Genomic DNA, 60948 nt, shown 5'->3' with positions numbered 1-60948 from the left:
CCAAATTTTAATTTGATTTAAGTTTACCGTCCAAAGTTTAATTGGTTTATTTTGTCGGTTATAGTTCCCCTCCCTCCTTTAATCAGGATGCATTTGATTTACAGGTCAACAACAAAATAGTTGTGCTGTATCTGCCCTGGGATTGTTTCTTGGGATAGTGCAGAGGGAGCTTTATTCTGTATGTAACCTGTGCTGTGCATACCCTGGGAATACCTGGTGGGACAGTGCAGATGGATCCTTACTGTGTATTTTACATGTGCTGTACCTGCCCAGGGAGTGATTGATGAGTCAGCGAACAGCAAGCTTTAAATTGTTACTAACCCGTGCTGTACCTGCCCTGGGATTCTTTAGGACAGCATAGAGGGAGCTTTACTCTGTTCTCACTGTGCAGAATCTAGCCCACTCCTGCTCCTATTTCTCATGGTCCTATGTACCCAGCATGCCCCGCGGGAGAGAATGTGCCACACCCAGTCTACAGGAGCACAGTGCGCAGGCGCGGGCCCAGGCAGTGTTTGGAGCATGCGCGGTGCATGTAATGGCGGAGGAGACATGTTTTTGAGTGGTTCCTGAGAATGTCCATTTCGGCGGGGCGGAGGGGAGTAATCGACCAGCAGGGAGTCGTGGTGGCTTCATAAACAACCGGTGCTCGCCGCAAGCCCGGAATAAGAACCGGAATATCGGCGGTTGCAGCTTCGGGGCTTTCTCCCGGTCACAAGTCCAGGCTGACGGCGGCCATAAGTCCAGGCTGACGGCGGCCATAAGTCCAGGCTGACGGCGGCCATCTTCGTACAGGAAGATAGGTTCTGCGTTACTCCATTTTGATTCAGTGAGTAGCAGCGCGCATGCGCGGCCATCTTGGTGCAGGAACAAAGTAAATGATGTCAGTGACTGGTTCTGAACCCAGCCAGAGTCAGTACCTTCAGGGGAGGGGAACCAGTGAGTGTAGAACTGAACCCAGCCAGAGTCAGCACCTTCAGGGGAGGGGAACCAGTGAGTGTAGAACTGAACCCAGCCAGAGTTAGCACCTTCAGGGGAGGGGAACCAGTGAGTGTAGAACTGAACCCAGCCAGAGTCAGTACCTTCAGGGGAGGGGAACCAGTGAGTGTAGAACTGAACCCAGCCAGAGTCAGTACCTTCAGGGGAGGGGAACCAGTGAGTGTAGAACTGAACCCAGCCAGAGTCAGTACCTTCAGGGGAGGGGAACCAGTGAGTGTAGAACTGAACCCAGCCAGAGTCAGTACCTTCAGGGGAGGGGAACCAGTGAGTGTGGAACTGAACCCAGCCAGAGTCAGTACCTTCAGGGGAGGGGAACCAGTGAGTGTAGAACTGAACCCAGCCAGAGTCAGTACCTTCAGGGGAGGGGAACCAGTGAGTGTAGAACTGAACCCAGCCAGAGTCAGCACCTTCAGGGGAGGGGAACCAGTGAGTGTGGAACTGAACCCAGCCAGAGTCAGTACCTTCAGCGACCAGTGATTGATTGGTGCCGCGGCTCCGCCCCCCGCCACTGATTGGTGCGGAGCAGCGCGCTGGGTGAGCTGGTGCCCCATGCCGCCTCGCCATTGGCTGCGGGCTGAGTGTTGCGGGCGGGCGGTTGGGGAGTTTGGTGGTGGGCTCTGCTCGCAGCCTTTGAGCTCGGGGCCCAGGTGAGGAGAGGTGGAGTTGTGCGCAGGCGCGGGGTCAGCCTATTGTGGGAGATTAGCTGCGGACGGACGACGTTTTGCCCTCCCCCACGGAGGATGGATGAGCAGCCCGGGCAGTGCGCTCAGCCTCCCTGAGGACTCACAGACTCACGGACACGCGCGGGCGGTGAGATTTGCCACCGAGTCGGCGGGTGGGGTACCTTCGGGCGGGGACGGGCCTTGGTTACTGTCGGGGTTTGCCGGGAGTTCTGCCGCCATCTTTGGGCAGCACGGGGCCGCCCGCCACGGGGGGCGGGGCTTCCTCGACGTCACAATACTTTCCATTGTCCCGCTGCAGGGCATGGAGCATGCGCGGCGGCCATCTTACTGCAGGGAGCAGGTGCAGGATGGGGACCAGTGACATGAATACATGAGAACATCAGAAATAGGAGATGAGTCGGACCTTTGGCCCCTCGAGCCTGCCGCCATTCAATAAGATGATGGCTGCAGCATCTGGGGTGGTTCTCCTTGGAGCAGTGAAGGTGCAGGGCAGGTTTAACAGAGATGCTCACAATCAGGAAGGCTTTAGATTGAGTCAGGGAACAGAGTGGTTCTGCTCACACAATCAGAGAATGGTTACAGCACGGAAGGCCATTCGGCCCGTCGAACCCTTGCCTGCTCCCAGCTAGTCCCACTGCCCTGCCCTTTCCCCCAGTCCTGCAAATGTTTTCTTTCAGGTAATATCCAACTTTTTTTTTGAAAGCTGTGATTGAGTCTGCCTCCACCACCCTTTCAGGCCGTGTTTTCCGGATCCTAACCACTCGCTGCGTAAAATAGATTTTCTGATGTCACCTTTGGTTCTTTTGCCATTCACCTCAAATCCATCTCCTCTGATTCTCTACCCTTCTGCCAGTGGGAACAGTATCTCTCTATCTACTCTGTCCAGATCCCTAATGATTGTGAACACTTCTGTCAATTCTCCTCTCCATTTTCTCTGCTCCAAGGAGAACAACCCCAGCTTCTCCAGTCAATCCACGTAACCGAAGTCCCTCATCTCATCAATCATTCTTGTCAATCTTTTCTGCACCCTCTCAGGCCTTCACATCCTAATGTGCGATGCCCAGAATTGGACACAATGCTCCAGTTGAGACCGAACCAGTGTTTTACAAAGGTTCTTCATAACTTCCTTGCTCTGTCATGCCCAGCAACCTGTTTAAGCTTTTTTTAACTGCTTTCTCAACCTGTCCTGTCACCTTCAGTGATTTGTGAACATATAGCCGCAGGTCTCACTGTTCATGCACCCCCTTTCGGATTGTACCCTTCAGTTTATATTGTCTATCCTTGTTAATTTCATCATGCTTCTCGAATTTTATTTCTTCACTCAGGTTCACGGTCTTGTTTTATTTCTTCCTCCAAGCCCCTCAACTTAATCTGGCAGTGTAATATTGGTGAGTGGTGATTGATTGCCCTGGGAACCAACAGGAAGAGAGGTCAGAGGCCGGAGTGCACAGGGAGCAGCGTGTTCTGCAACCAATCGTGGTGCTTGAGGGGTGGATCCTGAGTCAGCCTGTCGGGTGAGTCTGTGTTCACCCCTGTGAAACAATTTATCTTTTAAAAGTTAAATCGAGATTTCTTTTGTTAACAAAACAACGTAACATTGCTCAGTATTTTGTTTTCCTGGAGTTCCTATTATGAGTTTCTGACACTTCAGTGCCAAGTTAATCAGGTGTTTAAAGGTCATTCATTTCCCTCTTTCCATGACGCTGTTAGTTAAAGGGACAGAGATTGATTTCCCCGCATTATGCATTCGTAGTAGTTTAAAGTAACATCCTTCCTGTTAGTAGTGAGTCACATTCTGTGCTGGGTGAGATGGCTGGTGGCATCAGCCTTTAAAATACGAATTCTCTTGTTCAGATATCTCCAGGGTCTCACCCATCCATATCTCTGTAACCTCCTCCAGCCCACCAAACCTCTGAATAGTTTGATTTCTTTGGAACAAAGGAGGCTGAGGGGAGACCTTAATGAGGTGTATAAAATTATGAGGGGCCTAGATAGAGTGGATAGGAAGGAGCTATTTCCCTTCACAGAGGGGTCAGCAACCAGCAGAAATTTTTAGCCAATACATAGCAAGCCCAACAAGAGAGTGGGAAGTTCTGGACTTAGTATTAGGGACTGAAGCTGGGCAGGTGGAAGGGGTATCAGTGGAAGAGCATTTTGGTGCCAGTGATCATCATTCAGTTAGATTTAGGGTAGTTATGGAAAAGGACAAAGATAGACCAGGAATAAAAGTTATCAATTGGGGAAAAGCCAATTTTACGAAGCTGAGATGTGATTGAGCCAAAGTGGACTGGAAACAGCTATTTGAAATGGTGAGAGATTGGGAAACGTTGGTGTTCAGAGGGACCTTGGTGTCCTTGTACACGAATCACTGAAAGTTAATATGCAGATACAGTAAGCAACGAAGAAAGCAAATGGTATGTTGGTCTTTATTACAAGAGGATTTGAGTACAGGAGTAAAGACGTCTTACTGCAATTATATAGGGCCCTGGTGAGACTGCAGCTGGAGTATTGTGTACAGTTTTGGCTGCTTACCTAAGGAAGGATGTACTTGCCGTTGAAGATGGCAACGAAGGTTCACCAAACTGAGTTCCTGGGGTGGGAGGATTGTCCTATGAGGAGAGATTGAGTAGACTTGGCATGTGCTCGCTAGAGTTTAGAAGAATGAGAGATGATCTCATTGAAACATACAAAATTCTTACAAAGCGTGACAGGATAGATGCAGGGAGGATGTTTCCTCTGGCTGAGGAGTCTAGAACCAGGGGTCACAGTCTCAAAATAAGGGGTTGGCCATTTAGGACTGAGAAGAGCAGAAACTTCTTTACTCATTAATCTTTGTAATTCTTGACCCCAGAGGGCTTTGGAGGCTCTGTCTTTGAGCATATTTAAGACAGAGATCGATAGATTTTTGTAAATTAAGGGAATCAAGAGATATGGAATAGTGCAAGAAAGTGGAGTTGAGGTAGAAGATCAGCCATGATCTCATTGAATGGCAGAGCAGGCTTTTGGGCGAATGGCATACTCCTGCTCTGAAATTTTATGTTCTTATGTTATATTAAGGCATACCACTTATCCTGAGACTGTGCCCCCAAGTTCCAAACAGTCCAGCCAGGGGAATCAACCTCTTAGCATCTAACCTGTCAGTCCCATTCAGAACCTTGTATGTTTCAATGAGATCACCTCTCATTATTCTAAACTCGGGAGTGTATAGGCCCATTCTACACACTATCTCATCATAAGACAGCCCAGGAATCAATCTTGTGAACCTTTGTTGCACCGTCATCAAGGCAAGAAGTTCCGGCCTTCGATAAGGAGACCAAAACTGTGCCCAGTACTCCAGGTGTGGTCTCACCAATTGTAGCAAGACCTCCTTACTCTTATACTCGAACCCCTTGCAATAAAGGACAAACCATTTGCCTTCCTTGTTGCTTGCGTACCTGCATGCTCACTTTCTGTGTGTCTTGCACAAGGGCACCCCAAATCTCTCCAAACACCAACGTTTAAAAGTTTCCCATAATTTAAAAGATACTCTGTTCTTCTGTTGTTCCTACCAAAGTGAATAACCTCACATTTCCCTACATTATACTCCATCTGCCACCTTACTGCCCACTCACATAGTCTATTTATATATATATATCTTGCAGACTCTTGTGTTCACACAGCTTACTGTCCCACCTAGTTTTGTATCATAAGCAAATTTGGATACATTACACTCGGTCCCTTCATCTAGGTCATAAATCATAAAATCATCGAAATACAGCATGGCAGGAGACCATTTCAGCCCACCGTGTCCGTGCCGGCCGACAAACAGCTATCCAGCCTAATCCCACTCTCCAGCTCTCGGTCCGTAGCCCTGTAGGTGATGACACTTGAAGTGCACATCCAAGTATTTTTCAAATGTGCTGAGTGTTTCTGCCTCTACCGCCCTTTCAGGCAATGAGTTCCAGACCCCCACAAACCTCCAGGTGAAGAAAATTCCCTTCGTATCTCCTCTAAACCAATTACTTTAAATCTGTGCCCCCTTGTTATTGACCACTCTGCCAAGGGAAATAGGTCCTTCCTATCCACTCTATCCAGGCCCCTCATAATTTAATACCCTTTCATCAGGTCTCCCCTCAGTGTCCTCTGTTCCAAAGAAAATGGACTCTGCATCTCCAATCTTTCCTCATAGCCAAAATTCTCCAGTCCAGGCAACATTCTTGTAAATCTCCTCTGTACCCTTTCCAGTACAATCACATCTTTCCTGTAATGTGATGACCAGAACTGCACACAATATTCCAACTGCGGCCTAACCAGTTCAAGCATAACCTCCTAGCTCTTGTATTCCATGCCTCGACTAATAAAGGCGAGTATTCCATAGGCCTTCTTAACCACCTTATCTACCTGGCCTGCCACTTTCAGGGATCTGTGGACCTACACTCCAAGGTCCCTTTGTTCCTCTACAATTTTCAGTGTTGTAGCATTTAATGTGTAATCCCTTGCCTTGTTAGACCTCCCCAAATGCATTACCTCACACTTATCTGGATTAAATTCCATTTGCCACTTTACTGCCCACCTGACCAGTACATTTATAGTTTCCTGCAGTGTGTAGTTTTCTTCTTAATTCTCAACCACACAGCCTATTTTAGTGTCACCTGCAAACTTCTTAATCATACCCCTAACATTGAAGTCCAAGTCATTGATATATACCACAAAAAACAAGGATCCCAGCACTGAGCCCTGCAGAACCCCACTGGAAACAGCCTTCCAGTCACAAAAATAACGAATGGCCCACTCCTGCAACTATTTTCTATGTTTCTATGACCCAACTTCCACAGCTCTCTGAGGCAGCAAATTCCACAGATTTACAACCCTTTGAGAGAAGACATTCCTCCTCATCTCAGTTTTAAATGGGTGGCCCCTTATTCTAAGATTATGCCCTCTAGTTCGAGTTTCCCCCATCAGTGGAAACATCATCTCTGCATCCACCTTGTCCCGCCCCCTCATAATCTTATACGTTTCGATAAGATCACCTCTCATTCTTCTGAATTCCAATGGGTAGAGGCCCAAACTACTCAACCTTTCCTCATAAGTCATCCCCCTCATCCCCGAAACCTTCTCTGAACTGCCTCCAAAGCAAGTATATCCTTTCATAAACATGGATCAGGAAGGCCAAGATTCCGTTCGCCTTCCTGATCACTTGCTGTACCTGATACTATCCTTTTGTGTTTCATGCACAAGTACCCCCAGGTCCCGCTGTACTGCAGCACTTTGCAATCTTACTCCATTTAAATAATAACTTGCTCTTGGATTTTTTTCTGCCAAGGTGCATCACTTCACACTTTCTAATATTACACTCCATCTGCCAAATGTTTTCCCATTCACTTAGCCTGTCTATGTCATTTTGCAGATTATATGTGTACTCACATATTGCTTTTCCTCCCATCCTTTGTATCGTCAGCAAACTCAGCAACATTAAATTCAGTCCCTTCTTCCAAGTTCTTTAATATAGAATGTAAATAGTTGGGGTCCCAGCACTGATCCCTGCAGCAACCCACTAGTTACTGGTTGCCAAACAGAGAATTAACCATTTATCCGACTCCGTTTTCTGTTAAATAGCCAATCCTCTATCCTTGCTTATATATTACCCCCAACCCTGTGAACTTTTATTTTGTGCAGTAACCTTTTACGTGGCACCTTGTCAAATGCCTTCTGGAAGTCGAAATACACCACACTCACTGGTTCCCCTTTATCCACCCTGTTTGTTACATCCTCAAAGAATTCCAGCAAATTTGTCAAACATGCCTTCCCCTTCATAAATCCATGCTGACTCTGCCTGACCGAATTTTGCTTTTCCAAATATCCTGCTACTGCTTCTTTAATGATGGACTCCAACATTTTCCCAACAACAGAAGTTAGGCGAACTGGTCTCGAGCTTTCTGCTTTTTGTCTGCCTCCTTTTTTAAATAAGGACGTTACATTTGCAGTTTTCCAATCGCTGGGACCTCCCCAGAATCCAGGGAATTTTGGTAAATTACAACCAATGCATCCACTGTCCCTGCTGCTACTTCTCTTAAGACCCGAGGATGCAAGCCATCAGGTCCAGGGGATTTATCCACCTTTTATCCCATTATCTTACTGAGTACCACCTTCTTAGTGATTGTATGAAGTTCCTCCCCCCTGTAGCCCCTTGACTGTCCACTGTTGGGATATTGTTAGTGTCCTCGACCGTAAAGACTGATAGAATATATTTGTTCAGAATTTCTGCCATCTCCATGTTCCCCATCACTAATTCCCCGGTCTAGTCCTCTAAGGGACCAACATTGACTTTAGCCACAATTTTCCTTTTTATATACCTATAGAAACTCTTGCTATCTGTTTTTATATTTTGTGCTGGTTTACTTTCATAGTCTATCTTCCCTTTCTTATTCATTTTTTTAGTCATTCTTTGCTGGCTTTTGAAAGCTTCCCAGTCTTCTGTCCTCCCACTAGTTTTGACCACTTTGTATTCCCTTGTTTTTAATAGGATGCCGTCCTTTATTTCTTTAGTTAGCCTCGGATGGCTAGCTTTTATTTTACACCCTTTCCTCCTCACTGGAATATATTTTTCTTGAGAGTTGTGCAATATCTCCTTAAATGTACACCACTGTTCATCAACCGTCCTGCACTTTAATCTATTTTCCCAGTCCACTTTACCCAACTCTGCCCTTATACCTGCATAGTCTCCTTTATTTAAGATTAGTACGCTGGTTAGAGATCCAACTTTCTCACCCACCATCCGAATTTCAAATTCAGATCATGCTATGATCACTCATTCCAAGGGATCCTTTACTAGGAGATTGTTTATTAATCCTGTCTCATTGCACAGGACCAGATCTAAGATGGCCTGCCCCCTGGTTAGTTCCGTTACATACTGCTGAAGGAACCTGTCCCTTATGCACTCTATGAACAAATCCTCAAGGCTACCCTGACGAATTTGATTTGTCCAATCAATATGGAGGTTAAAATCACCCATGATTATTGCTGTTCCCTTTTTACAAGCCCCCACTATTTCCTGGTTTATGCGCTGACCAACAGAGTAGCTCTTGTTAGGGGGCCTATCGACTACACCCACCAGTGACTTTTTCCGCTTATTGTTCCTTATCTCCACCCAAACCGTTTCAACATCCTGATCATTTGAGCCAATATCGTTTCTTACTATTGCAGTGATTCCATCCTTTATCAATAGAGCTACTCCATCTCCTTTTCCTTTCTGTCTGTCCTTCCGCACCTTCAGGGGAGGGGAACCAGTGAGTGTAGAACTGAACCCAGCCAGAGTCAGTACTTTCAGGGAAGGGGAACCATTGAGTGTAGAACTGAACCCAGCCAGAGTCAGTACCTCCAGGGGAGGGTAACCAGTGAGTGTAGAACTGAAACCAGACAGATTCAGCACCTTTAGGGGAGGAAAGGAGAGGCAGTTGAGAGAAGGTTCATGAGGTTGATTCCGGAGATGAGAGGGTTGACTTATAATGAAATATTGAGTCGGGATAAATGGTTCATTCTCAGTTTGGCAATCAGTAACTAGCGGGTTGCCGCAGGGATCAGTGCTGGGACCCCAACTATTTACAATCTATATTAGCGACTTGGAAGAAGGGACCGAGTGTAGTGTAGCCAAGATTGCTGATGATACAAAGATGGGAGGAAGACCAATGTGTGAGGAGGACACACAAAATCTGCAAAACGACATTGACAGGCTCAGTGAGTTGGCAAAAACTTGGCAGATGGAGTATAATGTTGGAAAATGTGAGGTCATGCACTTTGGCAGGAAAAAAAATCAAAGAGCAAATTATTATTTAAAATGGAGAAAGATTACCAAGTGCTACTGTACAACGGGACCTGGGGGGACTTGTGCATGAAACACAAAAGATCAGTATGCAGGTACAGCAAGTGATCAGGAAGGCCAATGAAACCTTGGCCATTATTACAAAGGGGATGGAATATAAAAGCTGGGAAGTCTTGCTACAGTTGTACAGGGTATTGGTGAGGCCACACTTGGAATACTGCATGCATTTTTGGTTTCTGTATTTACGAAAAGATATACTTGCTTTGGAAGCAGTTCAGAGAAGGTTCACTCGGTTGATTCCAGGGATGAGGGGGTTGACTTATGTGAAATGGTTGAGTGGGTTGGGCCTCTACTCATTGGAATTCAGAAGATAGAAAGGTGATAGTATCGAAACATTTAAGATTATGAGGGGCTGTGAAAAGGTGGATGCAGAGAGGATGTTTCACTGATGGGGGAGACTAGAACTAGAGGGCATAATATTAGAATAAGGGGCCTCCATTTAAAACTGAGATGAGGAGAAATTTCTTCTCTGAGGGTTGTGGATGTGTGGAATTCACTGCCTCAGAGAGCTGTGGAAGCTGGGACATTGTATAAATTTCAGACAGAAATAGACACTTTCTTAAATGATAAGGGGTTATGGGGAGCGGGCAGGGAAGGGGACCTGAGTCCTTGATCGGATCAGCCATGATCGTATTAAATGGCGGAGCAGGTTCGAGGGGCCGCATGGCCTGCTGCTGCTCCTATATCTAATGTTAACCAGTGAGTGTAGAACTGAAACAAGACAGAGTCAGCATCTTCAGGGGAGGAGAGGGGAACCAGTGAGTGTGGAACTGAAACCAGACTTAGTCAGTGCTTTCAGGGGAGGGGAACCAGTGAATGTAGAACTGATCGCAGCCAGAGTCAGTACCTTCAGGGGAGGGGAACCAGTGAGTGTAGAACTGAACCCAGCCAGAGTCAGTACCTTCAGGGGAGGGGAACCAGTGAGTGTAGAATTGAAACCAGCCAGAATCAGTGCTTTCAGGGAGGAGGTAGAGGTTTAGGGAGGGAGTTCCAGAGTTTGGGGCCTCGGCAGCAGAAGACAAGGCCACCAATGATTGAGCGATTATAATCAGGGATGCTCAGGAGGGCAGAATTAGAGGGGCGCAGACATCTCTGGGGGTTGTGAGGCTGGAGGAGAATACAGAGATGGGGAGGGGCGAGGCCATGGAGGGATTTGTAAACAAGGGATGAGAATTTTGAAATCGAAGCGTTGCTTAACCGGGAGCCAATGTAGGTCAGTGAGCACAGGGGGTGATGGGTGAACGAGACTTGGTGCGAGTTAGGACACGGGCAGCCGAGTTTTGGATGAGGTGAAGATTACGTGGGGTAGAATGTGGGAAGCCAGCCAGGAGTGTGTTGGAATAGTCAAGTCTAGAGGTAACCGAGGAATGGACGAGGGTTTCAGCAGAGGGTGAGCTGAGGCAGGGATGGAGACGGCCGATATTACACAGGTGGAAATAGGCGGTCTTGGTTTTCTGGGGATATGTGGTCGCAGCATTCTGGATAAGATCATCCGCCATTTTCATAGAATGAAAGTGCAGGAGGCCATTCGGCCCATCGTGCCTGTGCTGGCTCTATGGTAGAGCTATCCAGTTAGTTCCACTCCCCTGCTCTTTCCCCATAGCTCTGCAAATATTGTCCCTTTAGTATTTATCCAATTCACTTTTGAAAGCCACTATTGAATCTGCTTCCACCCCCCTATCAGGCAGTGCATTCCAGATTGCAACAACTCGCTGCTTATACAATGGTTCCTCATGTCGCCTCTATTTCTTTTGCCAATCACCTGAACTCTGTGTCCTCTGGTTACCGACCCTTCTGCCACTGGAAAGTGTTTCTCCTTATTTAGTGTATTAAAACCATTCATGATTTTGAACACTATCAAATCTCCTTAACCTTTTCTGCTCCAAGGAGAATTACCGCAGCTTCTCCAGTATCTCCACATAACTGAAGTCCCTCCTCCTTCGGACCATTCTAGTAAATCTCTTCTGGTCCCTCTCTAAGGTGCAGATACCCTTCTGAAAGTGTGGTGCCCAGAATTGAGCACAATGTGTCAGCTGAGGCCTAACCAGTGTTTTATAAAGGTTGAGCAGAACTAAACATCAAATGCTGCTATTTGTGTGATGGGGTTTAGACGGGCGAGGTTTATCCAGTCAGTTGGATGTGAGCTGAAACATGTGCACTTGGAGTGGGGAGCCAGGGACACTCTGCACAGCCCACGCATCACTTGTTTCCCACTTGGCCCAGAAGGATGTATTCAATGCAACAATTCATTTGATTTGACTTTAAATAGTTTTGTTCATAAATTTAATTATGCTTCTCTAATTTTATTTCTTACCTCAGATTCACGACCCCATTTTATTTCTTCCTCTGAGCCTCTCAACTTAATCTGTCAGTGTAATGTTGGCAAATGGTGATTGATGGCCCTGCGAACCAACAGGAAGAGAGGTCAGAAGCCGGATGGCCCAGGGAGCAGCGTGTTCTGCAACCAATCGCAGTGCTTGAGGGGTGGATCCTGAGTCGGCCTGTCAGGTGAGTCTGTGTGAACCCCTGTTAAACAATTTATGTTTTAAAGTTAAATCGAGATTTCTTTTGTCAGCAAAACAGTTTAACATTTGTCAATAGGAACTCCAGGGAAACAAAATATTATGAGTTTCAGACACTTCAGTGCCAAGTGGACCAGGTGTTTAAAGATCATTCATTTCCCTCATGTCGCTGTTAGTTAAAGATAGAGTTTGATTTCCCTCCATTATGCATCTTTTGGAAGTAAACAAAAATCCTTTCTGTTAGCAGTGAGTCACATTCTGCACTGGGGGAGACGGCTGGTGGCTTCAGGCTTTAAAATTCTCATCCTCTTGTTCAAATCCCTCCAAGGCCTCACCCCTCCCTATCTCTGTAATCTCTTCCAGCCCCCCAATCCTCTTAATAAGGAGAAACAATTTTCAGTGTCAGGAAGTTCAGTAACCAGAGGCACAGATTGAATGTGATTGGCAAATGAACCAGATGCTACATGAGGGGACTAATGAAGCAGTGAGATGTTATGGCCTGGAACACACTGCCTGTTCGGGTGGTGGAAGCAGATTCACTTGTAACTTTCGGAAGAGATAAACATGAGTTGAAAAAATGTCAGCGTTATGGGGCAAGAGTAGGACAGGAGTCCCCTGAGTGCATCTCGCTCGCTAACCGGTTTTCAGTTCTGGATACTGATGAGGGCGATGGTTTCTCTGGGGAGTACAGCCAGAGCCATGTCCACGACACCGTGGGTGGCTCAGCTGCACAGGGCGGGGAGGAAGAAGAGTGGAAGAGCAATAGTGGGAGTGGATTTGATAGTTAGGGGAACAAACAAGCGCTTCTGCAGGCACAGACATGATTCCAGGATGGTATGTTGCCTCCCTGGTGCCTGGGTCAAGGATGTCACTGAGCGGCTGCAGGACATTGTTGAGGGGGGAGGATGAACATCCAGAGGTTGTGGTCCATATCGGGACCAATGACATCGGTAGAAAGAGGGATGAGATCCTGCAGGCAGATTTTAGGGATCTAGGAAAGAGATTAAAAACAGGATCTCAAAGGTAGTAATGTCCGGATTACTCCCGGTGCCCCGTGCTGGTGAGTACAGAAATAAGAGGATAGAGCAGATGAATGCATGGCTGGAGTTTGGTGCAGGAGGGAGGGCTTTAGATTCCTGAGGCATTGGGAGTGTTTCTGGGGGAGGTGGGACCAGTACAAGCCGGACAGGTTGCACCTCAACAGGACCGGACAATATCCTCACTGGGGGTTTTGCTAGTGTTTGGAAGGCAGAGGAAACAAAGGCTGGAAAATAGACAATAGGGGAGTTTAGCAGCGCTAAATGCCAGTGCCAGTGTGTTTCAATGAGATCACCTCTCGTTCATCTAAACTCCAGAGAGTATAGGCCCATTCTACACAAACTCTCATCATAAGACAGCCCTCTCATCACAGGAATCAATCTAGAAATACTTCAATGCCAGTGCAAGGAGTCCAGGGATTGAGGCAGATAAGCTGAGGTCACAGACAGACATGTGGGGGTATGATATTGTAACTATTAGTGAAACACGGCTAAAAGAACTGCAGGAATGGCAGCTCAACATTCCTGGTCACAGGGTTTTAAGACAAGATAGAGAAGGGGATAAAAAAAAGGCGGGCGCGTCGCAGTGTTGATTAAAGAAACAATTCCAGCTGTGGGGAGGGATGATATGTTCGAAGGATCATCAAATGAGGCCACATGGGAGAAGTGAAGAACAAAAAAGGGGCAATCACACTGCTGGGGATGTACTATAGATCCCCAAACAGTCAGAGGGAGACAGAAGAGCAAATATGTCGGCACATTTCTGATACGGGCAAAAAAATAATAGGGCAGTAATAGTCGGGGATTTCAACGACCCAAATATTAACTGGGATAGAATTAGTATGAAAGATATAGAAGGAGCAGAATTCTTAAAATGCATTCAGGAGAACTTTTTTAGCCATTACGTAGCAAGCCCAACAAGAGAGGGGCTGGTTCTGGACTTAGGTTTAATGAATGAATCTTGGGCAGGTGGAAGGGAGAGCATTTTGGTGCTGGTGATCATAATTCAGTTAGATTTAGAGTAGTTATGGAAAAGGACAAAGATGGACCAGGAATAAAAGTTCTCAATTGGGGTAAAGCTAATTTTACTAAGCGGAGATGTGATTTAATCAAAGTGGACTGGAAACAGCTACTTGAAGGTAAATTAGTGTCAGAGCAGTGGGAGGCATTCAAGGAGGAGATAGTGAGGGTTCAGAGCAAGTGTGTTCCATTCAGATAAAAGGTGGGACTAATAAATCCAGAGCCCCTTAGATGTCAATATTAGAATATCAGAGATAGGAGTAGATCATACGCCCCCTCGAGCCTGCTCCACCATTCAATAAGATCATCGCCCTCAACTCCACTTTCCCACCTGATCTCCATATCGCTTGATTCCCCGAGAGTCCAAAAATCTAACTATCTCAGCCTTGAATAGACTGAGCATCCACAGCCCTCTGGGGCAGAGAATTCCAAAGATTCACAACCCTCTGAGTGAAGACATTTCCCATCTCTGTCTTAAATGGCTCCCCCTTATCTTGAGCCCCCAAGTTCTAGTCACTCCAGCCCGGGGGAATCGAGCTCTCAGCATCTACCCTGTCAATACCCTTCAGAATCTTGTATGTTTCAATGAGATCACCTCTCATTCTTCTAAACTCCAGAGAGTATAGGTCCATTCTACACAATCTCTCATCGTAAGACAGCTCTCTCATCCCAGGAATCAATCTTGTGAACCTCCGTGGCACCATCTCCAAGGCAAGTATATTTTTCCTTAGATAAGGAGACCGAAACTGCCCAGTACTCCAGGTGTGGTCTCACCAAGGCCCTGTACAATTGTAGCAATAGATCCTTACTCTTATACTCCACCCCCTTACTGCTTGCTGTACCTGCATGCTCACTTTCTGTGTTTCTTGCACAAGGACACCAAATCTCTCTCAACACCAACATTTAAAGTTTCTCACCATTTAAAATATATTCTGTTTTTCTATTCTTCCTACCAAAGTGAATAACCTCACATTTCCCGACATTATACTCAATCTGCCACCTTACTGCCCATTCACATCGTCTATCTATATATCTTTGAACTCTTGTGTTCTGCTCACAGCTTACTGTCTCACCGAGCTTTGTATCGTCAGCAAATATTACACTCGGTCCCTTTATCTAGGTCATTAATATAGATTGTAAATAGCTGAGGCCCCAGCACTGATCCTTGCTGCACCCCACGAGTTACAGCCTGCCGGAAGCCCCGCCCCTCACACACTCCAATTGGTTGGAGGACCAACTGCCCATTCGGTCCTCCAGCCCCGTCCCGTTCTTCCTATTGGTGGGGAGCTGCCGTCAATCACCCGGGCAGTGTGAGCTGAGCATGTGCAGGCGGCGGTGGCAGACGCTGACGCAGGAGGTGAGCGAGATCCAGGGAGCGGGTTAAAGAAACGCTGGGGACAACAACACCGAGTGCAGCCCCGGGCCCAGATATAAACCGGGGAACATTCTCCCCACACCGGGGGGGGATATAAACCGGGGAACATTCTCCCCACACCGGGGGGGGATATAAACCGGGGAACATTCTCCCCACACCGGGGGGGGGGGGATATAAACCGGGGAACATTCTCCCCACACCGGGGGGGATATAAACCGGGGAACATTCTCCCCACACCGGGGGGGGGGGATATAAACCGGGGAACATTCTCCCCACACCGGGGGGGGGGATATAAACCGGGGAACATTCTCCCCACACCGGGGGGGATATAAACCGTGGAATATTCTCCCCACACCGGGGGATATAAACCGGGGAACATTCTCCCCACACCGGGGGGGGGGGGGATATAAACCGGGGAACATTCTCCCCACACCGGGGGGGGGGATATAAACCGGGGAACATTCTCCCCACACCGGGGGATATAAACCGGGGAACATTCTCCCCACACCGGGGGGGGGGGGGATATAAACCGGGGAACATTCTCCCCACACCGGGGGGGGGGATATAAACCGGGGAACATTCTCCCCACACCGGGGGGGGGGAGGGGGGGATATAAACCGGGGAACATTCTCCCCACACCGGGGGGGGGGATATAAACCGGGGAACATTCTCCCCACACCGGGGGGGGGGATATAAACCGGGGAACATTCTCCCCACACCGGGGGGGGGATATAAACCGGGGAACATTCTCCCCACACAGGGGGGGGGGGAGGGGGGGATATAAACCAGGGAACATTCTCCCCACACCGGGGTGGGATGGGGCTGGGGGATATAAACCGGGGAACATTCTCCCCACACCGGGGTGGGGTGGGGTGGGGTGGGGCGGGGTGGGGCGGCGGGGGGGATATAAACCGGGGAACATTCTCCTCCTGCCTGCCGGGTCCCGGCTCTGCTCGCACTGTGTCTGCGTCAAACTCTCAGGGAGCGTCTGTAAATCAACGAGAAATAGTAATGGACCAGGGAGCGTCTGTAAATGAAGGAGCAATGGTGACAGAGCAGGGAGCATCTGTAAAGAATTCTAGAATCACAGAATATTGCAGCACAGAAGGGGGCCATTCGGCCCATCGAGTCTGCGCCGATACTTTCGGGGAGCAATCCGGTTATCCCACTTTCCCCAAATCCCTGCAATATCATTCTGCTTCAAGTGTTTGTCCAATTCACTTTTGAAGGCTACTATTGACTCTGTCTTCACCGCTCCGTCAGGCAGTGCATTCCAAACCCGAACCACTCCTTGTGTGAAAATGGTTTTCCTCATGTGACCTCTGTTTTTGCCAATCGCCTCAAATCTGTGCCCTCTGGTTATCAGCCGTTAGAAACAGTGTCTCTATTTATTCTATCTCAGCTTCATGATTTTTAACACCTCTATCAAATCTCGTCTTCACCTTCTCTGCTCCAAGCAGAACAATCCCAGCTTCTCCAGTCTCCACATAAATGAAGTTCCTCATCTCTGGCACCATTCCAGTAAATCTCTTCTGTCCCCTCTCCAAAGCCTTTGTGTCCTTCCTGAAGTGTGCCCAGAATTGGACCCAATCCTCCAGCTGGGCTCGAGCTAGTGTTTTATATAGCTTTAGCATAACTTCCCGGCTTTTGTACTCTGTGCCTCAATTTATAAAGCCCAGGATCCTTTACGCTTTATTAACAGCTTTGTTAACCTGTCCTGTGACCTTCAAAGATTTATTAAACTCTTCAAATATTTCAAAAAATGTAGCAGAAATGGAGAGTGGTCAGGGAGCGTCTGTAAAGGAAGGAGAAATGGGGAGTAGTCAGGGAGCGTCTGTAAAGGAAGGAGAAATGGAGAGTGGTCAGGGAGCGTCTGTAAAGGAAGGAGAAATGGAGAGTGGTCAGGGAGCGTCTGTAAAGGAAGGAGAAATGGTGACTGGGCATGAAGCTCAATTTTAAAATTCTCATCCTTGTTTTCAAATTCCTCCGTGGCCTCGTCCCTCCCTACCTCTGTAACCTCCTCCAGCCCTACAACCCTCCAGGATCTCTGGCCTCCCTCGCATTCCTGGTTTTAATCACACCACCATTGGTGGCTATGCCTTCAGCTGCCTAGGCCCGAAGCTCCAGAATTCCCTCCCTAAACCTCTCCCTCCTCCTTTAAGACCCTAAGAACATAAGAAATAGGAGCAGGAGTCGGCCATTTGGCCCCTCGAGCCTGCTCCGCCATTCAATAAGATCATGGCTCATCTGATCATGGACTCAGCTCCACTTCCCTGCCCACTCCCCATAACCCTTTACTCCCTTATTGTTCAAAAATCTGTCTATCTCCACCTTAAATATATTCAATGACACAGCCTCCACAGCTCTCTGGGGCAGAGAATTCCACAGATTTACAACCATCTGAGAGAAGAAATTTCTCCCCATCTCAGTTCTAAATGGGCGGCCCCTTATTCTAAGACTATGTACTCTAGTTTTAGTTTCCCCTATGAGTGGATGCAAATATCCTCTCTGCATCCACCTTATCGAGCCCCCTCATTATCTTATATGTTTCAATAAGATCACCTCTCATTCTTCTGAACTTCAATGAGTATAGGCCCAACCTATTCAACCTATCTTCATAAGACAGCCCCCTCATATCCGGAATCAACCTAGTGAACTTTCTCTGACAGCCTCCAATGCAAGTATATCCCTCCTTAAATAAGGAGACCAAAACTGTACACAGTACTCCAGGTGTGGCCTCACCAATACCCTGTACAGGTGTAGCAGGACTTCTCTGCTTTTATACTCTATCCCCCTTGCAATAAAGGCCAACATTCCATTGGCCTTCCTGATTACTTGCTGTACCGACATACTAACTTTTTGTGTTTCATGCACAAGGACCCCCAGGTCTCTCTGTACTGCAGCACTTTGCAATTTTTCTCCATTTAAATTATAATTTGTTTTTCTATTATTTCTGCCAACGTGGATAATCTCACAGTTTCCCACATTATACTCCATCTGCCAAATATTTGCCCACTCACTGAGCCTTTGCAGATTTTTTGTGTCCTCCTCACAATTTGCTTTCCCATCCATCTTTGTATCATCAGCAAACTTGGCTACATTACACTCTGTCCCTTCATCCAAGTCATTAATATAAATTGTAAATAGTTGAGGACCCAGCACCGATCCCTGCGGCACCCCACTAGTCACTGTTTGCCAACTGGAAAAAGACCCATTTATCCCGACTCTGTTTTCTGTTAGTTCGCCAATTCTCTATCCATTCTAATATATTACCCCCAACCCAGTGAGCTTTTATCTTGTGTAGTAACCTGTTATGTGGCACCTTATCGAATGCCTTCTGGAAATCCAAATACACCACATCCACTGGTTCCCCCTGATCCACTCTGCTTGTTACATCCTCAAAGAACTCCAGCAAATTTGTCAAACATGATTTCCCTTTCATAAAACCATGCTGACTCTGCTTGATTGAATCATGCTTTTCCAAATGTCCCATTACTGCTTCCTTAATAATGGACTCCAACATTTTCCCAACGACAGATGTTAGGCAAACTGGTCTGTAGTTTACTGCTTTTTGGCTGCCTCCTTTTTTAAATAGGGGCGTTACATTTGTGGTTTTCCAATCTGCTGGGACCGCCCCAGAATCCAGGGAATTTTGGTAGATTAAAACCAATGCATCCACTATCTCTGCAGCCATTTCTCTTAATACCCTGGGATGTAAGGCATCAGGTCCAGGGGACTTGTCCACCTTTAGTCCCATTATTTTACCTAGTACCACTTCATTACTGATAGTGATTGTATTAAGTTCCTCCCTACCTATCGCCCCTTGATTATCCACTATTGGGATGTTTTTAGTTTCTTCCACCGTGAAGACCGATACAAAATATTTGTTCAACGTCTCTGCTATTTCCCTGTTCTCCATTATTAATTCCCCAGTCTCATCATCCAGGGGACCAACATTTACTTGAGCCACTCTTTTCCTTTTTAACACTCTTTAAAATGTGCCTCTTTGACCCTCGGTGTCAAATTCTATCTGATAATGCTCCTGTGAAGCACCAGGGGCCATTTTACAGAGTTATTTCAAGGCTGAGATCGATACATTTTTGGTGTTTGGGGAATCAAGGGATATGGAGATCGGGCGGGAAAGTGGAGTTGAGGTTGATGTTCAGTCATGATGTTATTGAATGGTGGAGCGGGATCGAGGGGCCGTATGGCCTACTCCTGCTCATAACTCTTATGTTCTTAAAGGTGCTATATAAATGAAAGAGAAATGGTGATGGGTCAGGGAGAGCATTTGATCAGAACTGGGAGATATGGCAGATGGACAGCTTATAGGGAGCGATAGAGTGAGGGAAAGGAGAGAGAGAGAGACCATGTACACAAGAAATGAACTGTAAAGTTGGGTGGGGAAGAGGAGGTGGGGAAGTGACAGCAGACAAAAGGAGGCACAATGGGAGAAGGGAGAGTAATAAAAGACACATAGAAAATAAAAACACTTGCATTTATTTTGCACCTTTCACCACCACCAGATGCCCCAAAGCACTTTACAGTCAATTAATTTATTTTTGAAGTGTAGTCACTATCGTAATGTAGGAAACGCAGCAACCAATTTACAATGTGATAATGACCAGATAATCTGCTTTACTGATGTTAAGGGAAAATATTGGCCAGGACATCGGGGATAACTCCCCTGTTCTGCTTGAAATAGTGCAATGGGACCTTTTACATCCACCTGAGGGAGCAGACGGGGTCTCGGTTTAACATCTTATCCAAAAGACAGCACCTCCGACAGTACAGCAGTCCCTCAGCACTGCACTGGAGCATCAGCCGAGAGTTTTGTGTTCATGTCTCTGGAGTGCGACATCAACCCACAACCTTGTGACTCAGAGGCAAGTGTGTTACCCACTGAGTCACAGCTGACACAAATACTGACATAGTTAGAGCAGGGTAGCTCAGTTGGAGATGTTTGATGATGCATTTATCAATGCTTAGATATTTTGTCTATTCCTCAAAATCAGTAACATTTTGGAAGCTTCAGGTCAAGGTTCACAGATTAACAATAAGAAATAGGAGCAGGAGGAGGCCATTGGATCCCTCGAGTCTGCTCTGCCATTCAATAAAATCATGGCTGATCTGATCTTGACTTCAACTCCACTTTCCTGCCTGCTCCCCATAACTCTTGACTCCCCTATAATTCAAAAATCTGTCTATCTCCCTTTTAAATATATTGACTGACTCAGCCTCTACAGCTCTCTGGGGTAGAGAATTCCAAAGATTCACGACCCTCAGAGAAGAAATTCCTCCGCATCTCCGTTTTAAATGGGCGACCCCTTATTCTGAAACTATGCATCCTAGTTCTAGATTCCCCACACGAGGGGAAACATCCTCTCTGCATCTACCCTGTCAAGCTCCCTCAGAATCTTACACGTTTCAATAAGATCACCACTCATTCTTCGAAACTCCAATGAGTACAGGCCTAACCTGCTCAAGCTTACTTCATGAGACAACCACCTCATCTCAGGAATCAACCTCGTGAACCTTCTGTGAACTGCCTCCAATGCAAGTATATCCCTCCTTAAATAAGGAGACCAAAACTGTACACAGTACTCCAGGTGTGGTCTCACGAACACCCTGTACAATTGTAGCAAGACTTCTCTACTTTTATACTCCATTCCCCTTCAATAAAGGCCAACATTCCATTTGCCTTCCTGATTACTTGCTGTACCTGCATACTAACTTTTTGTGTTTCATGCACAAGGACCCCCAGATCCCTCTGTACCGCAGCATTTTGCAGTCGCTATTTAAATAATAATTTGCTTTTTTATTCTTCCTACCAAAGTGCATAACCTCACATTTTCCCACATTATACTCCATCTGCCAAATTTTTACCCACTCACTGAGCCTGTCCATAACCCTTTGCTGATTCTTTGTGTCCTCCTCACAACTTGCTTTCCCACCTATCTTTGTATCAGCAGCATATTTGGCCACAGTGCACTCCGTCCCTTCATCCAAGTCATTAATATAGATTATAAATAGTTGAGGCCCCAGCACTGATCCCTGTGGCACCCCACTAGTTACAGTTTGCCAACCTGAAAATGACCCATTTATCCCGACTCTGTGTTTTCTGTTAGTTCGCCAATCCTACATCTATGCTAATATATTACCCCCAATCCTGTGAGCTCTTATATTGTGCAGTAACCTTTTATCTGGCACCTTATCGAATGCCTTCTGGAAATGCAAATACACAACTGCTACTGGTTCCTCTTCATCCATCCTCAAAGAACTCCAGCAAATTTTTCAAATGTGATTTCCCTTTCATAAAACCATGCTGTCTCTGCTTGACTATTATGGTTTTCTAAATGTCCTAATATTTCCTTAATAATGGACTCCAGCATTTTCCCAATGATAGATGTGAGGCTAACTGCTCTATAGTTTCCTGCTTTCTGTATCCTTCCCTCCCTTGTTGAATCGGGGTGTTGCATTTGAGGTTTTCCAATCCACTGGGACCTTGCCAGAATCCAGGGAATTTTAGTAGATTACAACCAATCCATCCACTTTCTCTGCAGCCACTTCTTTTAAGACCCCAGGATGCAGGCCATCAGGTCCAGGGGACATCCACCTTTAGTCCCAATAGTTTGTCTCGTACTTTTTCTCCAGTGATAGTGATTGTTTTAAGTTCCTCGCTCCCTGTGACCCCTTGATTATCTATTATTATTGGGATGCTTTTAGTGTCTTCCACCGTGAAGACCATACAAAATATTTGTTTAAAGTCTCTGCCATTTCCCCGTTTAATCCTCTCAGGGACCAACGTTTATTTTAGCTACCTCTTCCTTTTTATATATCTGTAGAAGCTCTGATTGTATTTATATTTCTTGCCAGTTTACTCTCAATCTATCTTCTCCCACTTTATTATTTTTATTAAGTCAATATATAAAACCACACAGCAGAAGGAAAGAATGTTCCATAGAAACTAGAATTGTCTCTTCTGAATTTCGATCCTGTACTTACAGTGACGACTTTTGTAAACTCCTTTTGCAGGGTGTGAGAACGGGAGGATTTGAAGGAGGGAAACTCAAACTAAACGTCACGTCAAGATCAGATAGAGTCACTCGATTCATCAGGACTTGAATATCATCGGCCTTTGAATGTGGAAGGAGAAATGTTTGTTTATTCTGTCTGTGGGGAAAGATTACAAACATCAATGTGACTGTAAAAGCACTGAGACACACACACCCGAGTGAGTGTTTCAGTGCACTGATTGTGGAAAGAGCTTTAACCAGTTACACAGCCTGAAAAACCATCGCACCATTCACAACGGGGAGAAACTGTAAACGTGTTGTGTGTGGAGGAGGCTTCAACTGATCATCCAACCTGGAGAGACGGAAGCACACCCGTCTGCGCTGAAAATTCATCAACACATTCACACTGGGGAGAGGCCATTCACCTGCCCCGTGTGTGGGAAGCGATTCACTCAGTCATCCAGCCTGGTGATACACCAGCGAGTTCACACTGGGGAGAGGCCGTTCACCTGCTCGGAGTGTGGGAAGGGATTCACTGTGTCATCCCGCCTGCTGACACACCAGCGAGTTCACAAGTGACTGCAGTGGTTCGATTCTGCTATCATTGCTGCTGTTAATCACATCCCGACTGAATCGTGTCCATTACGACAGTTGAAGTTTGTTTCTGATGATAATAACCCTATAACTGGGCTGGAATATAATATTTGATGTTTCAATAACAGAGTGTGTCGACATTTAATGTTCCAAGATAAGAGGAAACTAATTGATGTCCTGTTATTTTGGGGCCTTTTCTCCATTCGAACTCTGGATTATTTCAGTTCTCATACCTTCGGTTACTCTCGTGGACAAATGCCAGTTCCCCTTACCTTCCAGAGTGCCTCTCCTAGCCTTGGTATTGTGGGAAGGTGTCGGTAACATGCCTGGGAGCCCTGAACACAAAACCCAGTCTGTGAATCACTTTCAGATACTGGACTTAGCGTGTGCCCCACAGCATCTCTCTCACCTTCGATGTGTGAATAGAGCATCACGCCTGCAAACCTGGGTTCAATTTAAATCTGAATTTATTCAGGAAATGTATTTAAGAAAATACAGATCACATGAAATAATTGGTAACGGTTTTGAGTCAACAAGATGAACAAGTAAATATATCCCGGTCCAATATTCCAGCTCTACATTCACAGGAGAAAGCCTGTTATCAAACTCCTCGAGTAGACAGAATAGAGAACAATGCTAACTCTAAGAATATCTAGCATCTGTTGTAAATATCTTTCAAATCCCGACTGATACAATCTGGCATTTTCCTTTCAGTTGAAGTGAATGGAAGATGAGAGTGGTGTTGGCATCGGGAACTCAGTTAATTCAGCTTCTGAAAGGTGTTCATGTTTAGTTCATTCCATATCGGGGAAAATGTGGTTGTTATCATTAGAGAGAGATTTCACTGAGCAACAGTTGGTATTTGCAACCAACTGGCCGTGGATATTTTCATCATAGAATGTTTAGATTAGAAATATTATGTTCGAATAAGAAAAGTTCAGAGACTAGTGGTTTGTGCTTGCCACAGGAAGACCAGTGTTTTACGTGCTTCGAATATTGTTGATGTATGTTGAAGAAAATGCAGACTCGTGTTTCTGGACTATGCCGGAGCCAAAGACTACCATATTCGGCAATGCCAGTTCCAGTTGGATAAGCGGTTGATGGAATAGCAAAAGATCCAGCAGTTAAAACAAAATTATCTCCAGTTATCTGCAGACATCGAATGTTGCAGCATGCTGACAAAGTTGGACTTAAGAATTTAAAGTATTGAGTTAAATTATTGGGATCGATTGTTACAGAATTGAATTGTTGCAGAATGGAAAAGTGGTGAAGTTATGCGAAACTTGTATCGAACCTTGGTTAGACTTTGTGTGTGCAATTCTGGTCACCATATTATAAAAAGGATATGGAGGCACTGGAGAGGGTGCAGAGAAGATTTACAAGGATGATGCCAGAAAGGCGAGTGTATACCTATCGGGAAAGGATGGACAGGCAAAGTCTCTTTTCTCTTGAAAAAAGAAGGCTGAGGGGTGACCTAATGTCTTTAAAATGATAGGTTTTGATAGAGTAGACACAGTGTTTCCACTTGTGGGGTCCAGCATAATTAGAGGCCATCAGCACAAGATAGTCACCAAGAAATCAAATAGGGAATTCAGAAGAAACCTCTGCCCAGAGAGTGGTGAGAATGTGGAACTCACTGCCACAGGGAGTGGTTGAAGCGAATAGTATCGATGCATTTAAGGGGAGGCTAGACAAGTATATGAGGGAGAAGGGAATAGAGGGTTATGTGGATATAGTTAGATGAGGAAAGAAGGGAGGAGGCTCGAGTGGAGCATAAACGCCGGCATGGACTGGTTGGGCCGAATGGCCTGTTTCTGTGTCGTATATCCGATGTAATCCTATTGTCCAAGTCACACTGCTCGAAGGGGAAGATAAATGACCTGCATCCAAACGCAATTGTTACTTTTGTCTTCTTTGTAAAATGACAAAGTCTGGGCATAATTTGTTTGTGAAATTAAAACTGATTTTATATATATTGCTAAGCTTCGCTGGTCAAAACACATGGGAAGGAAAATTTAGCTGAAAATTGAGATAATTAAGTTTTATTTTTGAAAAAGTCCCATCTCTGTGGTTCTGTCCAAACTATGTATTCAGAAATAAGTTTTGGGGGCGACTGTTATGCTAAAGGTAACTAACATCCTTCCTCTTGGAGACTGAATTGCTCTCTGGCATATTTTGGAGAATAAAAGGTCCAAGAAGAAGTTCGGTTAAATTAAATTAAACAAAGAAACTGGGTCAAAACTTGGACCAAGTGGGAATGTTTGATCGATGTTTAAAGACAGTATGATAATATTGTATTCGACAGTAAAGTTCCTCCGGGCTCATGAATGAAATGGTGAACACTGTATAAAATGTAATGAGAGGAAATGAGTGAGGATATAAGAGGAAAACAGGAAAGTTACACCTCCAAATAGAAATGTTTCTTAACTCATTGTTCCTGTGCGAATTGTTATAAATCACCTGGGTACAATCTGGTGGTAATGTAAATTCTTGTTAAAGTCAGGGAAGTGTAGGAAATTGCTAATATTTCTCTGAGATGTTTGTGTCATTGCCTATACTGAACAATAAGAAAACTGAATTTGATCGCCTGGCCACTACCCGAGACATCGGGACCGTGCAGAGGGAGATGAGCAAAGATCTTCAGACACCCCACGATCTTTTGATAAGATCACCTCAAATGGCTTGGATCAGATGTCACATGTGGCATGATTCTAGGATACCGCTGCGTGTGTGTGTGAACGAGTCTCAGGCATGCTCAGTTATCGACAACAGCACAACATGAAATGGCTAATGTGGCTCAGGAGAGTGAGAACACATTTTAAACCATCAAGGCCGTGACACAATCTCCATAGAGAAACCGACTTTGAAATAATCCGGATAGAGTTAAACACACTGCTACCTGTCAGAGGCATTAGAATTAACATTAGCGAGAATGCTGACCAAATTAGGATTTCCTTACAGCTGGAATGGTCGTCAGTTTCAAGGCCTCCACTAAGTACTGAACAAAGAAAGCTTGGAGAGAGGCTAAAAACAAAAAAAGTCAGCCGGTCTCTGTCTGGAAAAGGTGGCCATGGCTGTGTACAGATCAGCTACAAGCTGAAGGTGGGAGATAAGGAGGCCAGACCTTACAGGTTCCATAACAAAACATGGATCCAAGTGAGAGGCGATCTCCAGGAGGAAGCAGAGGACCTCAAAAGGGTTAGTTTTGGAATCTGTGATAAACCGAGGTATAGACCCTCAAAAGCATAATTTTAGTGGTAATGGAGAAAGAACCCTAAAGCGTGCTCCTTGGGAAGATTGGGAGACCAGGAAGTCTCCCCTGAACCAGGTGGGTAAGGACACATCCTGACCCCAAACATTAAATTAATAGTGTTCACTTAAAGAGTTAGTATCACTCCAGGGCAATAAGTAATTCAAGAACATTATCAAATACTTCAATACAAACTTAAAAGATAATGATAGCAGATTATTTTAAAGTAAGAAATGTTGTATGTTGATCAGTAATGTTAACTATTGGTTTGCCAAGTACAAATGCTGATAGTGATCATCATATGTGGGACTTAAATAAAATGACATCCCACCTCACAAAAATAACTCGACCTGTCCGATCCAGTAAAAGAACTCACATTTTAATGGACTAGAAGTAACAATCAGGAAATGTATTATATAACAATGTGTGTTTTTAAATTGTTCATTGAAATCAAAAGTTTTAAACATGAGCTTGAATCTATCAACTAGATTATGTGAAGGGAGATATTCACAGTTAATAGATAAAATGGGAAGAGAATTAGTAAAGGATGTGTTAGTAAAGAATAGAAAACAGGAACCAAGGGATGAGGAAGATGGGGAACACAAGGAGAATCAGTTTAAATCACAAGGAAAATGAGAGCTGACAGGATAGCTCAGAATAGGAGCCACAGCAAGGTTAGCAGGAGTAAACAGAATAGATATAGAAAGTGAATGGGAACACGATGTGTCTTACTGGTGGTATTGTGTGTAGCCTCTGTGACATTTATGATGAATGTGGTACAGAAGGGACTGGACAAGAGAGAGAGTAATCAAATCCCTTTGTTTATTCATGAAGAACAACTGAGAAAACTGAGGGGAACCAAGTCATAGGCTTTGATGTGATGCAGCCAATAGGAATGGGGATTTTGACCCCCAGGGAAGAAGAAAGAAGTGAAGATATTAGACCAGTGGGATTGATCTTGCCTTTGCTGAGGAAAAATGAAAATGAAACGGAACCTTGGACGGTGTATAGGGTAGAATCGTTTGCAAGGGTGGAAGACTGAGTTAGGTCCGATCCATAAACAGTATGAGGAATATCCAAGATATCTGATTGAGAGGGGAGGAACTTGGATAGCACCAGATATGCAGTGTTGTACTCTGAAAGGGACAACATGGGTTTGTAGATGTTCCAGCTTGTGGGTTCACCCTCGACAAAGGATCTCCAGAATGCCAGATTGAAATAAATAAATGGGGCGAAGGCCAAACTAATACCGTGTATAAAGGAAAAGGACAGTATTGTGTGACTACTACTGTCACGTATATGACTGTGGGTTCAACCCGATGCCCCATACTAGAACATCACTTTAGCTTGATTCCACCGAGGAACACATGTATCGGTGCTAAACATTGGTTCTGGTACATCATCATAACGCAACTTATCTGCAGATGAGACTGCCTCTGGAGGATGAAGCCATTCGAGTCATTCCACATATAGGACACTATATTCTCCCTGTTTCTGGCTTTAAAGCTCATAATTCAGCGAATTAGGACATCCCAGAAACACACAGTGCAAATCATATAGAGGAAGAGAGAGACAGAACGGGCAATCCCGAGACATGAGAATCAGGAATGGTGGAAAGTAGCATCTAGTTAGATTGTTCTAGCTGGGATTGGTGATAGCACGGATAATAGCTTCAGGGATTCTGGTCATTGCATTATGCTGTAAGGAAGTCAATAAGGGACATTGAAAATATAAGAAAAGGGAAGGACGCTGAGAGGAAACCAGGATTAGTAAAGACAAAAAAAGATATAAAACACTTTGTCAACAGGTAATGTAACCCATAAAAAAACCTGTGGGACAGGTTGACACGTGGACCCTGGTTAATTCAGCTTCTGAAAGGGGTTTATGTTTCATTCATTCGATAGAGGGAAAAATGTGGTTCGTATTATTAGGGAGAGAGAGAGAGACAGATTTCACTTAGCAACAGCTGGTGTTTTGCGACCAAACAGGCTTCGATATTCATAAATAAATGGATTAGAAATATTGTTTGGATAAGATAAGTCCAGAACTAGTGGTTTATGATCACCGTAGCCAGGCCACAATGCTTCTAAATGTGTTGCTGATGTAAACTTGTGTCTCTGGATTATGCAGTAGCCAGAGACTACCATATTAGGCAAAGCCGGCTCCAGTTTAATAAGAAAACAGTCTATAAATGTAAGCTTTTTCCTTTGTTCATTAGCGTGGAGATACCCGTGCCTGGTTACACGTGCTCCATCTGTGACTATACTCCACTTGCAAATTGATTATAAACAGAAGACTGAATTCGTTACTACTCAAGTGAACAAACAGAAGTTTGTTTTCAATCAACACTTGGTTCTTTTTTTAAGTTTGGAACTTCAAAACTTCCTTCGGAATTAAAAATCCGTTAAAACAGCAAAAATCATTCGTAAAGCTATCATCATTAACCTTGAATAAAACATAGCTTAGTTAATTTCAATAACTCCAATTTAATTCGGACCAATATTTTATTAACTAAACACAATACAGAACAGATAAAATAAAACAAAATAGCACATGCTTACAGAACACAGTAAATTACATCATTGTTACCTTCAGGTGCTTTTAAGGAAAGATAAACTTGCTATAGAGGGAGTGCAATGAAGGTTCATCAGACTGATTCCTGGGATGGGGGAATTGTCCTATGAGAGATTGAGTAGACTAGGCCTATATTCTCCAGTGTTTAGAAGAATGAGAGGTGAGAGGCGACACCCACATCCCATGAACAAATTTTTAAAAAGATGTGAGATGTTTAAATTTGATCAAGGACACCAGCCAAATTAATAGAGACACTCCCTGTCCTTCAGGACCTGTGTCCAGGGGAAAAGCTGATGGGTTTATCTGATCATCTTTGGGTTAAATGTTGTGCTCATCGAGCTGAGCAGCTCATGCCAGCATCAAACACTCTCCAGTCAGGCACAACACGAGTTAGATACAGAGTGAACCCATCGGTCACTCCCCGACACAGATACAGATAAATTGATCCTGTACCTCTCCCCATTAATCCTGGGCTCCACACGGCTCGAATCCTGCTCCTGTTTCCCTTCCTGAAACAGCACTGAGCTCAACCCAGCCCATAATGAGCAGGGCTCAGGGAGGGTGGTTGCTCAGCACTGCAGTGATGTCATAAAGCAGGGCAATTCAGCCCAGCTGGTCCTCTCCATGTCCCTTTAAAGGTGGAGAGCTGGGGCATCCTGTCTCAACACACATCCCCCTGTTCATACTGAGTCCCCGGGGAAGGCCCAAGGCCCAGAGTGTGGAACACAACCAAGGGGGAAAGAGGAGGAGAGAAGGGGAGGTAAATCAAGGAGTGGGGACTGAGGGCCACCAAGCTTCAGTTTTAGAGCCTGTAGACTTCAGGAGGGATCAGTGAGTTCTGTAGTTTCAGGATCCAGGGAGAGAACAAGGAGCAGATGGGGAGACTGGTGTGGATTCCAGCACAGTGAGGATGTCGGGGGAGGGAGATTGTGTCGGGCCGTGTATTAGGGATGTAGGAGGGACAAGAGAGGAAAGGTCAGAGGAGCAATTACTGCAGCAGTGTCCATCAATAGTGAGAGAGAGAAGGTGGGGATCAGAGTGGGCCCTGGACAGGCCGGTAAACTGTTTGTTTGCTGTGACCAGCTTTCCTTCTGTCACAAATAGCCTCCTGTAGCCCAGTGACACAAACAGCCCATTAAACACCACCAATGTCCTTTGGTCTGGTGAGGTCTCCCTTTGTGAAACATCGGCTGTTGTTAAAGCTTCTCATTCTAACTCGCTCAAAGTGAGACAGTATCCATTGTCCCTTTTATTCCATGGGCTTCATCTTTGCTGGTATTGGTAACACGCCCGGGATCACTAAACACAAAACCCAGTCTGTGAATCACTTTAAGCTACTGGACTTAGTGTGTGCCCCACAGCACCTCTCTCACCTTCAATGTGTGAATAGAGCATCACGCCTGCAAAGCTGGTTTAAGTTTATATCCACGTAGCAAATCTATTTAAGAAAAGCCTGTAGACCAATGAGACACTGTTCAGGTGCCAGTGTGCTGCTGGTTTGTCCGGCATTTTGCCAGTAATGGAAAATAACTGAACATTTCTCCCAGTGTAACCTTTGCTGTAATGAAATGTGTCTTTTAATAAGCCTCATGCCCTTGCTCATGTCTGCTGCAATTGTGTAGAAAGAGGATGTGAAATGATGGTGTTTATATGAAGATGTGAGACAAGGAAACAGTATCTGTGTGTGGCAGTGACACAGCCCTGTGGTTACAGGCAGAACCATGCACCGATATCCTTGTGGTTATGGTTTGAGCAGGGTCAGTTCATGAATGCTCAAGCTAAGATGTGCCAGGGATCGGGAGCAGCGGCAGTAAATAAAATCTAAATGTAAATTCCGATGTAGTTTATCTTCATTTATTCCTATTTTCATAGCTTTTGCTGAGTGTGGCCCAAGCCAAGTGCCAGGATACTGGACCAGGCCCACCATAGAAAATGAGTTTGACACCTTGAGGTAGACAATGTCAACCAGATTCCCCCATCCACCAACCGAACAACTTCTTTACAAACTGAAGATAGTTTGTAAGACGTGACCATGTTTACCAGAATCCGTGTTCAGTATCTGTAATGGCCGCTTCCCTTTCCCCATGATGGAAAACAGCATCTCGCAGGATCCCTTCAAGCACCTTCCCAGTGATCGAGGTCACGTTGATGGGCCTTTCGTTCCCGAGCTCTGACTTGTGGCCAATTTGGAAAATGGGAACTACATGTGCTACCTTCCAATCTCAGGGAACAACCCATGACTCTACTGAGCTGTTGGAGATATGGGCAAGGGGCTGACAGAACACCCATCCCATCTCTTTAAACACCCTTGGGTGGATATCATCTGCACCTTACACGTCAAGGTTAACCCACGCAGTGACTTTGCTGTCAGTGAAGAGAGATGAGAAAGACCAAAGTGCCGTTTGCCCCTCTCAGTGTGACCTTGAAGGACTGTGTCCAGGCTGAAGTTTTCTCCCCATATGATCCTCCCCCCAGTGTGTCCTCTCTGAGCTCCAGCCAGGTGATGATAAACACACAGGTGGGAAAGACAAAAATCTACAGCAATGTGTTGAAAGCAACACGAATTTATTTGTCTATAACCCAAATATTAAACTCCAGTCCAGTTACTGGAGTTATTGACATCAGCAGAAACAAACCCCAACTGTCAGAATGAAAATGGTTCAGTCGGGATGTGATTAACAGCAGATCCCACCCTTGCAGTCACCTGTGAACTTTCTGGTGCCTCAACACATGGGCTAACGTACTGAATCCCTTCCCACACTCAGAGCAGGTGAACAGCCTCTCCCCAGTGTGAACTCGCTGGTGTCTCAGCAGGTGGGATGATGTAGTGAATCCCTTCCCGCACTCAGAGCAGGTGAACAGCCTCTCCCCAGTGTGAACTCGCTGGTGTCTCAGCAGGTGGGATGATGTAGTGAATCCCTTCCCGCACTCAGAGCAGATGAACAGCCTCTCCCCAGTGTGAACTCGGTGGTGTTTCAGCAGGGTAGATGAATGAGTGAATCCCTCCCCACACTCAGAGCAGGTGAACGGCCTCTCCCCAGTGTGAACTCGCCAATGTATTTCCAGCTGGGATGGGGAGTTGAAACATTTCCCACAGTCCTCACATTTACAGAGTTTCTCCCCAGTATGACTGCACTTGTGTCTCTCCAGGTTGGATGATCAGCTGAAGCCTTGTCCACACACACAGCACGTGTACTGTTTCTCCCCGCTGTGAACAGTGCTTTTCCCTTCCATGGTCAAAGGCCGATGATATTCCGTTCCCGATGAATCGAGTGACTGTCACATCTTAATGTGATGTTTGGTTTGAGCCTCTGGTCGACAAATCCTCCCCTTTTAATACACCGTAAAGTGAGTTTCAAACAGGAAAAAGGGTGGGTGAGAGAGAACCCACAAAAACACAAAGGCAGGTTGTGAAATTGAACTGAATGAACCTGGCTATTTGTGCGGCCATCAGCAGAAAATAAGTGACCATGAAAGCTGTTGGATTGTCGTAATAACCCAACTGGTCACTAATGTCTGTAGGATTCACAAAATTCTGGGACCCCCTACTCAATGGACATGTGTCTGGAATTTAAATGGAACTGTGTTAGACTTTTGGAGGAGAAATGTGGACAGAAATATCTCACTATTAGGTGCCTTTGGACTAAACTAGGGCCTTTTAGATTGAGTTTCGACATTTTAAATTGTATGCTGGGTCTGCATAGGGCTGCTAACCCACCTGGGAGGCAGGCCCCAGGGAGACATTAGCAGTCTAACAAAAGCCCACTTACCAGGGACCCAGATACATACATATTTTAATAGTTCTTAAAACGGCTATACAGAAAAACCCTGGATTCAGCAAAACACACAATGGACAGTATCAAGACCTGATTACATTCTAACGGCACCATTTGAAAACCCCATCAACACCTTTGGGAATCTTGTATCAGGCTAATACTCAATCAGCCCACCAAAATATCTCACAAAGGGATCACATTAGAGTTGATCAGCCTGCCAACATCGCACAAAAGCAGTCATCAGAAATCAATTGTGCACTCAGGTATAACTGGGGGCCTTGGTGGTGACTTTTGGGTTGTGGTACCTTTTGGGTATAGAAAGTAGCTGCAGGAGTAGGCCATTCAGTCCTTCGAGCCTGCACCACCATGCAACAGGATCATGGCTGATCATTCACCTCAGTACCCCTTTCCTGCTTTCGCTCCATATCCCTTGATCCCTTTCGCCGTAAGGGCCATATCTAACTTCCCCTTGAATATATCAAATGAACTGGCATCAACAACTCTCTGCAGTAGGGAATTCCACAGGTTAACAACTCTCTGAGTGAAGAAGTTTCTCCTCATCTCAGTCCTAGATGGCCTACCCCTTATCCTTGGACTATGTTCCCAAGTTCTGGACTTCCCCAACATCAGGAACATTCTTCCTGCATCTAACCTGTCCCGTCCCGTCAGAATTTTATATATATCTATGAGAACCCCTCTCATCCTTCTAAACTCTAGTGAATACAGTCCCAGTGAATCTAGTTTCTCCTCATATGTCAGTCCTGCCATCCTGGGAATCAATCTGGTGAACCTTCGCTACACTCCCTCAATAGCAAGAACGTCCTTCCTCAGATTAGGAGAACAAAACTGAACACAATATTCCAGGTGAGGCCGCACTACGGCCTTGTACAACTGCAGTAAGACCTCTATGTCCCAAAACTCAAATCCCCTCGCTATGAAGGCCAACAAAGCATTTGCCTTTTTCACCGCCTGCTGAACCTGCATGCTAACTTTCAATGACTGATGTACCATGACACCCAGGTCTCGCTGCACCTCCCCTTTTCCTAATCTGCCACCATTCAGATAATATTCTGCCTTCGTGTTTTTGCCACGAAAGTGAATAACCTCACCTTATACTGCATCTGCCACGTGTTTGCCCATTCACCTAACCTGTCCAAGTCACCCTGCAGCCTTTTAGCGTCCTCCTCACAGCTCACACTGCCACCCAGCTTAGTATCATCTGCAAACTAGGAGATATTGCACTCAATTCCTTCATCCAAATCATTAATATATATTGTAAATAGCTGTGGTCCTAGCACTGAGCCCTGCAGTACCCTACTAGTCACTGCCTGCCATTCTGAAAAGGACCCATTTATCCCGACTCTCTGCTTCCTGTCTGCCAACCAGTTCTCTATCCACGTCAGTACATTACCCCCAATACCATGTGCTTTAATTTTGCACACCAATCTCTTGTGTGGGACCTTGTCAAAAGCCTTTTGAAAGTCCAAATACACCACATCTACTAGTTCTCCCTTGTCCACTCTACAAGTTACATCCTCAAAAAATTCTAGAAGATTTGTCAAGCAGGATTTCCCTTTCATAAATCCACGCTGACTTGGGCCGATCACGTCACTGCTTTCCAAATGTGCTGCTATTTCATCTTTCATAATTGATTCCAAGATTTTCCCCACTACTGATGTCAGGCTAACCAGTCTATAATTACCCATTTTCTCTCTCCCTCCTTTTTTTAAAAAGTGGTGTTACATTAGCTACCCTCCAGTCAATAGGAACCGATCCAGAGTCGATCGACTGTTGGAAAATGGTCACCAATGCATCCACTATTTCTAGGGCTACTTCCTTAAGTACTCTGGGATGCAGACTATCAAGCCCCGGGGATGTATTGGCCTTCAATCCCATCAATTTCCCTGACACAATTTCCCACCTAATAAGGATTTCCTTCAGTTCCTCCTTCTTACTCGACCCTCGGTCCCCTAGTATTTCCGGAAGGTTATTTGTGTCTTCCTTTGTGAAGACAGAACCAAAGTATTTGTTTAACTGGTCCACTATTTCTTTGTTACACAGTATAAATTCACCTGAATCTGACTGCAAGGGACCTACGTTTGTTTTCACTAATCTTTCACATATATATATAGAATCTTTTGCAGTCAGTTCTTATGTTGCCAGCAAGCTTCCTCTCATACTCTATTTTCCCCCTCCTAATTAAACCATTTGTCCTCCTCTGCTTTATTACAAAATTATCCCAGTCTTCAGGTTTGCTGCTTTTTCTGGCCAATTTATAAGCCCCTTCCTTGGATTTAACACTATCCTTAATTTCACTTGTTAGCCACGGTTGAGCCATCTTCCCTGTTTTATTTTTACTCCAGACAGGGAGGTACAATTGTTGAAGTTCATCCATGTGATCTTTAAATGTTTGCCATTGCCTATCCACCGTCATCCCTTTAAGTATCATTCATCAGTCTATTCTAGCCAATTCATGTCTCATGCCATCAAAGTTACCTTTCCTTAAGTTCAGGACCCTAGTCTCTGAATTAACTGTGTCACTTTCCATCTCAATAAAGAATTCTACCATATTATGGTCACTCTTCCCCAAGGGGCCTCGCACAACAAGATTGATAATTAGTTCTTTCTCATTACACATCACCCAGTCTCGGATGGCCAGCCCTCTAGTTAGGTCCTTGATACATTGGTCGAGAAAACCATCCCTAATACATTCCAGGAAATACTCCTTCACCACATTGCTACCAGTTTGGTTAGCCCAATCAATATGTAGATTAAAGTTGCCCATGATAACTGCTGAAGAGAGAAAGCAGTGTGCAACTGGTCTAAACTGTGGAGAAATCCTTTGGTCAGCATCGTCCCTGCAATTTCTGAGCCGAGCTCAGTTAGTGTAGTGGTGGGAGGTGTTTTTTTTCCACTGCATAGCCTCTGTACCCGTTGCGTATATGTTTTCCCCCTTTTTCTGTACATTTTGTTATATGCTATTCAGGTAATTAGTGTGGTGTGCTATTTCCTAAATAAAATATTTGTTCTTGCACCAAACAGTTGTCTGTCTACATCTATCACATCTGCGAAATAATTCCAAGCCCGAGAACCAGGGAGTGGGACGATTCGCACCATCAAGGTCAGAAAAGGCTGACACACCCACCACCCCCTACATGTCCTTCAGGGACAGGAACTCACCACCCGGTCTGGGCCGACACAAGACTCTGGCCTCTATGGGAGGAGGGAGAGGTGGGCAGGGTGAAGGGGAGGGAATTTAAACATCTGTAACTCGACCAGAACTTTGACAGAACCTCCCAAACCCACAACCTCTCCCACCTAGATGGACCAGGGCAGCAGGTGCTTGGGAAATCCATCACCTCCAAGTTCCTCTCCAAGTCTCACACCATCCTGACTTGGGCATATATCACCGTTCCTACATCATCACTGGGTGAAAATCCTGGAACTCCTCACCTAACAGCATTGTGGGAGGGCCTTCACCACACGGACTGCAGCGGTTCGAGAAGGCCCACCATCACCTTGTCAAGGGGCAAATGGAAATTGGAAATATATTCTGGCCCGACTGGTGACATCCACATCCCAAGAATGGATTAGAACAAATCTTTATATTGAAACCCCTACAGAAATACTTGTTCCGAAAACAATACTCTTCTACATTGTGCGGGCAGTGTCTGTTTCACAACCTAATCTCCCCTAGAATCCACCGCTGTTGACAGTCTCTCATCGGAAATTGTTGGGCCCGACTGGGCCCAGAGGTACTGGGGGTTAAACCCAGCAGCTTCTCTCCCCTCTCCAATCCAGCTCAAACTGATGCAACAAACCGACCCACACAGGAGGCCAGGGAGCGACTTCTGTATCCAGCGCCCACCCTGATACAGAGCGGCTCTGGATTGGTCGCTCTGTGTTTCCAGTATCGATGCACTGAAGATCAGCATATGAGGGAGAAGGGAATGGAGGCTTATGCTGAGAGAGTTAGAACCATAGAATCAGAGAATGGTTACAGCACGGAACAAGACCATTCGGCCCGTCGAGCCCGTGCCAGCTCTCTGCAAGAGCACCTCAGCTAGTCCCACTCCCCCGCCCTTACCCCACAGCCGTGCAAATGTTTTTCTTTCAGGTACTTATCCAACTCCCTTTTGAAAGCCGCAATTGAGTCTGCCTCCACCACCCTTTCAGGCTGTGCAATCCAGATATTAAACACTCGCCACGCAAAAAGGTTTTTTCTTGTGTCGCCTTTGGTTCTTTTGCCAATCACCTTAAATCTGTGTCCTCTGGTTCTCGACCCTTCTGCCAATGGGAACAGTATCTCTCGACCACTCATGATTTTGAACACCTCTATCAAATTTCCTCTCAATCTTCCCTGCTCTAAGGAGAACACAAGAAATAAGAGCGGGAGTAGACCATTTGGCCCCTCGAGCCTGCTCCATCATTCAATAAAATCATGGCTGATCTGATCCTGGACTCAACTCCACTTACGCCTCGCTCCCATAAACCTTTACTCCCATATCGCTCAAAAAATCTGTTTATCTCCGCCTTAAATATATTCAATGATCCAGCCTCCACAGCTTTCTGGGGCAGAGAATTCCACAGAATTAGAACCCTCAGAGAAGAAATTCCTCCTCATCTCAGTTTTAAATGGGCAACCCCTTATTCTGAAACTATGCCCCCAGTTCTAGATTCTCCTATGAATGGAAACACCCTCTCTCCATCCACCTTGTCAAGCCCTCCAGTATCTTTTATGTTTCAATAAGATCACCTCTCATTATTCTGAACTCCAATGAGTATAGGCCCAAACTACTCAACCTTTCTTCATAAGATAACCCCCTCATCTCAGGAATCACCCAAATGAACCTTCTCTGAACTGCCTCCAATGAAAGTATATCCTTCCTTAAATACAGAGACCAAAACTGTTCACAGTACTCCAGGTGTGGCCTCACCAATACCATACAGTCGTAGCAGGACTTCTCTGCTTTTATACTCTATCCCCCTTGCAACCCCAGCTGCTACAGTCTGTCAAGGTAACTGAAGTCCCTCATCCCTGGAATCATTCTCGTAAATCTTTTCTGCACTCTCACCAAGGCCTTCACATTATTCCTAAAGTTTGTTGCCCACAATTGGGCATAATACTCCAGTTGAGGCCGAACCAGTGTTTTGTACAGGTTCATCATAATATCCATGCGTTTGTACTCTATACTTCTATTTATAAACCGGGATACTGACAAGTGTAGTATAAACAGGGACAGGGTCTAGTTTAATATAAACAGAGGCAGGGTCGAATGTAATATAAACCGAGACTGGGTCATGTGTAATTATAAACAGTGACATGGTCTAGGGTAATATTTAGAATGACTCCTGGCGCCATGAACTATTGAGTACAGAAATAGGAGGATAGAGCAGATGAATGCCTGGCTGGAGAGATGGTGCAGGAGTGAGGGCTTTAGATTCCTGATGCATTGGGACCGCTTCTGGAGGGAGGTGGGACCGGTACAAGGCGGACGGGTTGCACCTCAACAGAGCCGGGACCAATATCCTCGTCCGGGGGGGGGGGGGTTTGTCAGTGCTGTTGGACAGAGGAAAAAAGCAGGAAAAACAGGTAAAAATAACAAATTTAAAGCTCTTTGTCTAAATGCACATAACATTTGTAACAAAATAGATGAGTTGACGGCACAAATAGATACAAATGCGTACGATCTGATAGCCATTACAGAGACGTGGTTGCAAGGTGACCAGGACTGGGAACTAAATATTCAGGGGTATTTGACAATTCGGAAGGACAGACAGAAAGGAAAAAGAGGTGGGGTAGCTCTGTTAATAAAGAATTAGATGAGTGCGTTAGTGAGAAACGATATTTGCTCAGAGGATCAATATATTGAATCAGTTTGGGTGGAGATGGGGAATAATAAAGGGAAAGTCACTGGTGGGCAGAGTCTATAGGCCCCTAACAGTAGCTACACTGTTGGACGGAGTATAAATCAAGAAATAATGGAGGCTTGTAATAAAGGAACGGCAATATTTATGGGTGATTTTAAACTTCATATTGATTGGACAAAGCAAATTGGCCAGGGTAGCCTTGAGGAGGAGTCCATAGAGTGTATCTGGGATAGTTTCCTTGAACAGTATGTTGTGGAACCAACCAGCGAGCAGGCTATCTTAGATCTAGTAGTGACAATGAGGCAGGATTAATAAATGATCTCGTACTAAAATGGTTGGTGAGAAAGTTGGTTCTCAAACCAGGGTCCCAAGCTGAAATAAAGGAGACTACAATGGTATGAGGCCAGAGTTGGCTAAAGCGGACTGGGAAAATAGATTAAAGAATGGGACGGTTGATGAGCAGTGGCAGACATGATTGAGAGGGAAGATAGATTATGAAAGAAAACTAGCACAAAATATAAAAACAGATAGTAAGAGTCCTTCATGGTAGAAGACACTAAAAACATCCCAGCAGTGGATAAGCGAGAGGCGAGAGATCGGGAGGAACGCAATACAATCACGATCACTAATGACGTAGTACTAGGTAAAATAATAGGACTAAAGGCAGACAAGTCCCCTGGACCTGATGGCTTGCATCCTAGGGTCTTAAGAGAAGTGGCTGCAGAGATAGTGAATGCATTGGTTGTAATCTACCAAAATTCCCTGGATTCTAGGGCGGTCCCAACAGATTGGAAAGCCGCCAATGTAACGTGCCTATTTAAAAAAGGAGGCAGACAAAAAGCAGGACAATTTAGACCAGATAGCCTAACATCTGTCATTGGGAAAATGCTGGAGTCGATTATTAAGGAAGCAGTAGCAGGACATTTGGAAAAGCATGATTCAATCAAGCAGATTCAACATGGTTTTCTGAAAGGGAAATCATGTTTGACAAATTCGCTGGAGTACTTTGAGGATGTAACAAGCAGGGTGGATTAGGGGGAAGCAGTGGGTGTGGTGTATTTGGATTTCCAGAAGGCATTCGATAAGGTGCCACATAAGAGGTTACTGCACAAGATAAAAGCTCACAGGGTTGGAGGTTATGTATTAACGTGGATAGAGGATTGGCAAACCAACAGAAAACAGAGGGTCGGGATAAATGGTAATTTTCCAGTTGGCAAACATGACTAGTGGGATGCCGCAGGGATCGGTGCTGGGTCTTCAACTAATTACAATCCATATTAATGACTTGGATGAAGGGACCGAGTTTGCTGTTGTTACAAAAATTGTGCGGAGGACACAAAAAATCTGCAAAGGGATATAGACATGTTAAGTGAGAGGGCAAACATTCGGCAGATGGAGTATAATGTGGGAAAATGTGACGTTATCCACTTTGGCAGAAATAACAGAAAAGCAAATTATAATTTAAATGGAGAAAAATTGCAAAGAGCTGCATTACAGAGAGACTAGGGGGCCTTGTGCATGAAACACAAAAAGTTAGTATGCAGGTACGGCAAGTAATCAGGAAGGCAAATGGAATGTTGGCCTGCATTGCAAGGGGGATAGAGCATAAAAGCAGAGAAGTCCTGCTGCAACTGTAAAGAGTATTGGTGAGGCCACACCTGGAGTACTGTGTACAGTTTTGGTCTCCGTATTGAAGGAAGGATATACTTGCATTGAAGGCTGTTCAGAGAAGGTTCACGAGGTTGATTCCGGAGATGGGGGTTGACTTCTGAGGATAGGTTGAGTAGGTTGGGCCTATACACATTGGAGTTTCGAAGAAATGAGAGGTTATCTTATTGAAACTTAATGATAATGAGGGGGCTCGCCAAGATGGATGCAGAGAGGATATTTCCACTCATAGGGGAAACTAAATCTAGGGGGACATAGTCTCAGAATAAGGAGCCGCCCATTTAAAATTGAGATGAGGAGGAATTTCCTCTCTGAGGGTGGCAAATCCCTGGAATTCTCTGCCCCAAAGAGCTGTGCAAGCTGAGTCATTGAATAATTAAAGGTGGAGATAGACACATTTTTGAATGATAAGAGAGTAAAGGGTTATGGAGAGCGGGCAGGAAAGTGGAGCCGAGTCCGTGATCAGATCAGCCATGATCTTATTGAATAGGGAGCAGGCTCGAGGGGCCAAATGGCCTATTCCTGCTCCTATTTCTTATGTTCTTATGTTATAGACTGTTTTCCCTCCACTCCCAATTTTCACCACCAATTCTGGCTGGGTTCAGTTCTACACTCACTGGTTCTTCTCACTTCCCTCAAGATGCTGACTATGGCTGGGAACAGTTCCACACTCACTGGTTCGCCTCTCCTCCCCTGAAGACGCTGGTTCTGTCTGGGTTCAGTTCCACACTCACTGGTTCCCCTTGCTCACCTCCGCTGATGGTGCTGACCCTGGCTGGGTTCAGTTCCGCACTCACTTGTTCCCCTCCCTCTCATTACCAGAGGGTGCTGACTGGCTGGGTTCAGTTCTACACTCACTGGTTCCCCTCCCCTGAAAGTGCTGACTCTGGCTGGGTTCAGTTCTACACTCACTGGTTCCCCTCCTCCCCTGAAGGTGCTGACTCTGGCTGGGTTTAGTTCTGTACTCACTGGTTCTCCTCCCGTGAAGGTGCTGACTCTGGCTGGGTTCAGTTCTACACTCACTGCATCCCCTCCCCTGAAGGTACTGACTCTGGCTGGGTTTAGTTCTGTACTCACTGGTTCCCCTCCCGTGAAGGTGCTGACTCTGGCTGGGTTCAGTTCTGCACTCACTGCATCCCCTCCCCTGAAGGTGCTGACTCTGGCTGGGTTTAGTTCTGTACTCACTGTTTCCCCTCCCGTGAAGGTGCTGACTCTGGCTGGGTTCAGTTCTACACTCACTGCATCCCCTCCCCTGAAGGTACTGACTCTGGCTGCGTTTAGTTCTGTACTCATTGGTTCCCCTCCCCTGAAGGTACTGACTCTGGCTGGGTTCAGTTCTACACTCACTGGTTCCCCTCCCCTGAAGGTACTGACTCTGGCTGGGTTCAGTTCTCTACTCACTGGTTCCCCTCCCCTGAAGGTACTGACTCTGGCTGGGTTCAATTCTACACTCACTGGTTCCCCCCCCCTGAATGTACTGATTCTGGCTGGGTTCAGTTCTACACTCACTGGTTCCCCTCCCCTGAATGTACTGACTCTGGCTGGGTTCAGTTCCAGAAACTGACATCATTCACTTTGTTCCAGCACCAAGATAGCAGCGCATGCGCTATGCTACTCACTGAACCAAGATGGCGGAGCGATGAACCTGCCTTACTATACGAAGATGGCCGCCGTTAGTCTGGGCCTGTGACCGGGAGAAAGCCCCGAAGCTGCAATCGCCGATATTCTGGTGATTATTCCGGGCTTGCGGCGGGCACCGGAAGTTTATGAAGCCTCCCCGGCTCCGCGCTGGTCCATTATTCCGCTCCGTCCCGCTGAAAAGGAGACTTCTGAGGAGCCTGTCCAAACCGTGTCTCCTCCGCCATTACACGCACCGCGCATGCTCCAAACACATCCAAGAATCGCGCTTGCGCACTGAGCTCCTCTCGTCTGGATGCGGCTCATTCTTCCGCGCGGGGCATGCTGGGTACATAAGACCATGAGAAATTGGAGCAGGAGTGGGCCACCCGGACCCCCGAGCCTGCTCCCCATTCAATAAGATCATGGCTGGTCTGATCATAGACTCAGCTCCACTTCTCTGCCCGCTCCCCAGAACCCTATACTCCATTATCGCTCAAAAATATGGCTATCTCCGCCTTAAATATATTCAATGACCCAGACTCCACTGCTCTCTGGGGCAGAGAATTCCACAGATTTACACCCTCTGAGAGAAGACATTTCTCCTTATCTCAGTTTTGAATGGGCTGAGGAGAAAGGCTGCATTTGTAAATAGAACAGGATTTACTGTGATTGCATTGGGCACTGAAACATGTTCACTCCGGCAGCTCTACTTTGTTTCTGATAATCTTAATAACCCCTATACCTGAGCTGGAGATTAATATTGTGTATAAATGTTGAATAAATTATCTTTGTTTCAAACACAGTGTGTCGAATATTTGATTCCTCCATGATCAGAGGAGACTAATTGATGTTCTGTTACTGACTGTTCCATTTTAGTGCTTTTTGTTAATCTAACTTATGTCATTTCTCACCTAGTTCGCCTTCTATCAACCCCAAACTTGTTCAATTTGAGTACGAGTTGTAGTTGTAGTAGACTTAACTGCAGTGTGTCAGTTTAAACTCAACTGAAATCCTTTGAACCACCCCTTTATTGAACCATCTTGCATAAGGTTCGAAATCCGTTACTTTCTGTAACCCGTTTTTGTAACCGATTGAATTTTACAAACTCATCCACACATTTTGCACGTGATAGCCTGTCAAATATACTGATATTTGTAATTGTCATTGCCACAAACTCCGTTCCCTAGCCACAGACTCTGTCCCTCTCCCCAACTTCTGTCTGAGCCTGAACCAGACTGTTTGCAACCTTGGTGTCATACTTAACCCTGAAATAGGTTTTTTAACCAGATATCCACGGCATAATTAAGACTGCCTATTTCCATCTCTGTAACATCATCCGTCTCCGCTCTTGCCTCAGCTCATCCACTGCTGAAGCCCTCATCCATGCTTTTGTTACTTCTGGACTTGACTATTTCAACGCACTCCTCCCACATTCGACTCTAGATAAACTAGAGTTAATCAAAAATTCGGCTGCCCATGCCCTAACTCGCACCAAGTCCAGCTCACCCATCACCCCTGTCCTCACTGACCTACATTGGCTTCTAGTTAAGCAACGCCTTGATTTGAAAATTCTAATATTTTTAAACCACTCCATGGCGTCATCCCTCCCTAGCTCTGTAAATTTCTCCAGCCCCACAACCACCATCCTGTCCCCCAGCCATGAGATATCTGTCTTCCTGAGCATCCCTGATTATAATTGGTGACGGTGCCTTCTGTTGCCCAGGTCCCAAGTTCTGGAAAACCCAGCCTAAACCTTTCTGTCGAACCCATGCTGTACCTGCTCTGGCAGCTTTTGATGGGATAGTGTAGATCAAGCTTTTCTCTCTTATCTAATCCATGCTGTATCTTCCCTCGTAGTGTTTGATGGGACAGTGTAGAGTGAGCTTTACTCTGTATCTAACATGTGTTGTTCCTGCCCTGGGTCTCTTTGATGGGACAGTGTAGAGTGAGCTTTACTCTGTATCTAACTCGTGCTGTACCTGCGATGGGAGTGTTTGATGGATCAGTATATGGAGAGCTTTGCTCTCTGACTAACCCGTGCTGTGTCTGTTGTGCGAATGTTTGATCGGACAGCGTAGAGGGAGATTAACGCTGTATCTAACCTATGCTGTACCTACCCTGGGAGTGTTTGGGGCAGGCTTGAGTGAGATTTAACCTTTAATAACCCACGCTGTACCGACCTGGGAATGTCTGGTGAGACAGTGTAGAGGGAGCTTTACTCTGCATTTAACCTGTGTTGTCATCATCATCATCATAGGCAGTCCCTCGGAATCGAGGAAAAATAGAAGGAAGACTTGCTTCCACTCCTGAAGTGAGTTATTTGGTGGCTGACCAGTCCAATATGAGAGCCACAGACTCTGTCACAGGTGGGACAGATAGTCATTGAGAGAAGGGGTGGGTGGGACTGCTTTGCCATATGCTCCTTCCACTGCCTGCGCTTGATTTCTGCATGCTCTCGGCATTGAGACTCGAAGTGCTCAGCGCCCTCCCGGATTCACTGTCTCCACTTAGGGCAGTCTTTGGTCAGGGACTCCCAGGTGTCAGTGGGGATGTCGCACTTTATCAGGGAGGCTTTGAGGGTGTCCTTGTAATGTTTCCGCTGCCCACCTTTGGCTCATTTGCTGTGAAGGCGCTCCACATAGGGCACTTGCTTTGGGAGTCTCGTGTCTGGCATACGAACTATGTGGCCTGCCCAGCGGAGCTGATCAAGTGTGGTCAGTGCTTCAATGCTGGGGACATTAGCCTGGACAAGGACGCTGATGTTGCTGTGCCAGTCCTCCCAGGGGATTTGTAGGATCTAGCGGAGACATCATTGGTGATATATCTCCAGCGACTTGAGGTGTCTACTGTACATAGTCCATTCCTCTGAGCCATACAGGAGGGCGGGTATTACTACAGCCCTGTAGACCATGAGCTTGGTGGTACCTGCACTGGGAATGGTTGATGGGACAGTGTAAGGGGAGCTTTACTCTGTACCTAACCAGTGCTGTACCTGCCCTGGGAATGTCCAGCAGAACAGTATAGAGGGAGATTTTCTCTATATCGAACTGATGCTGTATCTGCCCTGGAATGGCTGGACAAGTCAGAGGGAGATGTAGTCTGTGTCTAACCTGTGCTGTACTTGCCCTGGGAACGTCTGATGGAAAAGTATAGAGGGAGCTTTACTCTCTATGTAAGTCATGTTGTACTTGCCCTGGGAATATTTGATGGGACAGTGTCGAGGGAGCTTTACTCTGTATCTGACCCATGCTATATCTTCCCTGCAAGTGTCTGGTGGGAGAGTGTATTGAGATCCTTACTGTGTACCTACTCATGTCCGTTATACTCCGCAGAGGGTGAAAACCACACTGTGACTCCGGGAGGAGCTCCTCGGCCACAGGGAGAAGATGGTTGAGGAGGATTCTAGCGATGGCTTTCCCAGGGCGATTCATCTGTAATTGCCGCAGTCGGACTTGTCCCCTAGTTAAAGATGGTCACGATTACTGCATCTCTGAGATCTCCAGGCATGCCTTCCTTCTTCCAGATGAGAGAGATGAGGTCATGCATTTGTGCCAATAGTGCCTCTCCGCCATACTTTAGTGCCTCAGTGGGGATTTCATCCACTCCCATTGCCTTGTTGGTTTTGAGCTGGCAGATGGCCTTTTCCACCTCATACAGGGCTGGGGTTTTGCTGAGATGGTAGTGGGTAGCATGCTGTGCGTTGGAGTCGAGGACACTCGAGTCAAAGGCAGTGTGTCGGTTAAGGAGATCTTCGAAGTGTTCCTTCCAGCGGGTCCTGGCTGCCTCGGTGTCCTTGATGAGTGTTTCCCCATTCTTGACCAACAGTGGGGTGGTGCCTTGGGTGGTTGTGCTGTAGGTGGCGTTGACTGCGACGAAGGATCCTCACATATCATGGCTGTCAGCCAGCTGCTGAACCTCCTGTGATTTCTCCACCCACCATCTATGCTTTAGGTCACAGGTTTTTTCTTGGACCTCGGCCTGAAGCCACCTGTAATGCTGCTTTGCTGGTCCTGAGTTGTGTTGTTGTTTTAGGTTCAGAAATGCCCTGCGCTTGCGATTTATTAGCTCTTGGATCTCCTGGTCATTCTCATCAACGATTCCCGGTGTTTCCTCGATCAGGCCAACATCCTCAGCATCAAAGCACTGACCACACTCGACCAGCTGCATAGGGTGGGCCACATTGTTCACAACTATTTTAAGTCGAACAATGATCAAGTGCCCCCTGATTAAAGGGGGGGGGGGGGTCACACTCCAGAAACTTTCATTAAAGTGCCCCCTTGTTATTTTTTTGAGGGCACCAAAAACACAACTTAATAATTCAACATAAAGGGAACCTTTGTCAAATCAAATCAAATTAATTAAAATAAAAATTCTGTTCTCTCTTGAAATGATGCACTCCAGTCTCTGCAGTGTCCATCTCTTGTGGACACGGCGTGCTCCAACTCCAGAGATACCCTGGCTTGCCACATTGTTCACATGGCTGACACAAGACTCCCAAAGCAAGCATTCTGCTCAGAACTCCTACATGGCAAGCGAGCCCAAGTTGATCAGAGGAAACATTTCAAGGACACCTTCAAAGCCTCCTTGATAAAAATGCAGCATCCCCACTGATACCTAGGAGCCCTTGGCTAAATTCTGCCCTAAGTGGAGGAAGTGCATCCGGGAGGGTGCTGATCACCTCGAGTCTCATCACTGAGAGCATGCAGAAACCAAGCGTAGGAGCATGCGGCAATCCAGTCCCACCCACCCTTTCCTTCAATGACCGGCTGTCACACCTGTGACAGAGACTGTAATTCCCGTATTGGAATGTTTAGTCACCTAAGAACTCACCTTTAGAGTGTAAGCAAGTCTTCCTTGATTTCGAGGGACTGCCTATGATGATGATAATGTGTACCTAACCTGTGTTGTGCTTGTCGTGTGAATTTTTGGATTGGCTGTTTTGAAAGACGTTTACCCTGCATTTAAATTATGCTGTACTTGCCCTGGGAGTGTTTGAAGGGACAGTGTAGAGGGAGCTTCACTCTGTCTCTAACCCCTGCTCTACCTGCTGCCGGTACGCTTGCGGCCTTCTGTAAGAGGTTGGCACTGGAGGGACTGGAGTGCATCGTCACCTCGAGCAACCAAATTTTAATTTGATTTAAGTTTACCATCCAAAGTTTAATTAGTTTATTTTGTTGGTTATAGTGCCCTCCTCCCTTTAATCAGCGGCATTTGATTTACAGATTAACAACAAAATAGTTGCGCTGTACCTGCCCTGGGATTGTTTCTTGGGACAGTGCAGAGGGAGCTTTATTCTGTATCTAACCCGTGCTGCACATGCCCTGGGAATACCTGGTGGGACAGTGTGCAGGGACCCTTACTGTGTATTTAAAATATGCTGTACCTGCCCTGGGAGTGTTTGATGAAAGTCAGCGTACAGCAAGCTTTAAATTGTAACTAACCCGTGCTGTACCTGCCCTGGGATTGTTTAGGACAGTACAGAGGGAGCTTCATTCTGTATATAACCCGTGCAGTATCTGGCCCACTCCTGCTCCTGTTTGTCATGGTCTTATCTACCCAGCATGCCCCGCACCCAGAATGCAGGAGCTTTGTTTGGAGCATGCGCGGTGCAAGTAATGGCGGAAAAGCCATGTTTTGGACAGGCTCCTCAGGATTCTCTTTTTCAGCGGGACGGAGCGGGGTAAGGGACCAGCGGGGAGCGGGGGAGGCTTCATAAACAACTCGTGCCCGCCACAAGCCCGGAATATCGGTGGTTGGAGCTTCGGGGCTTTCTCCCGGTCACAGGCCCAGGCTAACGGCGGCCATATTTGAGCAGGAAGGCAGATTCAGTGAGTAGCACAGCGCATGCGCGGCCATCTTTGTGCAGGTACAAATTGAGTGATGTCAGTGTCTGGAACTGAACCCAGCCAGAGTCAGTACCTTCAGGAGAGGGGAACCAGTGAGTGTAGAACTGAACTCAGCCAGAGTCAGTACCTTCAGGGGAGGGGAACCAGTGAGTGTAGAACTGATCCCAGCCAGAGTCAGTACCTTCAGGGGAGGGGAACCAGTGAGTGTAGAACTGAACTCAGCCACAGTCAGTACCTTCAGGGGAGGGGAACCAGTGAGTGTAGAACTGAACCCAGCCACAGTCAGTACCTTCAGGGGAGGGGGACCAGTGAGTGTAGGACTGAACCCAGCCAGAGTCAGTACCTTCAGGGGAGGGGAACCAGTGAGTGTAGAACTGAACCCAGCCAGAGTCAGTACCTTCAGGGGAGGGGAACCAGTGAGTGTAGAACTGAACCCAGCCAGAGTCAGCACCTTCAGGGGAGGGGAACCAGTGAGTGTAGAACTGAACACAGCCAGAGTCAGTACCTTCAGGGGAGGGGAACCAGTGAGTGTAGAACTGAACCCAGCCAGAGTCAGTACCTTCAGGGGAGGGGAACCAGTGAGTGTGGAACTGAACCCAGCCAGAGTCAGTACCTTCAGGGGAGGGGAACCAGTGAGTGTAGATCTGAACCCAGCCAGAGTCAGTACCTTCAGGGGAGGGGAACCAGTGAGTGTAGAACTGAACCCAGCCAGAGTCAGTACCTTCAGCGGAGGGGAACCAGTGAGTGTAGAACTGAACCCAGCCAGAGTCAGTACCTTCAGGGGAGGGGAACCAGTGAGTGTAGAACTGAACCCAACCACAGTCAGGACCTTCAGGGAAGGGGAACCAGTGAGTGTAGAACTGAACCCAGCCAGAGTCAGCACCTTCAGGGGAGGGGAACCAGTGAGTGTAGAACTGAACCCAGCCAGAGTCAGTACCTTCAGGGGAGGGGAACCAGTGAGTGTAGAACTGAAACCAGCCAGAGTCAGCACCTTCTGGGGAGGGGAACCAGTGAGTGTAGAACTGAACCCAGCCAGAGTCAGTACCTTCAGGGGAGGGGAACCAGTGAGTGTAGAACTGAACCCAGCCAGAGTCAGCACCTTCAGGGGAGGGGAACCAGTGAGTGTAGAACTGAACACAGCCAGAGTCAGTACCTTCAGGGGAGGGGAACCAGTGAGTGTAGAACTGAACCCAGCCAGAGTCAGTACCTTCAGGGGAGGGGAACCAGTGAGTGTGGAACTGAACCCAGCCAGAGTCAGTACCTTCAGGGGAGGGGAACCAGTGAGTGTAGATCTGAACCCAGCCAGAGTCAGTACCTTCAGGGGAGGGGAACCAGTGAGTGTAGAACTGAACCCAGCCAGAGTCAGTACCTTCAGCGGAGGGGAACCAGTGAGTGTAGAACTGAACCCAGCCAGAGTCAGTACCTTCAGGGGAGGGGAACCAGTGAGTGTAGAACTGAACCCAACCACAGTCAGGACCTTCAGGGAAGGGGAACCAGTGAGTGTAGAACTGAACCCAGCCAGAGTCAGCACCTTCAGGGGAGGGGAACCAGTGAGTGTAGAACTGAACCCAGCCAGAGTCAGTACCTTCAGGGGAGGGGAACCAGTGAGTGTAGAACTGAAACCAGCCAGAGTCAGCACCTTCTGGGGAGGGGAACCAGTGAGTGTAGAACTGAACCCAGCCAGAGTCAGCACCTTCAGGGTGCCGCGGCCCCGCCACTGATTGGTGCGGAACAGCATGCTGGGTGGGCTGGTGCCCTGCGCCCCCTCGCTATTGGCTGTGGGCTGAGTGTTGCGGGCGGTTGGGGGGCTTGTTGGTGGGCTCCGCTCGCAGCCGTTGAGCTCGGGGCCCAGGTGAGGCGAGGCGGAGTTGTGCGCAGGCGCGGGGCCAGCCTATTGTGGGAGAACAGCCGTGGACGGACGACGATTTGCCCTCCCCCGTGGAGGATGGATGAGCAGCCCGGGCAGTGCGCCCAGCCTCCCTGAGGACTCTCAGACTCACGCTGGTGGTGAGATTTGTCGGCGGGTGGCAGCTGTGGGACAACTTCGGGCGGGGACGGGCCTTGGTTATTGTCGGGGTTTGCCGGGAGTTTGGCCGCCATCTTTGGGCAGCACGGGTCCGCCCGCCACGGGGAGCAGGGAGCGACAGGGGCGGTGCTTCCTCGACATCACAATACTTTCCATTGTCCCGCTGCAGGGCAGGGAGCATGCGCGGCGGCCATCTTACTGCAGGGAGCAGGTGCAGGATGGGGACCAGTGACATGAATACATGAGAACATCAGAAATAGGAGATGAGTCGGCCCTTTGGCCCCTCGAGCCTGCCGCCATTCAATAAGATGATGGCTGCAGCATCTGGGGTGGCTCTCCTTGGAGCAGTGAAGGTGCAGGGCAGGTTTAACAGGTGCTCACAATCAGGAAGGCTTTAGATTGAGTCAGGGAACAGAGTGGTTCTGTTCACACAATCAGAGAATGGTTACAGCACGGAAGGCCATTCGGCCCATCGAACCCTTGCCTACTCCCCTCCCTTTCCCCCGGCCCTGCAAATGTTGTTTTTCAGATATTTATCCAACTTTTTTTTTTGAACGCTGTGATTGAGTCTTCCTCCACCACCCTTTCAGGGCGTGCATTCCGGATCCTAACCACTCTGCATAAAATAGATTTTTTTGATGTCACCTTTGGTTCTTTTGCCATTCACCTTAAATCCGTCTCCTCTGGTTCTCGACCCCTCCACCAATGGGAACAGTATCTCTCTATCTACTCTGTCCGGACCCCTCATGATTTTGAACACTTCTATCAATTCTCCTCTCAACCTTCTCTGCTCCAAGGACAACAACCCCAGCTTCTCCAGTCAGTCCACGGAACTGAAGTACCTCATCTCGTGAATCATTCTTGTTAATCTTTTCTGCACCCTCTCTCAGGCCTTCACATCCTAATGTGTGGTGCCCAGAATTGGACACAATGCTCCAGTTGAGACCGAACCAATTTTTAGAAAGGTTAATCATAACCTCCTTGCTTTTGTACTCTGTGATGCCCAGGATCCTGTCAGTTTTTTTAACTGCTTTCTCAACCTGTCCTGCCACATTCAGCGATTTGTCCACATATACCCGCAGGTCTCACTGTTCATGCACCCCCTTTAGGATTGTACCCTTTAATTTATATTGCCTCTCCTTGTTTATTTAATCATGCTTTTCTAATTTTATTTCTTAACTCAGATTCACGGCCTCATTTTATTTCTTCCTCCAAGCCCCTCAACTTAATCTGTCAGTGTAATGTTGGCGACTGGTGATTGATTGCTCTGGGAACCAACAGGAAGAGAGGTCAGAGGCCGGAGGGCCCAGGGAGCAGTGGGTTCTTCAACCAATCGCAGTGCTTGATGGGTGGATCCTGTGTCAGCCTATCAGGTGAGTCTGTGTGAATCCCTGTTAAACAATTCACCTTTTAAAAGTTAAATCGAGATTTCTTTTGTCAACAAAACAGTTTAACATGTCAGTATTTTATTTCTATTTATGAGTTCCTATTATGAGTTTCAGACACTTCAGTGCCAAGTAGACCAGGTGTTTCAAGGTCATTCATTTCCCTCTTTCCATATCGCTGTTAGTTAAAGGGACAGAGATTGATTTCCCCGCATTATGCATCTTTAGCAGTTAAAGTAACATTCTTCCTGTTGGTAGTGAGTTACATTCTGTGCTGGGCGAGATGGCTGGTGGCATCAGCCTTTAAAATACTCATCCTCTTGTTCAAATCTCTCCAGGGTCTCACCCTTCCCTATCTCGGTAACCTCCTCCAGCCCACCAACCCTCTTAATATTTTTTTTTCTTTGGAACAGAGGAGGCTGAGGCAAGACCTTTAATGAGGTGTATAAAATTATGAGGGGCCTAGATAGAGTGGAGAGGAAGGACCTATTTCCCTTCGCAGAGGGGTCAGCAACAAGCAGAACTTTTTAGCCAGTACGTAGCAAGCCCAACAAGAGAGGGGGAAGTTCTGGACTTAGTATTAGGTACTGAAGCTGGGCAGGTGGAAGGGGTATCAGTGGGAGAGCATTGGTGCTAGTGATCGTAATTCAGTTAGATTTAGGGTAATTATGGAAAAGGACAAAGATAGACCAGCAATAAAAGTTCTCAACTGGGGAAAAGCCAATTTTACTAAGCTGATCTGTGATTTAGCCAAAGTGGACTGGAAACAGCTACTTGAAATGGTGAGAGATTGGGAAATGTTGGTGTTTAGAGGGACCTTGGTGTCCTTGTACACGAATCACTGAAAGTTAATATGCAGGTACAGCAAGCAATGAAGAAATCAAATGGTATGTCAGCCTTTATTACAAGAGGATTTGAGGATAAGAGTAAACATAAGAACATAAGAAATAGGAACAGGAGTAGGCCGTACGGCCCCTCGAGCCTGCTCCGCCATTCAATAAGATCATGGCTGATCTGATCATGTACTCAGCTCCACTTATCCCCCCACTCCCCATAACCCCTTATCCCCTTATCGTTTAAGAAACTGTCTATTTCTGTCTTAAATTTATTTCATGTCCCAGCTTCCACAGCTCTCTGAGGCAGCGAGTTCCACAGATTTACAACCCTCGGAGAAGAAATTCCTCTTTATCTTTGCTTTAAATGGGTGGCCCTTATTCTAAGATCATGCCCTTTAGTTCGAGTCTTCCCCATCAGTGGAATCATCCTCTCTGCATCCACCTTGTCAAGCACCCTCATAATGTTGTACATTTCGATAAGATCACCTCTCATTCTTCTGAATTCCAATGAGTAGAGGCCCAAACTACTCAACCTTTCCTCATAAGTCAACCACCTCATCCCCAGAATCAACCGAGTGAACCTTCTCTGAACGGGCTCTGAAGCAAGTAAATCCTTTCGTAAATATGGAAACCAAAACTGCATGCAGTATTCCAGGTGTGGCCTCACTAATAACTTGTATAGCTGTAGCAAGACTTCCCTGCTTTTATACTCCATCCCCTTTGCAATAAAGGCCAAGATACCATTGGCCTTCCTGATCACTTGCTGTACCTGCATACTATCCTTTTGTGCTTCATACACAAGTGACCCCAGGTGCCACTGTACTGCAGCATTTTGTAATCTTTCTCCATTTAAATAATAACTTGCTCCTAGACATCTTACTGCAATTATATCGGGCCCCGGTGAGACTGCACCTGGAGTATTATGGACAGTTTGGCTGCTTACCCAAGGAAGGATGTACATACCATTGAGGATGGTAACGAAGGTTCACCAGACTGAATCCTGGGATGGGGGGATTGTCCAGTGAGCAGAGATTGAGTAGATCAGGCCGATATTCTCTACAGTTTAGAAGAATGAGAGGTGATCTCATTGAAACATAGAAAACTCTTACAGGGCTTGACAGTGTAGCTCAGGGGTGTCAAACATACGGCCCGTGGGCAGGACACGGCCCCCCCAAGCCCCTTCCTTCGGCCCGCCATGTGTTTTAATTTATACATCCCCACTCCCAATCTTTCGCTTGCAGACTGGAACACAACCTGAATTTGTCGGCCGTCACGGAACAGTAGGAGGGTGGTGGAGGCACGGGGAAGGTCAGTCAGTGTCCACGGGGAGCAATTCTGGGACAACGAGGGCTCTCACACGGACTGTCAATGGGAGATAAGCTTTGAGTGAGGCAGTGAGTGGATAAATACCAAGAGAGAGGGGGAGGAGTGTCGCTGGAACTCCAGGTGATGTAACAGATGATGGGGGTTAGTGCAGGGTAGGTAGTGAGGGGGTTGTGTTCCTGCACTTCTCTCCCCTCCTCGGCCCCAGTGAGGCGCTGATTTGAAATTCTCAGCCTCCTGTTCAAATCCCTCAATCTCCCCTCCCCTCCCCATCCCATCTCTAACCTCCTCCAGCCCCTCCCCATCTCTGTAACCTCCTCCAGCCCTACAACCCTCCCGTTCTCTGTAACCTCCTCAGCCCTACAACCCTCCCTATCTCTGTAACCTTCTCCAGCCCTGCACCCCTCCCTATCTCTCTCAACCTCCTCCAGCACCGACACCTCTCATATCTCTCTAAACCTCCTCCAGCCCCAAAGCCCCACCCCTACATCCCTCCCTATCTCTCGAACCTCCTCCTGCCCTACATCCTTCCCTATCTCTAAACTTCCTCCAGCCCCTACACCCTTCCCTATCTCTCTAAACCTCCTCCAGCCCCTACACCCCTCCCTATCTCTCTAACCCTCCTCCAGCCCCTACACCCCTCCATATCTCTAACCCTATCCACCTCCGTATCTCTGTAACCTCCTCCAGCCCTACACCCCTTGCTATCTCTAACCTCCAGCCCCTACACCCCTCTCTATCTCTGCAACCTCCTCCAGCACGACAACCCTCCCCCTCTGTAACCTCCTCCAGCACTACGCACCTTGGTATCTCTCCAACCTACACCAGCACCTACATACCTCCCTATCTCTAACCTCCTCCAGCACCTACATACCTCCCTATCTCTGTTATCTCCTCCAGCCCGTACACCCCTCCCCATGTTTGTACTCTCCTCCAATTGCTGCACCCCTCCCAATCTCTGTAACCTCCTCGAGCCCCTAGACCCTTCCTTATCTCTGCAATCTCCTTCAGACCTACACCTCTCCCTATTTCTGTAACCTCTTCAGCCCATACACCCCTCCCTATCTCTAATCTCCTCCATCCCCGACATCTCTCCCTATCTCTGTAACCTCCTCCAGACCCTACACCCCTCCCCATCTGTAACCTCCTCCAGTGCAACACACCTCCACATCTCTCTAACCTCCTCCAGCCCCTACACCGGTCCCTATCGCTGTAACCTTCAGAACCTACACAGCTCCCTATCTCTAACCTCCTCCAGCACTAGACCCCTCCCTATCTCTGTAACCTCCAGACACTACACCCATCGCTATCTCTGTAACCTCCTCCAGACCGACACCCCTCGCTATCTCTGTAACCTCCTCCAATCCTACACCCCTCCTTATCTCTGTAACCACCAGCCCCTACACCCCTCCCTATCTCTGTAACCTCCTTCAGCACTACACCTCTTCCTATCCGTGTAACCTCCTCCAGCCCTTACACCACTCCCTATCTCTAACCTCCTCGAGCCCCTACAACGTTCCAATCTCTGCAACCACCTCCAGCCCCGACAACCCTCCCTATCTCTTGTAACAACCTCCAGCCCCTACAACCCTCCCTATCTCTGTAAGCTCCTCCAGCCCTACATTCCTCCATATCCCTCTAACCTCCTTCCGCCCTACACTCCTCCATATCTCTCTAACCTTCTCCAGCCCCTACACCCATCCCTATCTCTGCAACTTCCTCCAGCCCTGAACCCTTCCCTATCTCTAACTTCCTCCTGCCCCTACACCCCTCCCTATCTCTGTAACCTCCTCCAGCCCCTACACCCCTCCATATCTCTGCAACCTCTTCCAGCACCTGCTTATTTCTGTAACCGCCTCCAAACCTACATCCCTCCTTATCTCGAACCGCCTCCAGCCCTGACCCCTTCCCTATCTCTAATTTCCTCCAGCCCCTACACCCCTCCCTTTCTCTGTAACCTCCTCCTGCTCCTACACCCCTACCTTTCTCTGTGACCTCCTCCTGCCCCTACACCCCTCCCTATCTCTGTAACCTCCTCCAGACCAGATACCCGTCCCGATCTCCAACCTCCTCCAGCCCCTAAACCCCTCCCTATCTCCGTAACCACCTCCAGCCCGACAACCCTCCCTTTCTCTGCAACCTCCTCCAGCCCTACACCTCTCCCTATATCTGTAACCTCCTCCAGCCCTATACCACTCCCTAGCTGTGTAACCTCCTCCAGCCCTATACCCCTCCCTATCTCTAACCTCCTCGAGCCCCTACAACGCTCCCAATCTCTGCAACCTACTCCAGCCCCTACACCCCTTCCTCTCTCTTAACCTACAGCCCCTACACCCTTCCCTATCTCTGTAACCTACAGCCCCTACACCCTTCCCTATCTCTGTAATCTCCTCCAGCCCTCCACCCCTCCCTATCTCCATAACCACCTCCAATACCAGAACCTTCCCTATCTCTGCCATCTCCTCCAGCCCCTTCCTATCTCTGTAACCTCATCCAGCACTGCACACCTCCCTATCTCTGTAACCAGCTGCAGCCCTACAACCCTCCCTATCTCTGTAGTCTCCTCCAGCCCCTACAAACATCTCTCTCTCTAACCTCCTCCAGCCCTTACACTCATCCTGTTCTTGAAAACCTTCTCCAGCTCTAAACCCCTCCCTATCTCTGTAACCTCCAGCCCCTACATCCCTCCCTCACTGTAATCTCCTCCAGCCCTAAACCCCGCCCTATCTCTAACCTCCTGCAGGTCCTACACATCTCCCTATCTCTAACACCCTCCAGCACTACAATCCTCCCCCTCTGTAACCTCCTCCAGCACTAGACCCCTCCCCCTCTGTAACCTCTTTCAGCTTTTACACCCTCCCGATCTCTCTAACCTCCTCCAGCCCGACACCCCTCTGTATCTCTGACCTTCCCCTTCCTACTGCCCCCCCCTTTACAGTTGAGCCACCCATGATGCCTTGGACTTGGCTCTGGCTGTACTCCCTGAGGAACCACCAGTACAGAGAGTGAGATGCACTGAGAGGTGTCCTGCACTACCTGCCTGGTCCTCCATGTCTGTCTGGGCAGTCACCCATTCCCTCTCTGCCTGCACACTCTTCTGCTGCGAGGTGACGACCCCCTGAAAGGTGCTATCCACGTAGCTCTCAGCCTCGCGGATGCAGTGACACTCGCTGCTGCTCAAGCTCACAAACCCCATGCTCAAGCATGCCTCCCCCAGCGGAAGTGCCTTACCCCAGTTCCAGTATATGCCTTACCCCAGTCCTGTTTCTCAGCACCACCTGCATGGAATGATTTGGGCTTAGAGGGGGCGGGCCATGACACGGGGCGGGGCTTGTCGCCTGTCCATCAGAAAAGTGCAGAACAAATAGTTCCCTGCGTTAATAAACCCCGGGAGGTCACGCAGCCCGAGCGCGGGCCCAGGCTCGAGAGACAACACTCCGCACCATCCGTTACACACACACACGGGCTCGGTCCCAAGCCCCGAATCACAGGCCGCAGGCCCAGTGTTTGCAGCCCTGGTTCCAACCTGGGCATACGCTATTGGGCCAGCCTGGGCTCACGCTATTGGGCAGCACAAAAGACCCAGGGTCCAGCGTAATTCAAACGGAGACAGGGTCCGGCGTAATTCAAACGGAGACAGGGTCCGGCATAATACAAACGGAGACAGGGTCCGGCGTAATACAAACGGAGACAGGGTCCGGCGTAATACAAACGGAGACAGGGTCCGGCGTAATACAAACGGAGACAGGGTGTGGCATAGTTTTACACTGTAAACAAGTATTTAATAACTGAAACAGCGTTTTTGCAATAATAACTGAAAGTGTGACACTATCCCCTCTAACAGAAGCCTTTAACACTTTAACAATACCAGAAACATACTCGATGGAATACAAGAGAGACACGATCTACAGTTATAATAATAGAGGTGTGCACTAGAACTGGAACTACAGGGGCAGGTTATTTTCAGGTCTAGTGTAACAATTCCAGAGACAGGGTCCGGAGTAATAACAGCAAATGCATGGCCCACTGTGAGAGTAACAAAGACAGTGTTTGATCCAATAATAACAGAGGCAGACTCTAGTGTAATACTGAACACAATGCTGGATCGACTGTGATGGTCACACAGGCAGTGTCCAGTGCAACAAAACAAAGATTGGGTCTCCTCTAATAGTGTGTGCAAGTCAGGGCCTATTGCTATAACCTCATTCACCCATCCCCCTGTGCTCACTGACCTACATTGGCTCCCGGTTAAGCAACGCCTCGATTTTAAAATTCTAATCTTTGGTTTCAAAACTCTCCATGGCCTCGCCCCTCCCTATCTCTGTAAACTCTTACAGCCCCACCACCCTCCGAGTTTCTGCACTCCTCCAAATCTGTCCTTGCCCATCCCTGATTTTAATCGCCCCACCATTGGTGGCCGTGTCTTCAGCTGCCGAAGCTCTAAGCTCTGGAATTCCCCCCTAAACCTCCACCTCCTCTTTCAAGGTTCTTTTTAAAAACTACCTCTTCAATCAACCTTTTGGGAATCTGTCCTGATATCTTTCTCTGTGGCTCTGTGTCAAAAATGTTTTCTTATTGATATCGATCGTGTTAAGCACCGTGAGATGTTTCATTGCATTAAAGGCGCTATATTAATGTAAGTTCTGGTTGTTTTCTTGTTGTAACAAATGCTTTGCCGAATGTGTGATAACAGAGTCAAGGCCCACTGCAGTATGAATGTGTGGGTCAGTGTAATAACACCGGCACGGTCTAGTGTAACGGGAACAGGGAACAGACCCTGTCAGCCTTGGCTCAGTGGTAGCACTCTCGGCCGAGTGAGGGTTCAATTCCCAATCCAGAGCCCAAGCACATCATCTAGGCCCAGACTCCAGGTGTCAGTACAGAGGGAGTGCTGCACTGTCAGAGGTGCCGTCTTTCAGGTGAGATATTAAACCGATGCCCTGTCCAGATTTTAAGTTGGGTGTAAAAGATCCCACGGCCACGATTCAGAGGAAGAACAGGCGGAGTTCACCCCGGTGTCCTGGGTAATGTGTATCCCTCAACTTACATCTCTGAGAACGGATTGTCTTGTCATCATTACATGGCTGTTTGTGGGATCCTGCTGTGCACAAATAGGCTGCTGCATTTCCTACATTACATCTCCTCCCCAAAACCCCCTCACCCCAACCCCTCCTTCACCCCTACTCTCCAACCCCCCTCACCCCAACCCCTCCTTCACCCCTACTCTCCAACCCCCCTCACCCCAACCCGTCCTTCACCCCTACTCTCCAACCCCCCTCACCCCAACCCCTCCTTCACCCCTACTCTCCAACCCCCCTCACCCCAACCCCTCCTTCACCCCTACCCTCCAACCCCCCTCACCCCAACCCCTCCTTCACCCCTACTCTCCAACCCCCCTCACCCCAACCCCTCCTTCACCCCTACTCTCCAACTCCTCACCCCAACCCCTCCTTCACCCCTACCCTCCAACCCTCCTCACCCCAACCCCTCCTTCACCCCTACCCTCCAACCCCACTCACCCCAACCCCTCCTTCACCCCTACCCTCCAACCCCACTCACCCCAACCCCTCCTTCACCCCAACCCTCCAACCCCACTCACCCCAACCCCTCCTTCACCCCTACTCTCCAACCCCCCTCACCCCAACCCCTTCTTCATCCCTACTCCCGGCCCCTCTTGTGTCTTGAATTGCCTTCACTGTAATGGAAACTGACAATTGGAACCGGTCAGAATTTGAAAGATATTTACAACAGGTTCGAGATGTTCTGAGAGTCAGTATCTTTCTCTATTCTGCCAACTTGAGGAGTTAGATGACCAACTTTCTCCTGTGAATATAGAGCTGGAGTATTGGGTCGTGATGTATTCACTAGTTCATCCTGTTGACTCTAAATATTGAGTCTTGTGGTTTCAGACACCAGATAATCAAGCTCAGAACAACAGACTGACTTTTACTGACGTTATTAACAGCAATGCAAACATACAGACAGTATAGTTACCGGATCCAGAGAACAGGGATAATGGAGTGGGTTCCCAGGGCTCCTCTCCCCAGGTGTGTCTAACAAGCTGCGGATACACTGGCGATATTTATACTGAACTGGTTTGCTACATTCCAGATCTGACGCTGCTCAAACCATAACCACAAGGATATCGGTGCATGGTTCTGCCTGTGACCACAGGGCTGTGTCACTGTCACACACAGATACCGTTTCCTTGTTTCACATCTCCATACAAACACCATCACTTCACACATCCCCTTTCTACACAATTACAGCCGACATCAGCAATGACATGAGCCACATTAAAATACACAAACATTTCATAATAGCAAAGGTTAAACTTGGATAAATGTTCAGTTATTTTCTGTTCAGGCAAAATGCAGAACAATCCAGCAGCTCACCAGCACCTTAACAGCGTCTCATCGGCCGACAGGCTTTCATTAAGTACATTTGCTGAGTGCATTTAAATTTAAAACCAGGTTTGTAGGCGTGATGCTCCATTCACACATCGAAGGTGAGAGAGATGCTGTGGGGCACACGCTAAGTCCAGTATCTGAAAGTGATTAACAGACTGGGTTTTGTGTTTAGTGATCCCGGGTGTGTTACAGACACCTTCCCTTGATACCAAAGCTCGGAGAGGGACTCTGGAAGGTATGGGGAACTGGCACTTGTCCCTGAGAGTAACCGAAGGTATGAGAACTGAAATAATCCAGAGTTAGAAAGGAGAAAAGGTCCCAAAATTGAACAGTCGGTAACAGGACATCAATTAGAAACAAATACTCAACTGTGCGTTTGAAACAAAGCTGACCTGTTTTTTTTATTTGTTCATGGGACATGGGATATGGGTGTCACTGGCAAGGCCAGCTCTGGGCCAATAGGAAGAGCGAGGGGCGGGGCTGGAGGACTGAGCGAGCAGTTGGTCCTCCAACCAATCGGAGTGAGCGAGGGGCGGGGCTTGCGCCCCCCCCCCAGTGGGCGGGGCTGGGACCGGATCTCCCGCACTGAGCATGACGGGCTGCGGCGGCCACAGTTGGTGGAACCCGGATGATGTCGGACAGGAGACAGTCGACTGTCGGTGCGGGGCAGGAATTGGAGCCACGAGTGGGCGGGTGAACGTCAAATACCTGCTGTAGGCCCCAGGCCCCAATCACAGCCCAGAGGCCCCGGGTTTACCCCGTGGTGACAGGCCCGGGTCAGCGGGGTCACTGGCCGACATCTTGGCCGGGTTAGAACATCAGAACATCAGAAATAGGAGCAACAGTGGGCCATTCGGCCCCTCGAGCCTACTCCGCCATTTAACACCATCATGGCTGATCCAATCATGGACTCAGTTCCACTTCCCTGTCTGCTCCCCATAATCCCTTATCCCCTTATCATTTAATAAACTGTCTATTTCTGTCTTAAATGTATTCAATGTCCCAGCTTCCACAGCTCTCTGAGGCAGTGAATTCCACAGATTTACAACCCTCAGAGAGATTCCTTCTCATCTCAGTTTTAAATGGGCTGCCCCTTATTCTAAGATTATGTCCCCTAGTTCTACTCTCCCCCATCAGTGGAAACATCCTCTCTGCATCCACCTTGTCAAGCCCCCTCATAATCTTATGCGTTTCGATAACATCATCTCTCATTCTTCTGAATTCCAATGAGTAGTGGCCCAACCTACTCAACCTTTCCTCAT

The 60948-nt window shown here is 47.2% G+C and overlaps 1 long non-coding RNA gene across 1 annotated transcript; it reads left to right on the top strand.

Annotated features, from left to right (window-relative positions):
• The first annotated feature begins 573 nt into the window (after positions 1-573).
• LOC139235378 (uncharacterized) lies at positions 574-22576 on the top strand. Its single transcript, XR_011588470.1, has 4 exons — positions 574-826; positions 3037-3193; positions 11857-12045; positions 22527-22576. It is a non-coding gene; the product is annotated as an uncharacterized lncRNA (long non-coding RNA).
• Positions 22577-60948: the final 38372 nt, after the last annotated feature.

The sequence above is a fragment of the Pristiophorus japonicus genome, chromosome 23, assembly GCF_044704955.1.
Source record: "Pristiophorus japonicus isolate sPriJap1 chromosome 23, sPriJap1.hap1, whole genome shotgun sequence".
In the NCBI taxonomy this organism is placed as follows: Eukaryota; Metazoa; Chordata; class Chondrichthyes; family Pristiophoridae; genus Pristiophorus; species Pristiophorus japonicus.
The sequence above is the reverse complement of the archived record's forward strand: the minus strand, read 5'-3'. Positions and strand labels throughout refer to the sequence as shown.